Source organism: Osmerus mordax, chromosome 22, assembly GCF_038355195.1.
Source record: "Osmerus mordax isolate fOsmMor3 chromosome 22, fOsmMor3.pri, whole genome shotgun sequence".
Taxonomy (NCBI): Eukaryota; Metazoa; Chordata; class Actinopteri; order Osmeriformes; family Osmeridae; genus Osmerus; species Osmerus mordax.
In genome coordinates this window covers 8,800,958-8,853,975 of record NC_090071.1, presented here as the reverse complement: position 1 = coordinate 8,853,975, position 53,018 = coordinate 8,800,958, and the positions used below count along the sequence as shown (strand labels likewise).

At 45.4% G+C, this 53,018-nt stretch overlaps 1 protein-coding gene across 1 annotated transcript; it reads left to right on the top strand.

The window, feature by feature from the left end:
- The first annotated feature begins 5,090 nt into the window (after positions 1–5,090).
- LOC136966326 (rho GTPase-activating protein 6-like) lies at positions 5,091–33,416 on the top strand. Its single transcript, XM_067260803.1, has 13 exons — positions 5,091–5,396; positions 18,730–18,889; positions 20,473–20,544; positions 23,379–23,653; positions 23,919–24,114; positions 24,720–24,775; positions 26,446–26,596; positions 27,271–27,419; positions 28,712–28,891; positions 30,057–30,148; positions 30,373–30,626; positions 30,727–30,810; positions 31,000–33,416. The coding sequence occupies exons 1-13, from the start codon at positions 5,355–5,357 to the stop codon at positions 31,575–31,577; spliced, it is 2,289 nt and encodes a 762-aa protein (XP_067116904.1). The 5' UTR covers positions 5,091–5,354; the 3' UTR covers positions 31,578–33,416.
- Positions 33,417–53,018: the final 19,602 nt, after the last annotated feature.

Sequence of the window (53,018 nt, the reverse complement as noted above, 5' to 3'; positions counted from 1 at the left end):
GCCCCTCAAAACCGACCAGTGTGAAATAAATGTCCTGTTTTGGAAAACTTTTCGTCAGCAATTGAACAAAATATGTTCTCTGGAGACGTCGAGTCAAGGGATTTGTGTTCTCCACTAACAAACAATACATATGTGTTATCAACAGATAGGACGACCACACACAAACAGGCCCCTCCAAACACTGACGCTCCAGTCGTTTTGTTATGTCTGACCTGGTCTGATAGGGTCAGAGCAGGTCAGCCACCAAAAGAGAGGTCACCCTATCAAGGTTGGCAGAAGGCCAGAGAGACACTGGAGGGATGGAGAGATGTTGAGGCTGTGTGTGGTGCATGCAAGCGCAAAGGGTCTAAACCCAATGACCTTTGCCTGTGCAAACCCATGGCGCAATGATTTTAGCCCACAACATGATTGCAATAGTGAGCGCTTCACAAACAGTAGTGTGTACTCAAGAGAAGTGTGTGCCTGCAGACATTTCGATTGTGTTTCTAAAGATGGCAAAGTTGTCTTTTCGCCTGACATCTTTGTTTTTGGTGGGAATATTAGATTTGCTGAGGAAGAATTTGTCTAAGGATCTGTACAATTGTTCTCTCGCCAGGACACAACCAAGTTCCCGTACACCCCCCCCCCCCCAAAAAAAAACCAAACAATTAAAACAAATTCAAGACTCTTTAAGATTCATGGAAAGCCTCTCCGAGTACCATCCATCTTTCAGTTCTAATTGTCTGTGCCATCTGATAATCCTTGCAGTGGAGTGTGTCTCCACTTATGCAATAGTCCGGCTGCGACGCCATGGCAACGGCTTTCTGCGAAAAACACCAAGCGTAGGTGGAGATGGCGTCTTTCTCCCTCTTGTGGGATCAACGTGAGCCTCCCCACTCAGCCCTGGTGCCAGTCTGTATCCATCCCCTCTCCGCCACTCAAGTCCGATTCTTGTAGATCCGTAACGGCTCCTTCTGGGAATGTCGGGCGAAGGCGGAATCTTCCAGCCCAGACTGACACATGCAGCGGAAGTCTGGGCCAAGTCAGCTAGCCGTGTCTTGAGGGCCTGTGAAACGTCTGACTCCGTCTCAGACGCACTTTACGCTCGTGCCCTTTGCGACAGCATGCTTTTCGAGGCTCTCAGAGGTCGTGCAAAGACGTCGCACAAGCTTCGCAACTTTGACTGGAAAGCCTTTTTACGTTGAGAAATAAGCAGAGGGAGTCTCGTCTGCGTTGTCTATGTGGAGAGTGGAATGTGGAAGTGACATAGACAAGATGAGTATGATGTCACCAGCTACTCTATGGCAGGTCCCTTTGTCCCATATTCCTACATTCCTTTGGTTAAGTTTGCTTTTCTTCTGACGGTGACATCACTTCAGGCTGTGTGATGAAACCACCTGGCCCAGCTGGAGGTTGACAGAGAGCCCAGGGTGTGATTGAGCCACTCAAAGGAGGCAAAAAACAACACACACACGCAATATATACACACAATACACACACACACGGGGGTCTGGATTCCATCTCCCTACCGCCTAGCCTTTGTCTCAAACATCTGGGTTCTGCTCAGTGTTCCGACATGAAATATCTTGTGTGTTAGCCAGTGGAAAATGCTTCCCCTTTTCGGCCCTTTAGCTCTTCGGCAGGCTAACTAGCGTGTCACAGCCGCGTGCTCCCTCTCCCCGCACCCACGACAGAACAGAAGGAGCGTCAGGATGAGCGTCGGCCTGAGGGATGGAAGCCCGATGATTGAATCCAGACCGGGGGAAGGTTGGGGGGCTGTGGTGGGCTCAGGGGCTTGTTGCTTAGCCTCTTTCTTTCTTGGATCATTTTGGTCCGCGGACGTCTTGAGATCCTTGAAGATGTCAGGGAGATGCGCTGGTAACAAACTGTGTTTCTCCCCCCCCCCCCCCCCCCCCTCTCTCTCTCTCTCTCTCTCTCTCTCTCTCTCTCTCTCTCTCTCTCCGGAGACGGGGTGAGACCACATTCCCCAGCACTGAGGTCACTCTCCAAGGGCTTTGTGTTGCTCCCGCAGTAAAGGCGTTTATGTGTGTGCCCGCTTTTTGTGGGGAATCTTCCCACTCGTTCTCCTCCTGTACTCCTGACCGCCACTCATGTTTGTCTCTCAAACTATGAACGTTTCGACTTTCACGTCTCTCTCTCTCTCTCTCTCTCTCTCTCTCTCTCTCTCTCTCTCACACACACACACAGACATGCACACACACCCTTCTTCTCTGCCGGCTGTTTTTAGGCTGGTCGAATCGGACTGAGCTGTTATCAGTGTCATGCCGTGCTACTTCATAAGCTTCTTTATCAGAGCACTCCTCCCCCAGCATCCTGCGGTGCTTCATATTTCCCATACTTTCTCACACACGCACACACACGGTTGTAACCCCAGTTTTACTTTTAGTCTTCATCTGAGGTGCATGGTACAACAACACAGAGGCCTAACCTCTGAATACATTCACAAGGGCAACACCAGACTATCTGGAAGTGAGAGAGAGAGAGAGAGAGAGAGAGAGAGAGAGAGAGAGAGAGAGAGTAACTTCAATAAGAGACCCAGCAAATAATGCAGACAGTCTTGAGCAACTGGATGAAACCAATCCACCAAATTGTAGGAGCAAGAGCAAGAGCTTCAGATCTCGCTGCTTTTCCTTACACGTACGGCAGTGCCGTAAACCCTTTTCTGGGAGATTTCCTGATGATCCAATGATTTCCGAGCCGAGGAAGGCATCATCCCGACTGTGGAGAGCCAACCTGTCCTAAGAGACAGACGTAAACATCTGCAACCACGCCACGCTGCACTCACGATGACAGGGGCATGGCGACAGCCTCAAATCATCCTCCAATATCCAAGGCAATAAATGTCAGTTCGTTGAGACGGTCAAGAACCGAAGCTTGTAAATACAAGCAACATCCTGAGAGGCCATAGTGGCTCTGGACTTCCTAGGACAATCTGCTAGGACACATAATTGTAAGATCATTATACGACTGCCCTGTTCCCTGAACAGGACCACTGGCCTCCCTCACAAGGCAACAAGCCTGACTTGTCCTCAAACAGGGGCTTAGAAAGCTCTTTATCCCTGGGTGTCCTGACTGAGTCACCTCCCCTGACCACTGGCAAATATCTCTAGCACCGAACTGCTGTTATTGTGACGATGTCCATCCGTAAACAGCAATCATATACTTAGTTCTCTTTTTGGGTCTGACTTAACTGTCAGCCATTGATAGTACAAAGTAAAAGAGGGTTGTAACATCTTGAAGTGCTGACATCTCAATGTGGGTGACCCTTCCTGGTTAGCATAGCCACAACTTAATATGAATTTGAGACTTTTAAGGGGAAGCACAATTTCCCTCATTTCCCCCTAATTTCACCAATGCATGTTCTTAAAATGGTAGTCAATGGGTGATCTTAGTAGAAAACATGTATTCGAAAGAAAAAAAAACATTAGTTAAACATTTGCTAGCAAAAGTAAAAAAATTTAAGCAATGCATGAAAGTTAAGTTCCATAATTAAGGAGACAACATTGTTTATGGTCTGTTCAATGAGTTTCATTCTTGTACTATGGAAATTACATTTGAACCAAAGATAGTACATGTCCTAAGACTACCTAAGATTAGCTAAGATTTAACAGCAGTGTTTGCACAGTGAGAGGCAAGTAGCTGGAATGGGTGGCAATGCAGTCTTCATTTTTAAATGCTTTACTGCATTTTCATGGCATGTTGAAAACTTCAATAATGAACTTTGAATGTTTCCACATGGTGTTGATCAGGTCTTCTCCTGTTGTACACAAGGGGCAAACTACATTCAATATACAAACAACATATTTTAAATCAGAAATGTTCTTCCGATAGCAAGGTCCGGGGGTCTAAAATGGGCATCTTTTTTTTTCATTTACAATTATCAGTGTTAGTCTCTCCTCTGCGATTTGGAACAAACTGTGTTTTCCTTGTCTGGGCTGGAAGAGTAGGTGCAATCAGGACAAACTGCTCCATGTTGTGTGATGATGCACATCTGGACATCTTGGGATGTCCTACCACATTCCCTTCCATCTCCTCCCCTCTTTTCATGTTCTTCTCCTCCTTCTCCCTCCCCTCAGTTCAGCTCAGGCAGTGTCAGCCGGTCACACTGGGAGGATCAGATCACCATTTTAGGAGAAATGTATCCATTCAGACCTAACTGTTTCCTCTAGAAATGTACTTATACGGTTGTCACTTTTTTTATTATTAGCTATGACGCTAGTCATGATTTACCTGTAAAAGAAAAAATGTGCATTGGATATGTTTTGCGTAATCTGATGCAAGATGATGTCATGTGATGAAGCCCTTTGACATACATCATAGTATCTTGTGTCATCTGATTTCATTGTAAAACAATCACCTTCTTGCTGCTCAACATTCTTTCGATGTTTACAAGTCTATCTGATAAACCCTGGAATTTACTGTGTGTGTGTGTGGTTGGGTGTGTGTATGATCTGTATGAGTATCTCTCTTGAAGCCTAGTAGCCTAGAGACTGACAATAGAATAGGATATTTTATATCCCTTATGCCCCTGCCTGTCAATGGAGAGCAAATCAAATGGTTTTCCTTAACTCTAGTAAATATGATTCTAGTAACTCCATTGTAAAATCCTCACAGGAGGTGTATGAGTCCTTATGCAGCCTGACCCCATGAAACTGGGTTGTATTATTTTTTGTTTTCATATCTATGGCCAGAAAAATTGCAGGCAAAACTTGGCTGCATTGCTCAACCTTTTACACAAAGCATTGCTCAAACTTGCCCCATTGTTGAAAACTTTTCTATTACTTCGACACTGGCCAGGTTTCAGAGAAACACTGGATCATTTTGAACATTTGCGAGTTATGTCAATTGTCACTGTTGACCCCTCATTCTGAGGCAGTGTGTACATAAGCACCTTCCCTTTCAACAACCTAGGTTGCTGCTGATTGAGTGTAATGTGCACCAGCACATCTAGACCTACTCTAATTGCTCCACTCGATCCATGGTTCCCTCTGAGGTGCCCCGCCTATCTGTCTTTCTCTACCCGACTTTGCTTCCTCTCTGCTTGGCGCAACATCGCAAATTTTAGCAGTCGGAGCGGAGCGCATGCATGGAGCTGTGGAGCACTGCCCTCGGTGTCCTTCATGGCATGGATGTAATATTGCTACATTGTATTATTTGAAGATGCAACCATTTAGCTTGAACGCGAATCACAGTTTGTTCTTAATAGTTAAATCCAATCGTTGTTGCATGAACTGATGTGACGGGCAACAACGCGTATTTGCCGTTGAGTCGCTTACTCTTTTGAGTCAGAATAACACTTGTTGAATCGCTTCGTTAATTTCTGGAGACTTTTATGTGGATTCTTATTTTGAGACATGGGCGACTCTGTTTTCCTCGACAGGCACAATTCCTATCTTGTAAGTTTGTGTGTCCAAAATGTTTACCACATGTTACATCACTATTTTTGGAGAGCACAATACACATTGTTAGTATTATAATGATTCACAGTCGTTTAATGTTACCCGACTGATCATATATGAAACATTTTTGTGCTATTCCTCCTATATTTTACTTCCATTGTTCACCGTATTAGAATATTCCATGAAGTCAAGTTGATGTCACTCAAGACACTGCAGTTGAGTCAAAATGTCCAGTTGAACGAAGCAACTCAGGTCAGCAACACCTCATGGCTGAATATCTGAGTGCCGTGATGGATGTTGCCAGATGTACTGTAGAGGAAGATAGGACTCTGGAGGATTGAGTGTGTTTATCATCGTTGTCTCAGTGACTGCAGCTTCACAGCACACATCCTTCCAAGACTGTACTTGTAAATACATTTTACTACATATTTTGTACTTGGATTGTTCCCAAAATTGTATGGCATACTAAAAGAGAAAGCACACATCCTTCTTTTGATGCAACAGTTACTAAGGCGGAGTCAGACGGTTTGACTTAATGACAGATCCAGGAAGCTGAATTTGTTGTTTGTTAAAGAATTGTGCATACACCCAGAACTCACCCCCGTAGTTTCACAGTTGTGTTGTTATTGCCAATCTGATTCTGAACAAAACATTGCCAACTGAATATTGTTATTACAACGGAAACTATATTGTGGTTGCATTTTGTACACGTGTGTGTGTGATGAATGGTGACATTCTTGATGTGCGATTAATCGTGTTTACTTAACCTCTGTATGGAGTGGAACTCATTTACACAAAGTGTTTGGCTTTACTTACAAGTTCTGATGTGTGATAACAATGGGTTACAATATGAGTTTAATCAGATGACCACGAGAAGCCGGCGTTCCAGTATGTTGTGAAGAGGTTTATTGTTAGACACCAGAAAAGGTGGTGGTAGACTACAGTAAAGACACAGTGCTGAGATATGGTAATGGTGATCAGAGATTAGGCCGTCAGCGTGGGAACTCCTTCACAACCACTTCCTCAGCACTTTTAATGCAGCCTAGCACCTGTCTTTCAACATACAGTATGGTTTCCTATAGAATAACTATCTAGTGAAGCTGTTGAGATTCGTTTTTTTTTTTTTTTTTTTTTTTTACCCGTTCGGGGTAGTTGATTTGCAGCTGTGGCTCACAGTCTCTTTCTCTTTAGGAATTAATTCAGGACTTCTCTCCAACCGTGAATAACCCTATGCCCATTGAGGCTGTTCAACAAGCAGGCTCACTTTATGAGCAATGTTTCTGCGGTGAAGACTTGTAAAGGGGCAACCATAGATTGAAAAACAATACAGTTTTCTTTGGCTTTTCTGGCCCTTCTCTGTGGTCTACCATTGGGCCTCATCTAGGAAGAGGGAGTGTGTGTGTGTGTGTGTGTGTGTGTGTGTGTGTGTCGAAAACCATGTGAGCGTGTGTAGCCCCTCATTTGTGGCGTGGCTTACTTACACACTCTTTCATTTAGTTGGATCATCTACAAATACCCACAATGTAGTGGTGGCTGGACTGTCTCTGAGTTTAAGGGTGATATGTCATCAACGTCTTATGTCATCGTCTTAGCATTCAAAACAATGCCAGAACCCATGTCTATCTGTCTTACTTTTGAGCAGAATGCATTGCATTGACTAGCCAATTCAGTCAAATTGCATTGTATTTGTGTTGCCCGTTTTGACATGCATGCTGGGAAATATCAAGGGAGAACGTAAAGAGTAGAATCAATGGATGGAGTTCTCAGTGAAGTATCGTTTTCTCCAATGATGATGGTTTCAAGTCGTTGTCCATGGGTTAGAGACTAATCAAAACATATTGAAATACTCCTTACACCATCCCCAAAAGAGGCTGTTTAAATAAACTACAGTAGTTGATGGCTAGTTATTGAACGTGTTGGTACTAATATTAAAGCAGAAGTATGTGCTAGAGGAGGATGATGTCTTCTTAAGTCTCTCTCCATCAGCCATCCAACAAACAAATTCCATATGTCGTCATTCCAAAGGCCGTGTATAAATATTCCCGATTCCGCCTTACCGGTAGGAGACATTGAGGGATGGTCTAAAGAGAGAAAGCAGCACCTCCCGGTTGCCAGAGGATAAACTTTTAATCCGTCTTGCAGGCAGCCATGTGGCTGGTCTCTGCTCACGGTGACGCGCGCCCAATACCTTACAGGATTAGACAGCGCTTGTCTGGTTCGGTGTTCACTTGCTTGCCCTTTGCCCAGCCTCAGAAGCTGGTTGGAGCAGCTGCCCTGTAATACTTTGGGTTTTCGGAGCTTGGGAATCCACTGGGATTTCTCGGGCTCTGTAAAAATAGTCCTTAACCTTTTCAAGTGCTGACGTGTCTGATGTGTCCAGGGGTTTCGAGCGGATGTTGGATAGCGGATTCTGCTTCATGGTGGTTGCGTGATGGGTTTTGTTTTGGTTGACAGGAAGGGATGCTTTAACTCAAACCAGAGGCTCCTAGCTGGCCGTTTTGTTGTGGCTAAGTCTTCCATCGCGTTTCTCTCTCTCTCTTCCTCTGGTGAGTGATTTTTTTTCCCCCCGACAGTCAATGCTGCTCCTGATAGATCACTGTGGTCAAGAACTCTGTTGTTGTACAAGCTCCTTACCAAGATGGATGGACAGGTGGATGAGTAGATGGATGCAGTGATTTACTGGTTTATGTTATACGTCTGTTGCTTAGCTTGGGGGCTTTTCTCTTGGGGTCATCACCAGCCAAGAGGAACACGCCCACTCTCCTTGGTCGTTGGACCCTTGTTGGTCCTGAGGCCAACCAACCAGTGGGGACACGCTCCACATGTTTCCCTTTTTTTGTCAAAGGAGGCCTCTGTCATTGCCCCCATTATCTTAAGCTGGTCAGTCTATTACACACTAAACACACATCTTGTTAGCTTCCCCCCCCTACCTGGCCCAGCAGACTCACCTTGGTGTAGGGATGTTTGCTCTGTTCACTGCCACTCCCTCTACAAACAGCATCTAATGAACAAGTCACAAAGCCACCTTTCTGTTCAGTTTGAGGACACCTTGGCATTGAGGAGAAACACCCGGGCGGTCCCATGGCATCCTGGCTGTAGACTTAATGCTCCCAGTGTTTGGAGTTTATTTTTAAAATTCTCTCATAAAGTGGCAATTAGGCTAAATAAGTTAAGTCGTCAGTTTGAATGTGGGAAGAATGGAACTGTCTGAAAACCAAACAGCACCACACATTGTGTTGCACAGAAACGTATTAGACTGGACGCTCAACGAGAGTTGTGTAACCTGGGCAGGGCCAAAGACATAAATAAAAAGAACAAACTGTGAACTTAATGGAAGTTTCCATAAATATTGAAGAGTTCAGCTATATCATTTGATTTAAATGTATTGTTAGGTCACAGGATTTTGATTCTTTATTTTGAAATCAAGATTTAGAACCATATACTTTGAGATTTAGGTTAGGCCACGAGGGAACAGTCGAGAGGAGATGAACCAAGAATTCCAATTTACCTGTACTTGTAAATGGTAAATAAACTTGAAGCTTTAACTAAAAATTTCCTCTCAAATCAAGGTACAGTAGGTCCAACCACTCATGTCACGGTCTCTTTGTCTCAACCCTCAAAATCATAAAGGGGTTTGACATGGAGTCATCAGTTCTTCTGGGATCTTGGCTGATAGGGGTCAGCTCAGAGAGTGTGCATTGTTAGGATTTGGTAGATAGAAAGAGTGAGGATACTTCATTTCAGTAACTGAGAGACGTATAGGTAGATGTGTCTACATAGGACTGGAGAGAAAGTGTAGAAGAATGGTTTCTTGGAACCATGGGCATGTCTTCCAACTTTAGAACGAGAAAGCTCCATTTCCTGTCCATTTAATTGTGATCCTGTTCATCTGTGTAATTGTGTGAACGTTTGACTGTTCATGACAGGGAGTTGTGTGTGTGTGTGTGGTCACACACATGATCATGTATGAGGGCCAAAAATAAAGTGCAGGTGCACTTCTAAGTGTAATGCACCTAAAAGTTGAAGAGGGCCTGCTGTAAGGATGGGTTCGCTAGTCCCTTAGCTGCTCACAAGAATCCGAGGATCAACAAGTGTGGCTTTAAGTGCACACACACACATACACGCGTGTGCACACACACTGCTTTTTCTTGATCTCTCACTCTTTGAGGTTTCATTTCTGGTTATGTCTGTTCAGCATTAATGCTTGTATTTGTGAATTAGTTTACCACACTGCCTCAACATCCCCTTCAGTCGTTACAACACACGTCAACGACCTCTAACATCCCTCAGTAAAGAAAAATAATGAGTTTGAACTCCACAGGGTTTGACAAGTGGTTTTGTTTGTTTTTACTGTAGATTTATTTTGGACAGAATGAAAACAAAAGGCAGACTGGGTTGGACTTCTGGGTGGCTAACTGGTTGCTTCTGTTTGCTGTTGATTGTTTACAGTTGTGAGCTGATAGTAACTTCTTTGCTTCAGGGCCTTTTAAGCAGAAAGGGTCAGGGGTGCATGCCATACTGCAGTGAACTGATGAATGATAAGACTAAACTCATCCATCAGAAGATAGTCAGAGCATGAGCATTGTCTGTTTGGCTACCTACCTTTCTGTCTCTCCCTCCTTTCTTTCTTTTCTTTTCTTTCTTTTCTTTCTTTCTTTCTTTCTTTCTTTCTTTCTTTCTGTCTTTCCTCCTGTTTCTTGTAGACTACTAGTTCTGTGAATGCTTTTCAATTCACAAGGCTAAGTTAAAGAGAAGGAGACCAAATTATCTCCGTCCTTTGTCACACGAGACAGTGGCTGCATGGTCTGCTTTCCAACGACCACACGTGCATCAACCATGTTAAAATGGTTTGTTTCCAAGAAGCAGGGTACAGAAGAAACCCCCCAATTGATTTCCTTGTTTTGTTGTTTACCATTTGTTTCAACTACTGGAGCTCCCAGCATCAAACAAAGGGTTTGCTAACAAAAAGAGAGTCTGTTAGTTTGGAGTCCATGAGAACTCAGCTTCTGTAAAGGACAGCTCCAAACTCCTTTCCCGACCTTCAGGAAGAGTTCCGTTTGACTTGGAGGCGACTTGTCAAAGAAAACATTGAACAAGGACCATTAAGGTTCAGCACTTGATCTTTTCCCCTGCCAAGTTCAACAGTGTATAAAAGACACAGAGGCTTTGGTGAGAGCTAGCAGATATCTTGATGAATGGACAAACTGACACGCGAATACTAAACAAATTTGAAACAAAATGTCATGGAATAGAATTTAAGGGGGACAACCACAAGTTGGCATGATGTCAGGACTGACATTCAAAGATGAATGCTAACTGTGTGCCTTTCTAAATGTGGTCGCCATTTCTGTAGGTGTTTCGCTGTAGACAAGTCTTGACAGGATTGAGCTGTGAAAATACATTTTTATTGAGGAGTCAGGCTGATATGTTGTTTTGGACTCGTTCATCACCAGAGTGGATGCCAAGAAGAGCCATTGAATTTCAGAGGAGCAGAGTGAAGTCACTATAGGGTACTGTGCAGGGAAGGATTAAAACACCCAGAACCTGTGTGTGTGTGTGTGTGTGTGTGTGATAGAGAGAGACACCGACCAGAAACAATTGCAACACACCGCATTCACCATCTATCAACACTTCGTCAATGACTAATTATTGGATTCATTAGCGATTAGTACACTACACCACACCATTTAAATGCCCAACAGTTGAGTGTTGAAGATGTCAGTTGAAGGTTGCTGTGCTGGGGAGAGAGAGAAACGATCCTCACCACAATGATCTGCCTCCATCAGGAAATCAATAGAGGACCAGCCACCTAGTGTGCGGCCTCACTGATATCCACTGGCCTATATCTGGCAGGCTCCACTGACTTTTTAGTTTTTTCTATGGTGTTCGAGTCTCAGGGACAAACGTCAGCCTGCCAGCCACGCTTCTACAGGGAACAAAGTGTTTTTTGGGGGGTCTGCAGGATGTGACACTTGCCTCATACATCCTGTACTGAGAGGAATTAGCAATGACAGATGGGTCTGTTTCTCTTATCTATTCGATACATAAGTCGAACAATTTTTACAATGTGGAGCTTAGGTACGTGAAAACGACATGATGTAGACATTGCAATAGTTCCCTTTGAGCAAAGTGACGAGACTTAATGCTACACACACATATAATCCCACTTACACCCACATACATTCTTTGCTTTGAAAAGTGTTTCTTTTAAGTGGAAGAAAGTGTTCGACTCGCTCAGCCATCAAGTAGCAGTGACCTTTTAGCCATGGGGTAGAAATCTGCTAAGTCATACTGGGGCCATGCATTCCGATTCAGTCATGGAAGCTTCTGTGTCTGAGGGAAAAGTAGGCCTAATTCGGAAATTCTATCTTCCACCTTAACGAACACTGCGACCCATGGATAGATGGTCTCATAGACCGCCCTCACCTCCGCGCCCTTCTGTGGATGTTCGTACACCATTCAAACACCGATGGCATGTTTGTCGACATGCACCTCTTTGAATCGGCTTTGAACTCGACGCACCCGTCATTAAACGGAAAGGTTTGCGCCTCAGTGAGAACGCTGACATATGTCTCGTAAAGGAGGCACGGGTTTGGCCCTGCTCTGTCATCAAAGCATTGAGGGAGCTCGGTAGAACACACTAGAGCGTTGTAATCCATTCTTTAACAGTGTCGGAGGATTAGCAGGGGGACTCTGAAAGGTTGGGGCCTCGTTCACAGTGGGCTTGTTTAAATGTTGTGAAAGTGTTGTTAAAGAGTTGCTGGAGCATTCCGCATGCCACTTTAATGTAAAAGAAAAAGAAGAAAAAAGGAAGGGATCTCACAAGAGCCAGCCATGTTCACGAATCATGAGACATGAGGAGTCCAGATTTCCCCCCGAGTGTTACGAGCGGAGCGCGACTCCGCAGGATGTGGTGTCACAGCGGGCAAAGTTGTTCCGCGGGCCCCGCTCAGCTTGCCGTTTCAGTGGGAGTGACATGAGAAGCGGTACACACTTGGTGTGGCTTGGTGAGGACAGAGGAGGCCAGCAAACACAGAGAACCTGTGTGCTTTATAATGCGCCACTGTGTGTTAGTCTGACCTGTAGATCTTGTTGTGTCTCAGTTCACAATGGCATTTTTCTCTGTCTCAAGCCCTGAGATCAAAATCAATGACATGCCTTGTGGCCTCACTGCAGCTATGCTCCAAAGCTGGGCTGGTTCGGTATTTATTCCAGAAGTTCCAGAGGATGATTGAGCGGCACATTACTTTGAGGGGACTGGTTATGCAATAAGATGTTCTCACGCTGGGAGAATGGCAGGGCGGTGGAACTCTGTGGGTTCTCTGGGAAACCAAAACCCAGTGGGCTACTTAGCCAACAAACCGCCTCGCTGCCCAGACAGACAGACAGACCCAGCAGCAACACACCAATCCCTGACCTAGAGACCCACAGTAGCAGAGGAACGATTGAGGCGCTGGATACCTCAGATTGGCCACGTTATTTTAACATGATCTGTTTGTCTCTCCAATGTGGCACCCATTCTTATAGATGGCCCGGCAATGCTCACCCTAGACCACCCATTCCTTTGTAGATGTACCTAGCCTTTTGTTTAACTTGAGTTGACCAACGTTTGGGTATTTTCCAACTCCGTTTTCTCAGCATGGTGTTGGCGGTATTTATTTGTTCTTCGAGCAAGGCCATGGAGATGTCTGTGAAAAATGATTATAGTATGAACCATGAGGTTATTGTTATGAAAGATTAGAAACAGACATTAAAACGGGACCCTGCTCTCTTACTCTCTCCCTTTCTCTATCTCTCTCTGTATCTCTCTCACTTAGCTGTGAAGCCTTTCAAAACACTGCTGCCTGAGATCAGTGGTTAATCAGCATGCAGCTTCAGGGGCTGGGGTCAGAGAGCATGCTCACCTTGAAACGCAAGACACTGACGTGCATGTGTTCAGCAGATGGCCTCACATAGTGTGTGTGTGTGCATGTGACTAAACGTACAATAGGCAGGCCTCTGATTTATCATGTACGTGTCTGTGTGCACGAAAGACCAATTTGAATGTTTTCTTTTTATTACTTTGCTATTGCTTTCCTGTATAACTTGAATAGTTGGCCACAGGTGTGCACATAAAAAAAGGAAATATTTGTGTGACACACATTGTAATACGATATTTCAATTGTTTCTTTAATGAGGTTTACACACTTCTGATGGCATCACACTCAAGAGTCACAGAAAGTCAAGGAGAGGAGATTTGAAGCATTCATCAGTAGTCTGGCCCTTAACATCAGGCAGGAACACTTCAAGTGGAGGAGCCTGTCCATCTTTTCCACTCATTCCCCCCCCCCCCCCATCGACTAATCATTGAAAGACCTCCATACTATATTACAATCATTAACCGGGTTCATTAGCTCACCGTGCTGTTGGTCTGTGGGGCTATGGGATTTGCCTGTTGGCATGCAGGGGAGATTACACACATTCTTTGGCGGTAGAGGTCTTGGCTGGAGGGAGTGAGAGAGCAGGGGGTTATTGCACGAGAGCCCAGCAGTGTTTTGGCTGGTGAGTGGGAGGAGGAGGAAAGTGAGGGGGGGGGGGGGGGGAGAGACTGGTGTGGGCAACGATGTTGGTTATAATGACCCGAATTATGGGGAGGAAGTGTGCCTCAAGATGGTTTCGCAACACACGTACAAAAGACTTTGCCGCATGATGTGCCTGCAAGGTTGCACACACACAGACCCCCAAGAGGTAAAGCACACTCCCCCTTTACTACCAACAGTACAATAAATCAAAAGGTACTATAACTGAGTTGTTTTTGTAAGTTAACATAATGTGATCCGTACCCTGACCTCAACGTTATGAATCGGCCGTTATAATGTTCAGAAGGCTGTCTGCTACAGTCCGTTCTCCAGATGTACTTTGTTAACCCCCTCCATGCATTCAAGAAGGGAAGCCTTAAAGCAGTGGCTTTTATTGTGACAAACACTGGTAATTTAGACTCGAGACCCTGTTGAAAGGGAGTCATGATCATTACAGTCTGTGCTTATTTGGTTTTGTTATGTCTCATAATTCATAACCGGGTATTTGTTATTCCTCCCATTCTCCAGATGTACACGATGACATCCGGCCCTTCATGATGTAACTGCTGCTCATTAGCCCCCAACTGTCAGATAATTGGACTTTGTTCTTGTTGATGTATCAGGGTTAGTCCAGTCAGGCCCACTTTTCCTCAGGCAGTGAGATGGACGGACCGGCGCAGGTGGAGGGCCTATTAATCGTTAGTGTGTGACAGGCCTGCGATGGCCAACGGCGGTGTAATTGCAAACAGATGTTAACCTTGAGGACGTACCAGGTCTACACAAGTCAGCCATTACCAGTCAGAGTCAACGCCACCTGTAGAAAAAAAATGAGGCAAAAAATCAAGAGAACATTCCTCCAGTGCGATCTCTTCACACTTCCTCCCTTCTCAGGGCCAAGGTGTCAGCCGGTATCCCTTATGAGACACGGGGAGGCCTCTCGGATCTTTCCCCAGATGTGTGCTGCGATGCAACGTCTGTCTCCGGAGGTTACAGTGCGGGGCGTGTTGTTTTTGGACGGCGCAGATGTTCCCGTTGCATGCGCGCAAGGTGCATTTTTCTTCGTGGCCGAGACGTTTCCAGTTCTGTCGTATTTCTCCTGGTGTGAGGTGATTCGGCACGACTGCCTGTCCAGGTTGATATAGCAGTGTTCTTTTTATGTTTCAGGGGGGAATTAAACAGTTACCACTCTCATGTGACAATTACAATGGATTACAATACAACAAAACAAAATGTTCCATGTCATTGTCAGTCTGTTCCATGCGTCAATTCAATTTAGCACTCGTTTTTGAACAGGCCCACCCATTACATGCATGCAATATGGATTTCTTTCTGTCAATAAGCTATCAGCCCAATTACAATCCTACTGGTGAATTGATTTGGATGTTGGCAAGAGCTGTGTCACTTTACATTGTTGGAGAACGTCAGATTAGTTAGTGCCACATTTAGACTCTGAAATTCTATAAGTCTCTAATACTGTAGTCATAGAGTGACATATTAAACCTAGGCTTTGGCCTGTGTTTTAGATAAACATGTTTTCAATTAGAGCTAGGGCCATTGTGGGTAGACATGGTAATGGATATAATCAAACAGAATAGAAATGATTGACATTGGCAGAGGGCCAGCCAAGGCTATTGCTTAGAAGTCCAACTCCAAATCACTCCAGGTTTTGTTTCCCTAGGTAATAGTATTGTTTGAGTATAGTGCACTATCCATAATAGTGTAATTCTGTTAGAATACTTTCCAAGTGTTTAATGAATATCTAGTCAAGTATTCACAAGGTGTGCTTTGTACAGTATATGGTTAGGGTGAACTGTATCTATTTTATATTTTCTGAATTCTCATCCTGAAGCCCAATCCAATATGCTGGTACAGTGATTGTCCATTTCATGCAGGTTGCCATAGAAATGTTTCCTCATATCCTGCAGCATTTGATTCTCTGTGTACATGTTGCTACGGAAACTAGAAAACATTATTCTTTTGCTTCCGTTTCTATTCTGTCCTTGAGTATTGAACATATTCAAAACGAACCATGCACAGCATATTAGTCATGATTCTAATGAATCTATGATACTAACGAAAGCTTCAGTTCTGAAATAACATTAATGCAAGGACTTGTGTATTGAAACTGTTGTATGGTACTGTAGTAGTGATGCTGTACTGTGGTGTAACTGTTTGAAAGGAAGCCTAAGGGATCCATCTTGATTACGCAAATGCAACCCTCAACCCTGCCAGTTTGCGTGCTACAGCGGTGAATTGCCAAATAAAGATTGTGGGTTTATCTGTGGTCAATATTTCAGATCCAGATGCTGAACAAGTTTATTGTTTAATAGAAGAAAGCTTTGGGTGTTTTCTGAAGAAAAACTATTGCTGGTGGCTCAGATGGACCACAAACATGGGTCTATTACTATTTGTGTTCTACTGTGCACTTAATTCATCCTACCCATGCAGTGGATCATGACCATAAGAGCCAACTGATGGGTCCTGTGCTCCACTGATAGTTGGTGCTATGTGTTGTCAACTTTTCTGTCAGAATGTTACAACTTCTCGCAGCATAATATTTTTCGCAAAGTAAAAATGTTGGATCATATCATTAGTTATAGTTGTAAAATAAACTAAATAAGATTATGGCTCTATAACAGGATGTCAACAACATCTTCTCTTCGTAGTTATAATATCGATACTCTGCATAACAGGATATTATGGTGACCAGTTGGTATGGCAACCAGAGTGGGATGCTTGGCAACAAAAGAAGGGAAACGAACTGAAACGCTTAATTTTCATTACAAATATGATCTCAAACATTAAAGCTTTTAATATATTATTAGATACTTACAGTCTCTGTCAGAAACTATTAGACATTTTATTCACATACTATCCAGCTCATTGACCGTGGGCTAGGTTATTAGATTTGATTTTGAATTATTTGTGAAATGTCAGTCCACCAATGCCTTTTACATGCCAACTTCCTGCTTGTGTCTAGTCAGATGGACTGTTCTGGTAGTTTGTATTGAGGTGCAGAAGCAGACATGATGTGTGTGCTGGAAAAAGGGATGTTTAAAAACGCAGAGAGGTGGTGTTATGGAGCAGTTACCCTGTGTTTATATGATGAGAAGACCATGTGTGTCAGACCATTTGGTTCTTCAGGGCAGGGCTTGGTGACTGAACTGTAGGACTGAATGGAGTGTGTTTAAGATTTAAATTGTAGCAACTGTAATCAGCTCTGAAGACAGCAGGCCAAGGCTGAAATAGATCTGATGACACACAACCTGCCCTAATATTGATAGTTGGGGACAGGGAAGTGAAACATGTATTAGAATCCTCTTGGCAACAAGATAAACAGTTCATATCTAGAAGCAAACATTATCCACAACCATCCAGTTACAGAATGTCATTCAGCGCTTACCCTAGCCACTTTGATATTGGAAAAATGGGTCAAAGTTCAAACGGATCTGATGGCTGCACACATCATATTTTGCCTTTTTTTTTTTACTACCGTCACTCTAGAGTGGTGGAGAGAAGGGGACAGCAGATGAGCGGGTCGGATTTGGTCACGCTCTTCTCGAGACCTTGGATGGGCCAAGTCGGAGTGCTTTCAGCAGCGGGACCACTGTTCCATAAACATTCCAGAGACGTTCCTTAGACGTTCCTTAGCCTGACAAATTAGGCGCCATCCATTCTAGTCAATCTCCTGCCTAGCTGGATAACTGAGGCGTGGTGACAGCCCCTATTTTTCCAGCTGTTTCTCCATTCTTCCCCTGAACCTCACCACCGCAGCACATTGACAGGCACATTGAGTCGTCCTTCAGCAGCCCCTCAGGCTATGTAAGGGCCCGTTGGAGGGGACCGATACGGAACCGAGCATCACACCCCCAGCTGGCCAGGGACAGGCTCCGCAGCACAGCCGTCCTTTCATACATTCCAGGCTAGGCTACGCTAGACTAATGAAACGGTCTATTTTGGAGCGTGTTGTCAAGCTGTCTGGTTCCTCGTTAGGGTCGCGTTAAGGAGGGGTGGGGCGGGGGGTGGGGGGGGTGGGGCAGGCTTGGCCGATCTCAGCGGTGCAGGGTAGGATATTTCTACATCTTGTCTTTGGGCCTCGCTAGAGAATGATGGGATTGTTTCTTCAAGTTGTTTTGGGAGCTCAAGGGGAGGGTCTTGAAGGCAAGCCAAGAGAACCATCCTCAGTACTCGTACTCAGAAACGTAGGCCTGCATGGATGTGAGCTTTACGGGCATGAAAAAAATCGGCTTCAGCATTTAGTTTGAGCAGGATTGTTTTTCCCTCCATGAGAACCTCCATCTAAAACAGTATGTTCCAAAAGACATATCTCAAATGTACATCTTTAAGCGGTAGCAGCGATGCAAAGTCTACTGCTCCCTCTCTCTCCCCAAACCTGGCAAAGTCATCAGCAGTAGTGCATCAATGCCCCCTGTCTGCCCACGCTCAGAGATGACATAGGGGAACGCAGGCTCATAGATCCTGGGATTCAGATGACTTATGAGTTCATTAGGAAGCTCCTTTGGGCTGCCTGCCAGTCCAGCTCTTCCTAACCACTGTACTCGTATTACTTCTCTTTTCCCCCTGTCTATGCAGGTGCGGCAAGATCTCCTTCTGAAGCGCAGCGACTTGCTAATCGTAATGAGTTCACTGCGATTTCGTGACATTCATTACGTAGAGACGATTCATGTGAATCGTGGCCGATGCAAGTCATTATGGTCGCTATCGATCCTGGCAGAGTTGCTGACGAGTGTCTCCCTCCCCCTCTCCTCTAGGGTGACTTCACCTGGAACAGCCTGTCAGGGCGGAGTGTGCATCTCACGCCTGTGGCCATCCAGAGCCTATCAGAGCTGGAGAGGGTGCGGCTACAGGAAGTGGCGTTCAACCGCCTCCATCAGGACTACGACCTGGGCTGCCAGATCACCATCCCTAAAGGTGTGTGTGTGTCCGGTGTGTGAGAGAGACAGATCCATACATTGAGACATCAAAAGGGAGATGAGGCAAAGAATGAGAGTTAGACGGGAAGAAAGATATGCTGTTTGTGTCTGTCTCACTGCAAGTCCTGTCAGTAAGCTGTATTTGTTCAGTCCTACAAATATGTTAGCACAGATAGTAATGGATCAAGACTTGGCCTACTTTGGGGCCAATCCAATTGAGCTCTATGGAGGACCAACAGACAGTGTTTGGGCAGGCCGTGAGCACACACGATTTGAGACGTAAACTTCAGTTCACATGATACCCCACAGCACTTTTGGATGCAACAGCCACATCCTGTTTAACAGTCAGGTGACTTTTTTGGCCCCAAAATATACATGTACATTATACAGCAGCTGTAGCCTGAAACTCAGGCAGTCAAACAATGTAGAGGGCTATATATTAGCTTGGGTCTGCATTCCTGCAGAAGGTTATACCTCTCTCCACAAAGATTTAATGCGTTTGTCTGTGTTCCTTATGAATTCCAGAACTCATGCGCCATGTGCTAGTGAGATATTTCAGCACCACGAGTGTGGTTTTTTCACTCGGCTGGTTCAGTTATTTATCTTGCGCTGTGGGCTGGATTGCCCGCGCTCAGAGGCCCACGATGCTCCAAAAAAGAGAAAAGAAAACGGCTTGTTGGATCATTTCACGAGTCATTGGAGTTGGGGAGAGAGGACTGGAGGTTCCTGGGATTTCCGTGCAGCTTTGCTCGCCATCTGACAGGAATCCAAACCATTTCCTCTCTCTCTCTCTCTCTCTCTCTCTCGCTCTCTCTCTCTCTCGCTCTCTCGCTCTCTCGCTCTCTCTTTCTCTCTTTCTCTTCCAGACACCTTTCTTTCTTTTCTCTACCGTTCTCTAGAAGCTTTTTTTCTCGACCACTTGTTCTCTTTCCCTTGCTTTCTATGGCTTCTTTCATATTTCTCTCTCAACATTTGTCACTAAACACAAACAGTGTAAGTCGAAGGCTCTCATAGCACCTTTCACCAAGCTGGAGTGGTTATGGTTTTGACCATGAGGAAATGATGTGGTCAGATGGACCAAAAGTCACATTTACACTCCCAAAAATGTGATAAGTTGAGGTTAACATCTCTAGAGTCGGCTCCAGCTTTTGAAGACCAAGCAGGATCCCAACAATCGTCCAAGCCAACAGGGTTTCCTGAACATTAATCATCATTTTAGGGTTCATAGATCATGTTGACAGTTGATGAAACACTTTTTTCTCTCCTAAGTCATCCTCAAAATGAATTCCACATTTGAACTCAGTAGAACGTATGAGAACACATTTCTTAGCAATATTTTGAGTGAGTGTATTCACTAATAAAAGGTTTTAGCCTAATAAATAAAACCCTAATACAAATACATGCCAATGACTATTTCCTTCCTCCCCTCCTAATAAAAACAATTCAAGGTTATCTATTAAGTTATCCATCGATGTATTTGCATTTCAGTGGCATGACTTTGACCTGTTGTAGATCACAATATACTGGGACTGTGGAATACACAGTGACTAACAATATTTTCTCATTTTTTTCTCCTCGTAGATGGACAGAAGCGAAAAAAATCCTTGAGGAGGAAACTTGACTCTCTTGCAAAAGAGAAGAACAAAGACAAAGGTATGCAAGCTCCCACCTTTGATTTCAGTAAGATACAGATTGAGTGACACAAGCTAAAATCTCAAATCCTAGGCTTTCAACTTTTCTTTATCACTTTTTGAAGGATTAGATGAGGAGTTCTCTCGTTAAAAGAAATTCACATAGGCATTTAGTCTGTTCTGTTTGTGAAGAGAGTAGAAAACTTGTCTTTTGACGTAAACACCAGGTGAACAGTAGGCTTCTGAAAACTATATTTAGAGGATCTGTTTAGATGTCATATTTAAAAGAAAGGAGTGACTCCTTGTAAGGGGACTGGGCTGAAATACACAATCTTGCAAGACAGCTTTTGGCTCAGAGCTGCAGATCTGAAGAGGAAGGAACTGAGATAGGGAGAAAGGAGTAAAAAAAAAATTCTCTCAATTCTCTCACATTTGCTTCCAAGCTTTTGAGTCTTTCAACTGCTCCCTGGCCAGTTCTTTCATGTAAACATGAACTTATTTTTACCTCTCTTTGATGCTTCGATGCTACGGTTACTTTGTTCCCTTCATGGTGACAGCCATCAGCTTGGGCCACACACACTGGAAGCAGCAATATTTACATCTTGCCTGTATGGCAGTATACTGGTCGTATTTTGTGATAGAACATGTTCGAAGATATTTGTTTTCGTTGCTGGTACCATGTTGTGTGTTGTGAGGCGCCCTCATGCTTTAGGTAACCACATTTGTTTTCCGTGTCCCAGCTTTTGCTTCCAGCTGTCATGAAATGAGTTGTTGTATATGTGGAGTGAACTCATTGTGTCATGGAGTGTGGCAGCACATAAACCATCTCATTATTTTCACATCACACACACACACACACACACACACACACACACACAGCTGGACTGTGTTTTCTTAACCGCTCGCTCATCCTAGCTGCAGAGGAAAACATGTGATGATGTGTACGCGCGTGACGTCATGGCCCTTGTCTCATCTCCAGAACAGTGTTCTCTGCTTAGACAGGATACAGGATCTTACATGAGGATGTCTGAGCAGAATCACCTGGCAGACACCTGTTGGATCCTGATGGGGATTAAAATGATCTGCAATATTTTTTGCTCTAACTTACTTTTTTTTGTCTTGTTAATCACACCATTGAAGGCACGTTTTGTCAATAAAACTCTGTCTTGTTTGTAAATCCACCTGTCAGGAGTTTTCGTGGGCTGCATCTAGATTAGCTTAATTTCCCCTATTCATCTTACATTTACATTTAGTCATTTAGCAGACGCTCTTATCCAGAGCGACTTACAGTAAGTACAGGGACATTCCCCTGAGGCAAGTAGGGTGAAGTGCCTTGCCCAAGGACACAACGTCAGTTGGCATGACCGGGAATCGAACTGGCAACCTTCGGATTACTAGCCCGATTCCCTCACCGCTCAGCCACCTGACTCCCCTCATCAGAATCAGAAAGGGTTTTAATCGCCATGAAAGTTTGCACAGACAAGGAATTTACTTTGGCAGGAAGGTGCATACATTAAACATATAGGAATCTTAAAACTTAAATATGTGGTCTAACTATACAAAAGGAACAAAGTCTAGCTAATACTAAGGGGATTTAGAATAAAAAATAGCACCCTTCTGCCGGAGGGGAGTAGCTGGAACAGGGAGTGGCCAGGGTCGGAGGGGTCGGCCACAATCTTCCTCGCTCGCCTCAGGGTCCTCGAGGTGTGCAGGTCCTCGAGGGTAGGCAGATTGCAGCCGATCACCTTCTCAGCAGTGCGGATGATATGCTGCAGTCTGCTCTTGTCCTTGGCAGTGACAGCAGTGTTGACTGGGGAGTCACACAGGGTGATGGGGGTGAGTGGGGCTGTATTCTTCCTGAAGTCCACAACCATCTCCACTGTCTTAAGAGCATTGAGCTCTAAGTTGTTCTGGCTGCACCAGGTCACCAAGTTGTCAGCTTACCACCTGTAATCAGACTCGTCCCCATCAGAGATGAGCCCAATGAGGGTGGTGTCGTCCGCAAACTTCAGAAGTTTGACAGACGGATGACTGGAGGTGCAGCTGTTGGTGTACAGGGAGAAGAGCAGAGGGGAAAGGACGCAGCCCTGAGGAGATCCGGTGCTGATGGACCGGGAGTCAGAGACTTGTGTTCCCAGCTTAACACACTGTTTCCTGTCAGTATATACCTTCTATGTTAGCAGACCTGGCCCTCCCCCCTCCCACCCCCTAGACAGTGACAGGGATGATGGCCTAGAGGCAAGGGATCGCACGACTCTTGTTAATTGAGTTTGTCTCGTCGGCATGAGCGCCGTCTAAAAATGACTTGCAGAGAAAGCCAGCTGTTTCTGGGCCGTGTTGTCCTCTCAAATCTGCTACGGTGAACGTGGCCGGGGTTATGTGCACAGAGATCTTTTGTTGATTTAGGGCTGAAGAACTGTCTCTATGTTGTCTGAGTAGTTGGAAAAAACGGGCTGAGCAGTTTTTATCAGATTCTGTTGAAGCCTTTTTTATTCTAAACATGTGTCGACTTTATCTCTTTATGGCTTGTTCATTAAACAAAGATCCAGCTGAGGTAATAAGAAGGTTATTTGGAGATTTATTTGATGTCTATAATCCAGAAAGTTTTTTTTTAAATTCTCTTGTGCTCTTTGCCATCTTGTTTCACTCGTTTGTTACTTCAACTTTCCTTTTAGGACGAGGACCTCATTAATATCCCTCCTTACTTTCTCTCACTCTTCCTCACTCGCTCATTCACTCACTCACTCCCTCTCTCCCTCCCTCTCTCTCTCTCTGTCTCTCGCTCCTCTCTCTCTCTCTCTCTCTCTCTCTCTCTCTCTCTCTCTCTCTCTCTCGCGCTCCTCTCTCTCCCTCCAGAGTGTGTGACCCATGCCTTCGGCATGCCCCTGTCCCAGGTGATCGCCAACGACCGCACCCACAGGCAGCGGCAGGACCACCTGCGGCAGGACGCGCCCCCCCGGGACGAGCAGAAGGACAGCACTGACCTGGTGTCCTCCATCCTGCAGTTCGCCACCAAGCGGCCCGCCAAGGAGCTCTCCAGCAGCAACTCCTCCCTGAGCTCCACCTCGGAGAACGCCAACGAGTCCACGTCGCCCAACACGCCCGAGGCGGCCCCGCGGGCACGCAGGAGGGTGAGCCGCACCTCCCCGCCCTCCCCCCCCTCCCCCCCTGTGCCTGTCGGACAGCTGTTCGACAGCTCCCGCCCTCCCCGCCCTCCCCCCCTGTGCCTGTCGGACAGCTGTTCGACAGCTCCCGCTCTCATCTCTCCCTCCCTGAGGGGTTTCACAATCTGCGTGTGTGTGTCTCCGAGCCGTCTCCTCTCGAGGAAGCGTTTGAACCTTTTCTTTGCCGTTTTTGCTGCCGCGCTCTGACCGTGTCTCGTGGTCTCTCGGGCAGGGCGGCATGTCCGTCGACTCCATCACAGACCTGGACGATAACCAGTCTCGCCTGTTGGAGGCGCTGCAGCTGTCTCTGCCCGCCGAGACGCCCAGCAAGAAGGAGAAGCACCGGGACAAGAGGCTGAGCCTCAACCCCATCTACAGACAGGTTCCCCGGGTGGTGGACAGCTGCTGCCGACACCTCGAGAAATATGGTAAACAGCCCCATGCTTTCTATACATGTCCGGAAGGGGGGTGGCCCACTTCTGACCTGTGTCTGTTTGTTGAGTATGTGCTCGCAGTGGAAAGTGGCGTATCGCGCCTCCACGCACGTCCTGCGTGAAGGTGTGAATGTAGAAACCTCACAATGCCAACCTGTTGGTCCAAATGAGCAACGCTGACTTTACTCTTGTAGTCCTGACACTCAGTGTACAGCACACCAACCATCAACATGACCCTTATGGCTCCTCTCAAACTACACTGCTCACCAACCATCAACATGACCCTTACGGCTCCCCTCAAACTGTACTGCTCACCAACCATCAACATGACCCTTACGGCTCCCCTCAAACTGTACTGCTCACCAACCATCAACATGACCTTTACGGCTCCCCTCGGATTTTCATACGCATGTTTTTGTCTGTGACCTCCAACTTTGTAGCACCCCGCTACCGCACGTCCCGGCGCTGCTTCTCTCCTTTCTGTTTTCCCAGCAGCCCTGGCGGGAAGAGCTCGTTGTTTTCTTTCGTATTAGGTGTGGTCTGTTTAGGTAGCCTCTGCCGCCTCCTCGTGAAGGATCACGCTGTCCTTCTCTCCACAGGTCTGCAGACGGTGGGGATATTCCGAGTGGGCAGCTCCAAGAAGAGAGTGAGACAGGTAATTCTTATCGTAGGATTGTGAGGGGAGCAAAACAAACCCAATGATAACCCTGCTTTGTTCCTAGGCAGGCGCCTGCATTATCTGCCCCGGCCGCTGTGGCATTCACGACAAAAGCTTTGCAGTTGCGTAAACGTTGCGTAAGCCCCAGGTTAGAATCACAACGGTCTCCTCTTGGGCCGTTCCTCCGAGGTTGTGAGGTAAAAAAATAAAATAAAAATGAAAATACGACACGCTAATGAAAAACACAGTGTGGATGGAGTTTAGCTGTATCTAATGGAGTGGACCTGGTCTTTCATGGTCCTGAAGCTTTGGTGAGCTGAGCCACTTAGCATTAATTCAGCATCTTATTAAAGGAAGTGGAGCGAAGCAGCTTGGCCCCTGCTGAAGAGGCCAGCCTCTCTGTACTCACGGAGGCTGCTTAAAAAGAGACGCCGCAGGCCTTAATGCCGCATTTGTAATTCAAGCAGGCTTTTAGCTGCTCCCCGCCATCTCGGGGCTACGGTAGCTGTTGTTGTGATGGCTGTTGTCTTCTTTGCCCATGTGAGCCCTTAGGTTGTGTCTCCCCCCTCTCTGCTTGTACTCACTCCTATGCCTCAATCTCTGAATCCATCTGTCTGTGTCTCGTTTTTTTTCTCTTCTTTGTGTTTGTCTGACATTTGGTTTTCTGTCTTTCTTTTCTTTCCTCTCTGTCTTTATCTTTCTTTCTCTCCCTCTCTAAGCAGCAGCATATTCTGTGTGGACAAGTTTTGATTATTGGGACCCCCCCAAAAAAATGTGTAATCCAATCGTACTTGAGCCCTGGCCTCCATGTCCTCTTCTGGGTTAGCTTTGCTCTGTATGCTCACAATGGCAGATTTGTATCAGGTTTTCAAGTCAACAAATAATGGCACTGCCAGCAGCTCAACTGTACCCTGCCTACTGTTGGTTCAGCAAAAGGAAATTCTCCCAATCAAGGGATTTATTTTCAGTGTCCCTCTCTTCTAGTAACCCCAATGCATCCTGTGTACCAAATCAAACATGTCCCAATAGTTATTACTGTCACTCAATTACATTAGTCTGTGATTACTGTCTCAAGTCCATGATCTGTTCCAGAATCTTTTTCTCAAAGAATTTGATCTTGCAATACTATTTAGGTATGGTATCCAATATGTTTTTATTCCTTAGCCTGAAAATATACCTCTTTATCTTACTGGACCATAGTTGAGCCTATTTAATCCTGAGTAATGCCCGGGTCAGATTGCAGGCTGTAAGCGGGCTGAGATTTAGAACACAACAGGTCAGACAGGTTCTGTGTCAGTGAGCTCAAGGTCACCTGGGGGATTCACGAGTCGCTGAGGGCAGTTGAACAAGACGACCTGGTTCAGTGTGGACATGCGACTTATAGGTGCTTGTTGAACATGTTTGCGCCGGTGTCACACCGTGTGTGTGGTGGTGTGTACACGGTAAACAGACCAGTTTGCCTTCGGTGTGAAATACTTCTGAACACTGTTCACTCTCTCTCCACCCTCCACCCCCACCCCAACGCCACCCCATCTCCCCAACCTCTGTCATTTTTCACCTGTTTCCTCCCCCTCTTCACACCCCTGCCACACCCTTCTCTCTCTCTCTCCTCTCTCTCTCCTCTCTCTCTCTTTCTCTCTCTCTCTGTCTCTCTCTCTCCGTGTCAGCTGAGGGAAGAGTTTGACCGGGGCGTTGACGTCCAGCTGGACGAGGAGCACAGCGTGCACGACGTGGCCGCCCTGCTGAAGGAGTTCCTGCGCGACATGCCCGACCCCCTCCTCACCAAGGAGCTCTACACCGCCTTCATCAACACCATGCGTGAGTGGCACACACCTCCCGCTCGGCGAGCTTTTGTTCCTACCCAGTGTTGCACCAGCACCAGCCACCTTTTGGCCACACATGCTGCTCATTCAAATTCTTATATATAATAAATTGTTTAGGTCTTAGAATTAGTTTAACTATTGTACTCTTTTTACTTAATTCAAGATCCGTATATGTTTATTGTTTGCACCTTCCTGCCACAGTAAATTGCGTGTTTGTGTAATACATGGCGAATAAACCGAATTCTGATTCTGATTCTGATTGACTCGCCAGCCTCTCCCACCCCATGTGTCCTCTATGAACTGCACAGCGTTGGGTTTTCAGCCGCGACCAGCAGTTCCATAGCTCCGTCGGTCGGTTGGCCGAACAAGTCATGCTTGTTCATAAATAAACCAATCCAAGGCACTCTTCTTCCAGAAAGTTTAAAAGCCTTTATTGAGGTTACAATTTCATGGTGAAAAAAACAAAAAAACATAAACACTACTAGTACATGTTAACAATAAAGCCGGGATAAAACCCAACGTGTAGCGGCACAAACAGCCTCCTTCAGGGTGTGAAGGTCCCGCTTGTTCGCATCGATCCTGCCTCAAGGCGCCATTGTAGCACATCCAGATAGGGTTCACGCTCGATGGATAAACCCGCTCACGTGTGCCCTCTGTGTTCCTCTCTAGTGTTGGAGCCCGAGGAACAGCCGAGTGCCACTCAGCTGCTGGTCTATTTGCTCCCAGCATGCAACTGTGACACGCTGCACCGCCTCATCGAGTTCCTCTCCACCGTGGCTGCCCATGCCCACGACGCGCACCTCAAAGATGGACAGGAGGTGAGGAGGATCCTGGTTTCGCATCACAGGGCAGCACGGACGGGTGGTGCCGTCCTTCTTTTTAGACTATTCTGTGGATAGAAAGGCACAAAAGGGCTTCTGAGGGCTCTGAATTACGGGCTGCTACCTACTCAACCACATGCTGAGGGTGTGCCTATTATCCACTGATAAGTATAAGAAGCTTACAGACATTACATTTGTCTTGTGTTAGCACCCAATTATTGGGGTATTTAGGCAGCTCATATGAAAAGTGTTTGCGGTTGATGGCAATTGTATTCCCTAACTGACTGGACAGGGCATTTTCTAATCAATTTAACTTGCGATAGTGTGCAGAATAGCAACCACAATGGATTACATGCTTTACTTTTTTTACTAAGTTTACTCTACTTTAAGTCTACACTACTGATAATGTGTGTAGCTTATGGATTTGTAACGTATCAAAACGACCTCAGGTCAGATGTTTCTTAAATGCATGCAGTGAATGAAGCTTTCGCGAAGCAACTTCAGTAAGCCTTCGCCAAGCCATGTTTCTAGCAAGACGGGTCGAGCAGAGGGAAATGCACCGCCTCCATTTATCTGGGATCAGGGTTCCGGTGGGTTCAGGCGGGTGCTGGCAGAGCCTGGTGTTTCTGTGGTTTTCTCCCGCTGGCCCTCTCTCCCACACCACGCTCCATTGGTCCCCTGTGTCCTTTCCCACACTGCCCGCCCCGCTATCTGGGATCTGCACAGGAAGTGAGCCCATTTCACGCTCGGGGGGAGGGGGGTGACAGCTCGGCGCTTTCATCACGCTCGTGTTCCTACTGCTCTGTGGGGAAACCGAGTCATGGAGGGGGGGAGGGGGGGGGGGAGGGGGAGGGGGGGGGTGTATTTCCCCCCCCTTTCCCCCCTTGGGAATCCATACTGCTACACAATTTTGGTTCTGCTTTAGGGGCAGTCGGGGGACGACGACAGAGGAGAGGCTGAATGAGAATCACATGAGAAGGGAGTGATGGTGGGGGGGGGGGGTGTTGCTGGTGGGTGGGGGGGGGGCAGACTGAGCACTTGCCCACCACAATACTGTGATGTCATCTTGGAGCTAGCGGTGCCCCGTTAGCTCCCTCCATCTGGGTAAGGGCTATGTTGTGGGAAGGATTCGCGGCACGTCCTGCACAGCTTTTACATGTCTGTCTCCAGTCGATTGCCCATGCAGGATGTCTCTTGTTGTGCGGTTTTATTCACACAAACCTGCCTTTTTGTCTGCCTGGTACCCGACATACATATAACCTCCATGGTGTTGTGGGTTTGTCTCCCAGCTGACTGGGAACAAGATGACCTCTTTGAACCTGGCCACCATCTTTGGGCCCAACCTCCTCCACAAGCAGAAAAACTCTGACAAGGAGTTCAGCGTCCAGAGCTCCGCCCGGGCCGAGGAGAGCACAGCGGTGATCGCCGTCCTCCAGAGACTGATAGCCAGCTACCAGACTCTGTTCATGGTACGTTGTGGATGGGGAGAGGAGGGGGAGGTATTTGTTTGTGTGTGTGTCTGTGTGTGTGTGTGCCAGAGCATGTCTACTTTCCTCTCCCAAAGTGTCAAATGTCATCCAGCAGGTTTCAGTGATGTGGTAATTACACAGATAAATCCATGGAAACCGTCTCAAATCAGTCACACAGGAGTCTCCACTCCCACCGTCTCAGCTGGAAGTCCCTGCAGACTGCAAACAGTGGACACGGTGCAAAGGAGTCAGATAGTCAGATAACTGTGGAATATATTTTGAACCACACGGTATCCATCCAGTTCACTTCAATTATCACTGCCTCACTCCCACCTCTCTCACATTCTCTCTTTCCATCTCTCTCTCTCTCTCTCTCTCTCTCTCTCTCTCTCTCTCTCTCTCTCTCTCTCTCTCTCTTCACCCTCCCTTCTGTGGTGCCACTCTGTAACACATTCCTGCGCCGTGTTTAAGTTTGCAGATTCCCCTGGCTTAGCAGACAATGGCTCTGTCTAAAGCGGGGAATCAGAGCCGTGTGCGGCTCAGTATGGCAGCGGAGCCTCTCAGCTTGGCCTGCAGGCTCAGCCGTAGTCCCGTCCACACAGGACTGCCACACGAGGCAGTGCCAGAGGGTCTTACTCACCAATCCATCTGCCTGCATTGTTGCACCACTACTTTGGTCAAATGGCACAGCCCCCTCCTCGTTCCTCTAGGTAGAGCGAGTTAGGGGTAACTTAGTGTTTCGCCAGGACTGAAATATTACACCCCGATGTTTTAGGCTTGACCGGGGGCTAGTTTCCTGGAGTGTGCATTCCTGGTGTAAGCCAATAAGGAAGTTTGGTGATCTTTTTACCTTTCATGGGTCGCTGCAAGCTTGGAGACGTTTCTCTTTCTAGAACACGGTGCCGCCCCACGGCAGAGTGTTTCAGTAGGGGGTCAGTTTGTCATCATTGTTTTGTTTGTTAAACAAAATTCTTTAATTATTTTTTTTCTCTTTTTGTTGTATAAAATGGATGATTTGGTAAAGAGTGCCCCCTAGCCCCATTGCAACACAATTACATCATTAAAAGTATTCACAGTTTGCTTTAATCACTAAGTGGAAATGACAGTTCATTCAGGGTTCAGTGGATGAAATTGTGTAAAGGCGGTCGTTTTTTTGTTCTTTTAGGTTCCTCCTGATCTGCAGAATGAGGTTCTGATGAGTCTGCTGGAGACTGATCCTGACGTGGTAGACTACCTTCTCCGCAGGAAAGCATCACAGTGAGTTCAGCCTCAAACACACACACACACATAACCACACCCGCATGCATGCACAAAGCTGCAAGGATGCATACTGTGAAGTAAAAAAGAAACGGATTTGATTCATTGAAGATTGCCCTCCATCCTTCCTTTCGCTCGCTACCCTTCTCTCTCTCTCTCTCGCTCTCTCTCTCTCTCTCTCTTTCCCTCTCTTCATCCTACCCCTGTAATCATTAACCCCACAGGAGTCCAGACCTCCTGCGGTCCGAGGATCCCTTCTCTCTCAGCGAGCGCCGCTCTTCGAGTGATTCTAACAAAGCCTCCAGCGGAGAGGTCTCACCCTATGACAACAACTCCCCCGTCCTGTGTGAGCGCCGTGGGGAGGGCTGCAGCAGCCCGGGGTCTGAGCGCCTCTTCCGTGTCCCTGAGCAGTACACCCTGGTGGGCCAGGTGGCAGGGAGGGCCCGGGAGCCCACCTCCAGCCCGTGGGCCTCCAAAGGTTAGAGGAGCGGGTTTGACTTTGGGCCATCACCATGATGATGATGATGATGATGGGGAACTCTAAGCAGGTTCTAAAACGTTCTCTGTGTTTCTGTCAGACACGATAACAGAGGAACATGTTAATATCTGGGGAGCCTGGCATTCCACTCTGAAGCCAGGACTTAAGGATCAAACATACACAGGTACTCACAAACATATGATTGCTTTTGTGCATTTTTATAATATGAATGTAATATCATTTAAAAGTTTTTTTTCTTTTCTTGTCACAACATAATGCTTGCCTGGGAATCAAGAGTCTAACTATACTTTTCTGGGAGAAAGTTTTGCGTAAACAAAAGCCTCTTTGATATGATTAATGTCTCTGTCTCCAGGTTCCCATGGCAACATGTCAGAGGGTAGCTCCCGCAGCTCGCAGGAAGGACTGGACGGTCTCCAAGGTGACGCCAGGCAGCTGGTACGACGGACCCAGACCTCGCTGGGCGTGGCCGAGTGCCGGCCCCACCCCCTTGTGACCCGTGTGTGCAGCAGCCCTCAGGGCTTGGCAGGGCGGCGACGCCTCCACCTCAGCCTCAACCCGATGACGGCTCACCTGAACGACCAATCAGCAGGGAGCAGCACAGAGGACCTCCCACAGGGCAGTGGAACCCGGCTCAGTTCCGCCCCGATGGCCAACCCGAAGAATGATGGGCGCTCCCCGCCTCCCTATAACCAGTCCCCCAAGCTCCCTCCCGCAACCTCCCAGCTCCCCCAGGCGCCGGTTCTTTCCCCCCTCCGGCTCCCCCAGGCTGGGAGGCCGACGCTGCAGAACTCGGCCTCCGCTTCCCCCTCCGCTGCAGACACCATGGTGCCCATGAGCCCAGAGTGGCAAGACTGGCAGAGGGACCGGTGGCAGATCTGGCAGCTCCTGTCCTCGGAGAACGCAGACACGCTCCCCGAAACGCTGGTGTGACCCCCTCCCAGCGCCTCTTCCCCCGCCTCCTTCCTCCCTCACCCCATCCGTCCTGCCCCCTGTCCTTCTCTAAAACATGGCGCCATGGCGTTGTTTACATGTGCAGCTGCTGCCTTTCTTTGTATACACACTTGTGTCTTGTATACACAGCCACTACTGTTCCCCCTAGTATGCTATATGATTGATCCATTATTGGTGTGTCCTGTTGTGTCATGTCTGTATGCTTATCATCTATCGATCAGTCTTTTCACAATTTTCTTCAAGGTGTTTTAGAAAATATCAAAATTAACTGTCCACAAGACTTACCTCAAACCTAGTGGTGATAAACTCTATCCTGATTCTTTTTTTTACATTTTGGAAAGGAAGGCCAATGTCTGGCAACCATCATTAAGTTTATACAAATAGGAACTTATAAACAATTAGGAAGATATACGTGGGTTATCCAACCAAAGCTGGTGAAGTTTCTCTTTCATTTTGTAAATCAATCAATTTACAATATGATGTGTTCTCTATGTACAAATCTGGCCAAGACATTGCCTCCTAATACTTGTTAGTATTTGCTGTTGATATACAAATATGTCTATTTACTGCAAGCATAGCTAAGAAACAAGGTATGTACATATTAGCTTAAATAGAGCATATATTCAACATGAATTTCTGTGATGCAACAGTTAGCCCAGAGTACACATTGGCAAACAGTTTGTATATATTATATCAAAAACATCATGTCAAATATACTCATATGAACCTACCTAAGAGTAACTCTTTCACAGACAGTAAAGGTAACTTGTGTGTCTCAACCTTTGATTTGGTCTCTGTTGAATGTAAAAAGCTTAGTGTATGTAGAAGCTTTAACTGTGATTAGCACTAAGAAGCAGGAACTGTGCCAAAGTCATCAACGTAACATGGAGTTGTTATCTCCTATGTTCGTTGCTGTCCACTTGACTTGAAGTCTTTGAGTTCTCTGATGCATCAAGACCTGAAAACCCAGCTCTCCCACATTCTCTCTTGGTAAGGATTAAAGTCAACGTTTGAAGTCAGTTTTCTTCAGTATTCCGGATAGCTCTGTCCTCTTAACAGTGGTGGCTATGTCATAGCTGCATGATCAGTGGGGGACACGGTTAAGCTTTTGTCGGCTTTGTTATTTTAGATGGATCTGTCAGATGATGTCAATGGTAGGACTGCATGGGAATATTTTTCAAAGCAGATCAAAACAAATGTTGTACTGAAAATCTATTACAATATAGTTAAAACCTTTTCTGCCACGTGGATATCCTGTGGTTACTAACACACTTTAATTACAGAGTAAAGTGGATATTTGCTGGCAAATATTGCACCTCGGTGGTTCATGTTTTTCCTCAAATGGTTTAGATATTCACTCGACTGAGACCAGACCAATGTCCCTCAGCATTATAGTCGATATTTGAGACATTTTGGTTGATCGCACACAGCACAGTAGTCACACACATTTCTACATGTAATTGTTCCTATGGTGACAGAGCTTGCTGAGTACGCAATCCAAGCTCATCATTTTATGAAAGAAAAAATATATATAAGCAGTTTTTATTTTTAAGCACCTTTCAGTACCCCAAAGTGGAGTCTAATGTGCCATAGATCCTGTTTTTTGGTAAATGATTTGGTACCACATAGTTTGCCGATTATTTTGTATCTTGTGATGTTTTTTTATTGTCTGTTACTCAGTATTGTAATATAGGCATAACGGTTTTTACTCCAAAAGTCTGAAAAGATGTGTTTTGATCAAATGTCTGCTTTTGTAATGAATGCCATCTTGGATGTGTCATGTTTGTATTAAACATGAGAGTAAAAAGTGTTTCGTTCTTTGTTGGTCATTTGCAGGTTTAGTCTCATGTCTGTGTTAGCAGGGGTTGTATCTACAGCTATCTACATTCACTGAGGCACTCATCATCCACTGTCATACCGTTACAGGAGCACCACTAGAGGGCAGTCTATAGCTGTACTGGAGCGTTGTGTGGAAAAACTGTTGACAACCTTACATTTGGTTGGCTAATATTTGGAGGTACATGGTTTTGTTTGTCGGTATTATGTTGGGTATAAATGAGTATGCTCCAAAATACCACAAGCTTGTGGTAGAGCCCAAAGGATTCTGCATCTTCGCATATGGAGAGAGAGAGAGACAGAGAGAGAGAGAGAGAGAGAGAGAGAGAGGGTAAGAGTGGAGGCCAAGATCTCCATATAATTATAAAAAAAGAAACTCAGATTAAAAGATTCCATTCTTGAGGCTTAAATGCCTCCGTGAATCTGGAACCTTTCCAAGGCCCCTTACAGCAACAGCAGATCTGAATATGAACTTCAGGGGGATTATCAACCACAACCTATAAAGTAATGAAGTGATAATGATCTATGTAAGTGTGTGTGCCATTGCCAGCGGCATGCGGTATAGGGACACTTAGCTCCTCTTTTAGTGTCTTCTGAAGACCAGTACTGGTGCATAGAGAATCACACAACCCCACTTTAGTTTTGTATGACTGTGGTACACTGGATTAGGTATTACCATGTAGTTTATCTTATTTCTATAAAGTATAAACTACCAGAATTGTATTTGTATGTTTTTAAACCAAAACAGTTTGCCCTGAAAAATATCTGTTCAATGCAGTCCAACTTGCTGTTAATGGGGAACACATACCACTACTAGGCCACAGTGAGGCAGACTGAGTGTGCCAGGATAGCATTCAACCCATGACCAAGCTCCCTGTCTCCAGTTTGGAAGTCCTGGTTTGTAACTGGAGCGAGACCCAAGGCTAACAGAAACCTCTTGGCCTTGTGAAGTGGTTCCTAGAACTCCACCCGCCTGTGGTTCTGTCCCGTCCCGTTGTCCCAGGTTCTTCCCACACAGCCCAGTTCTCTGGAAAACCCTTCCCTTCCAATGTCTAAAATAAAAGTGGAAAAATGTGTTTCCTCAAAAAGATGACCACACGCATTCCTGACTGCCTACAGTGTATTTTTCCTCTCCTTAAAAAACTCAACTATCAAGCATCAAGAGCACAGATTCTTTGGATTGTTTATTTTACCTTTATTTTATCAGGCAGGGTCATTAAGAAAATTTTCTTATTTGCATCATCAGCCTTCTGTAGTGACAGGGATTGTGATTCAATCACAAAACACATTTTGTTGCAACCGTACAATGCTTGAAAGAGTTTAGCTGATACAGTGATAAAGAAGAACTGTACTTCTTAGCATAATTTCTGTATTACCTGAAACCTATTTCAGCAGTGGCACATTTCATATTTTCAAATAAAGTTCAAATGATGCCACTATAGGATAATGTGAAATGATGCTGTGTTGCTGACTCCCAAAGTGTGAAATTGAACAGTTGTTTTCGGCTTTGCATTGTTCATGTCTATTATCAGTGTATGGTAGAAAGGGGACAGAGAATCTGACTATGTATTTAGCTCTTGTTCCTTTGTCCTTTTTTGGCTCATACCAGAGCCTGTTTTCTGGATATGAGCCTGATTCGAAATACCCTTTGCCTGGACCATGACAAAGAACACAAAGCAGCTTTCTTTCTGTGTCTAATGACATGGTTCCTAATAGTATTACCCTGCTGGAGAACACAATAGCATAGGAACTGGTTGTGTTCTTGCATGACAGTGTTTAACTTTGTTGATTTGGTGCTGCAGGGTTGTAAACAGTTGCTCTTTTTGAGCTGCTTGTCAACTATTTGTTTGTATTTTCACTGAATTTTGACCGGTTCATCTTGCGTGTGTGGTGTACGATCGGCATCTGCTGTGTGCAGAAATAGGGATTTCAAATGCGATTTCAAATATTTTATGTAAGTTAATGTCTAACTCAGACTAATTCTAAGCTATGCATGTGTTCGGTGTGTTTTGCAGTGAAAGTTGAAACCATTATGACTTATCTGACAGCAAAGCATTTGCTGTACCTCATTCCCCATCACGCATTGCCCTCGAGCAGTCAAGTGTTTGTAGTTCTGACACCAACATATATCAGCAGAGGAAGTTTAGGTCCTAGTTTCAACCCCGTCATTACTATTTAACAGTGCAGTGAGTAAAATGTGAAAATTTATTCTGTTTCCTCTTTGTCATGGAAACCCAATAACATCTTCCACATGAGTGTAATAGCTTGGTGTAGCTGTAGGCTAGGTTTTGTATTTTTTTGTATTTATTTCTGGACCAAAGACAGCCATGAATCAAAAGCACTGGCATACTTGGTAAACAAACAGGCAGATGGGCTGCACCGCTGACTTGTCTGCAGCATGTTTGTGGCTGGGACAGGGACTGACTGTGATTTGTGTCCCACTTAGGGCACATGGCCTATTGCCATTGCGGCTTGAAGATGGCTCATTCGGAGCTGCTTTAGCAGCGTGAGGTAAAGGAAGAGGGAAGCTGTCCATCCGACCATGACACATTCACATCTAGTCCCCAGGGGGTTGAGAGCGAGGACGCCCTCCACATGTTCACTTGGATGGAAACAGATGCACACAAGCGCTGACGCAAAATGCACGCGCATGCAATAAGCACATGCATGAAGACACACTCACATTCACAAATATATATATTGTCAATGGTTAGATAAGGTTGTCCTTCGCTTCTGACATATGTAGATATTGCTTCACTATGCTCTAAGGGGAACACTTGCAACACAGGTCTAATGGAGGTCACGGAAGTGTGTCTCAGCACAAGGAAAAGCTTCATCGTCAAGCCAACAATTAAATTCTAACCATAACAGCCACACAACAGAAGACACTAGATACAAGTAAACAACACTCAAGCCTTGCTGAGAGTAAGATTTTCAATTCACTTGTCTTCAAAGAGTTTCAGTTCCACAAACTTGACCTCAGACGAGATACCGCACCCCTCCCCTCTCCTCCCCCCCCCACCCCCCTCCCGTTCAAGCAGTTGAGTGAGGATCAAACTCAACCTTGATAGTCAAAAACAGCTGTTATCACTCGCCGTAAACCCGCATGTGTTCCATATCCTGCCTGGTCGATCAAAGCAGCCTGAAAAAGTTAGCAGCAGAGCGTGTTGCTGTGGTGAATCAACCCTCTAAAACATTTCCTGTCTGTTTCACCTGAAACAAACTGGATTCCTCTGGTCTGCCATGCTTCAGCGGTGAGCTTCCTGCTGATTCCATGCCCCAAGGAAGTATCGTTGACTTTCAGCTTCCGAGTCACACCTCAAACTATCTTATGGGAGCAAGTCCCTCACAGACATACTAGGTTGAAGGTCTGTGGCTTGTATCTCCAGTTGGGACAACTTCAACCAAAAACCTAGGACAAATCATTGGGTTTCTGCTTCTGTGATGGCGCATGATTAATTACTTTTCAGCTCTGGCAGAATTCACAAACCTCTGCATAGAAGTATGACAGATCACATACAGCCATAGATCATAGATGTCATACACAGTCTCCTAGCACCCATCTAAGTCGTTGATCAGCCTATGTCAGCTGTCATGAAATCTCGCACAGATGACTTACTGCCTCGTACATAATTTAGGAGGTTTTTACGCAGTAGTGCTTTACAGGGTCGAATGATGAATGCTATGTGCTAGACCATGAGATGGAATTGAGAGAACCCCTCTAAATTGTCCTTCAACATCTCAGTGAGAGAAAACGAAGGAAAGACCTTGGATCTAGACAACAAACACCAAGACATTTCAACCTCCGACTCTGGAAAACATACTTTCAGTTTCAAGTCTCAAGGCTTCAAATGAGTTTCAGTTTCAAGTGTGAAACAAACAAACAAAAAAAACAACTGCCACAAAATATTCCTCAGAAATGAACTGTCCCTCAGGGGTGTTTAGTTGCAAAACAAAACTGTGCACGTTCGATAAGTACCTCATCAGGGCCATATCTTTTCCCTCCCATTGCACAGTGCTCTCTCTGTTTCCTAGGCGACATGCTCTAGTCGTGTAGCTACTTTTGACTGGCTGAGAGCTATTTCCTGTTTAGTTTCCAGTGTGACAATCAGGTTGAACAATGCCTCCAGCAGCATCTCAGACACTAGTGGGTGTCTCAGAGAGTGTTATTGCTGCCAGGGACAATTGGTCTAACGATCCCTGATACAAATATTGTGCCAGCATGATGTGTGCTCCCTCCTTCACGCAGGGACTTGTAATTGTCTGAAACATTGTGATATTTCCTGCAGACATTGTGACTATTCAGTTTTCACAGAGATCTGATTTAGAGGTGTGTTTAAAAAAATAAAATATATAAATGACTGCTAGGAGGAGGCACTCTGTCCTTGTTTCACGTCATGGATTAGATAAGATAATCGAAGCATATTGTTCAAACTACTGTTCTGGTTCAATAGGGGGTTCGGAGGCTAAGAGGTAAATGCCTAGGAGACCACATTCCTACTGAGGACAGTGACTAAGTGCTGGCTGAGCGACATCTTTACGGAATAAGCAATATCCTGCAAGTTAAACTAGTGCAAAGGACAAGCAAAGTCAAAGCTAACTGTGTGAGTGAAACAAAGATTTTGCCTCTCCTAAGAGCAACACAACTCATTCGTCCAGATGCTTGCCTGTAGTGAGAGCTGACTGTTAGAACTAAGCAGACCTTTTTTTCCATTTTAGCTGTCCTGGCACTGAACCAAATGGAGACAGTTTGGCTTGACTGTAAGTGTGTGTGTGTGTGTGTGTGTTGAGTGTGCGTGATTGTTTGAAAGAGAGTGAATTTGATGGACCTGACAAAGATATATTGTTTCTCTCTTCTACTAGCCCCAAATGCATATGATGACCTACTCAGCGATCTGCTCCAAATACACAGCCTCTGCTGACATCTACTCTAAATAAACCAGAAGTTCATTAGATGAGGTGAACTAGAAAAAGCTAGCCAAAGAACACAGATGACGAACTATGTACTGTACTGTCGTGTGCTGTACTTTATTGGAGTTGAGGTTCTCAGACAGTCAAAAATGTTCATTGCACATTCGACTTTAGAAACCAGCCAGGATTGGTGTTCCAAGTCCCTTTTTGTTATTTCAGGGGAGGTGAGAAGATGTTTAAATGAAGAGACAGTCTCTTTTGGGGGGGAAATAGGATGGGGACTGTTTTTACAGATTGTGCTCTCCTCACTCCATGCGGCCCCCTGGTTGACACATTGTATCGCAGACAGCACAGTGTCAGTGATGGCTTTCCCAGCAGGCCCTCTGAGCATGTCAACCAGGTCTCTCAGGATGCAGTATTTGTCTTAAACCTGACTGTGTGAGTGGTCCGCTGGAAAGGCGACACTGCAGCAAGGTCCAGGGTGATGTTCCAGATCATCCCCCTCCAAGCCTGGCAGGATGTGATGTAACACGACGGAATTGTAGAGTCGTCTGTCAGTGCTTTGCGAGTGCAACCGGTTGCAATGCTTTTCCTGTTGTAAATGCTTGGCCTGTATATCAAGCCTGGGTTGTGAATTCATTTCTTATTGACGTTAACAGAATTTTGATGGCACCAGTGATCGCCTGTTGAACTTTCTGCTGTGTGAATCTGATCGTCTTCAGTGATCGTCTACTGGCATGGCTGGAACAAAGTACGCTCTGTCCTGGGCCCGTCCACCTCTTCTCCACCCTTGACCACATGATCGCAGGCTGAGTCTCTCCTGGAGACAGGTGGTAATTACTGCACTAGAGGCTCTGGATGGCAGCCATGTTTTCATGGCTTGGATACACTTGGCGACCGCTCACCTTGAGCTTTTACACACACGTACGTGCACACACACACACACACACACACACAGACACACACACACACAGACACACACATGTTGCTCAATTAGAATCATTACTTATTCCCTACCTCTCCCAGTACACATTACAGCAGGGAGAGAGAACTGGACACTTTTGTTTGGCCTTTTTTGTACGCCATCCCAATGAGGAGAAAGAGAAAAGCAGAACTGTTGGCTCGCCTCTGCATTCCAGCCTTTCTATCCCTCTGCACCTCTCTCCCAGCAACTCAGCTTGTAAAAAGACTGGAGCCCTGTGCACAGAGTTCCCTCCCCACGCCAGCCAGCTGAAAGTAAATCATTCATCAAAGATGACCGACTATTTCACGTGATAGGGCTGTAATTATACTTAATGTTGAGACTGAATGTCTCCTCTCGATATACAGTCCCAGCTGTGTGCATTGCCATGATTAGTCCAGAGGCTTACGGCATACTTCACAAAAAATATTTCTGCAGACATCAACAGGTGTTTCAATCTCAAATCCCTCTTGAACATTTCTCCCTCTCGAGACGCACATCATTCTCTCTGAAGTGAGTGGAAGCTGGAGGTTGTCATTAGCTAAGATTGGTTGTTGCACTGTGGTGTTATGGTTAATCAGTCCGTATCTGATTCAGAGAGGTTATTAGCGAGTACGTGAGGCTTATGCTGCCTGGCCGGCTGGCTGCTGATTGAAGTGATGTGCTCTGCTCAGACCATTTTCACGCACTCATATTTTTGGGACCATGGCAAATTGTGCATTATGATATGCCGATTAAATCAATCCCGCTTGAATCGCAAAGAATCATTCGCTCCATTTTTGCATGCCCTCTCTTGTCATGGGCATCTGGGTATTTAGGATTCCTCCGTCAGTTGCATGGAGAGATTTAGCATCCTGCAGGTTAAAATGTACTTACACGATTCCTTTGTCAGAAGTCTAACCTCTAACATCTGAATTTGACAATGTTTTGCCATTTTGAAGAGGAATCCACCATTGCTGCGGGCAGCTATATTTCGTGAATGTATTTTGAAGTTGCGTCAGCTGGACGTGTGCTTAACTCCTGTTGTCATGTTGAAGGTAACGTTCGGTTTTCTATGTTGTATTCCATCAGTGCACTCCACCTGCACACACCCACCTGGGTAACAGAGGTGTGCCTGGAGTGACGGATGAGAGGTACAAGGCTTCTCTTTAAAGTTTGTCAAAGTTGCACACCCCTTGTTCCTCTAGGGTGTGCGAGGACTGACTTAGGAAGGGAAGAAGAGATAAATAATGCAGGTCATGGCCTTGTGGGCAGCCATTGTTTTCAAGGCCCTTTCACTACCTTGGTAAAATATTGATTTTGCACTTAGCAGTTGTTGAGGGGAACGGCACTGGATGGGAGACACACATGGGAGATTTTCCTGAAGGATTTGGGGTTATAGGATGGAAGACTCAGCGGAGAGACTCAGACAAAACCGGTGTGATTGTTGTCAAAATAACATTGTGGAGACAAGGATGTTGGATTGTTTCAGCAGTGTGAAATAACACAACATGGTATTGTACATGGGTTGGATATTTGAGACACATGGAATTAACTTTTTGGAGTGAATTTGGGGGGTATTCAATCAGACTGCTACAAAATCAGATGCCACTACAAGGCATCATTCCTATGTGCAAACTTTGAAATAAAATATACGTTTTCTGTCAGGACGTTTTATTTCCATCTCTAGTCTCTATTTTCAATGGTTGAGACTGCAATTTAAAACTGTAAATGATGCATGGATCTATCAATTATTAAATCAGATCTTTATAAGTCTTTCAAGCATGGGGACTGATGATGCCTATCAATGAACTGCCGTTGAATATTCCATTAACGTTCCATGCAAAATTAATTAAGAGTATGTCTCAGTTTATATCCCATCCAGGGTCAATGAGCTTATCTAGATTCCTTTTAAAATTAGGAACCTGTCTGTGTTTTTCTGATGCAAAAGCACAATTGACCGTATCTACAGTGAACTTCCTCCACGGCTAACATGTTTCTAGCTAACATCTTCTCCCACAGCTCAGGTTACTCCTGTGTGGGTTAGTGCGACCAAAGAGGGAATATCGGCTACAGTAGACCATGACTTGATATGATGTGATTTGACTTGAGTAGAGGTTAAAACACCTCATCTCTCCCTCCTGGAGAGATGAGGTGAAGTGAAAGCCTGTCAGAGTGACAGGCTTTCACTATGCCATGTCAATCACTTTCGAAATTCATGTCCTCACAGCTTCCATGTCGGTTTGGGACCCGTGGGTCTTCTATGTCATTCAATTGACTTCTAAAGTTTCAAAACTCGTTGGTAAACTCGTTCATCAAGTACAGTATGGTGTTTGCCATCTGCCACTGTATCTGACATCGTACTGCAGTGCTTGGTAAACAAAAGCAGAATCGGTCAAGAGTTGACGATCAATATGTACTCCCTTGCTTTGACAGTTGAGTGAATACAACATGGCCTGCCCTGTATTCCCGGTGGATGAGCCTGCAGGGAAACCTTTAGAGGAGCAGAAACAACCCACGGGTCCCTGGGGAACGTGGAATAGGAGAGGAGATGGTGGGTAGGGTAGTTGAGTAACATGAGTAGGGGTGAGTCCATTTGAAAGTGTCTGGTTGTGTTGGCTCGACGGCAGCAAGAAACGGATATCCAGATCAAATGGTAGTGAGGAGAGACTAGGTGTAGACAGTGTGTAGTCAGTTCTCTTCGGTCGTAATGTACACGCTGGGACACAACCCATAGCATCCGATCGTCTCACTTATTATCCTCTTTCCCTGCGTTTCTTCCCCCTTCACTATCAGAACTCCATCTATTTCCACTTGTCCTTCTCCGCCTGCCTTCTGCACCTTCTGCTCCTCCCTTTCGGTGGGTTTCACACCCAGTGCGAAACCCCAAGCTGAAGGAAAACTCTGACTCATAAAAAACTACCAATTAACTTCATAGCAGGGAAGTGGATGACTTAATTCGAGGTTTCTCTGGGAAACACATGCTGCACCAGGTTTCAGTTTTATTTTCACTCGGTATGAGTGAAAATAAAAAAACGAATACATAAATAAATATCTGAGTATAACTGAGGCCTGATTTATACAGAAGACGGCACCAAGGGCTTTGTTCTTCTCCCTTCAGGAAATCAGTATAATTTAAAGGAGCGAGGCATCGCCACGCTCTGGTAGGGCATGAATGTTTAAGAGCTGGAGGTTTTTTTCCACCCATGTGTCTTGGGACTACGTTTCCCACTACTCTCTCTCTCTCTCTCTCTCTCTCTCTCTCTCTCTCTCTCTCTCTCTCTCTCTCTCTCTCTCTCTCTCTCTCTCTCTCTCTCTCTCTCTCTCTCTCTCTCTCTCTCTCTCTCTCTCTCTCTCTCCTTCGTACCCTCCCAGTCAGACTGAAATAAAGATTACTTATGAATTACTTATAGAGGAAGCGTAGGAGGACTAAAGCTTCTATGCGGGGTCTCTTTGTGCTTCATAGTTAGTCCAAGGGTTTACTTCTTCTCTGCCATGGTTTCCACTAGGATACTTTGCAGTCTAGGGTTGAAAGACGCATATGGCATTTCATCCAGTTCTTATAAAGCTGTTGCTATATGTGCCATACATTATATAGCAAGATTATGATGAAGGCTTCAACATTCTTGGATATGTGAAAACAAAAAATACTTAAAGTAAGAATATGATTAAGTAAGGTTTATAAAATCACCAAGAAAGCAGTGAGTGGCCTTCAGAAAGATTCAAACTGCAGAAGAGAAAATAAACACTCAATTGGAAGTATGAGAGTTTCACCTTACATTTGCCCTTTTATAATCCCTCCTTGCACACATCCACACATCACAGGTCTAGCCAGTGACAGTGCATACCTGGAAGAACATAATCCTCTTCCAAAAGGTCATGTACTTTCCATTAATCAGTATCTCCTCAAAGTCATTTTCAGTATTATTTTTTTTATATCAAATGAATGGAAGTCATTCATAGGCCCATAATTAGTTTCTTACCTCCCCAACTTGGAAATCTTGTCAGCAGATGTTTATTTGGACCGTGGACGCACCGGAGATGTATGGGCATGAGGCCTCGGCATGCTGGAGCCCTCGTCTCCTGAAACAGATCACCTCAGAGTGAGCAGCATGGACAGCTGGCCTCTCTCCAGAGCTGCCGGGGGAAGAGACGCCGAGGCGAAAGCTGCACTGTCCATACGGACTCGTGGGCTGGTAAACAACTGTCAGCTACACTAATTGCCATGGATAATCATCCACTTCAAAAGCACATAGATCTGGATTGTTGAAAATAGGACTTTATTCAGAGGGAGACCGAGAGAGAAACTAAAACAGAGTGAGAGACTCTTACCGCTCAATGCATGTCTACTTCTTTGACCATCACCAAGGCCTCAGAACAAAACAGAACAACATCCGTGGATCAATCAACACTTGGCTCTGCTAACCCTATTTTTACATGCCTGCATGTCACTCACAGACACATCCTCCCTGATAACATTGTTATGTCCCACACATTGTTGACCATGTTTGACACTAAATATATATTCAGTTTGAAATGTATGAAGTCACTTTGTTTAACCCCGAGGATAGATGTCATGAATTTATGAATCTATGAACTACTTGCTAATCTCTGCAGTATATCTCTGGCATCATAAATCAAAATGAAGTCACATGTTGTCACTTACGGCATCATATGGAGTCAGGTGGCTGAGCGGTTAGGGAAGCGGGCTTGTAATCAGAAGGTTGCCAGTTTGATTCCCGGCCGTGCCAGATGACGTTGTGTCCTTGGGCAAGGCACTTCACCCTACTTGCCTCGGGGGAATGTCCCTGTACTTATTGTAAGTCGCTCTGGATAAGAGCGTCTGCTAAATGACTACATGAAATGTAATATAAAGGTATTTAGCATCATTCCTTTACCCATTGCAACACACAGGGTGTTCATGTCTCATTCAATTAAGTCATCAACTGCACAGAGGACACGCTTTTCTGCAAGTCTTGACCTAGAAGACCAAACATAATTTTCCTATTTTGCTAAAGTAATATATTTGGCAAAATATTTGATTGAATGTTCAAAAGTGTTGGTATCTGATTAACTGACATATGTTATTCTTTTCAGTATTTGTTGTTGCCAATAACAAACTCAACGTTCAGGAGCCTAAGAGAGACCCTTGTTGTGTGTAATCTTGGCCAACATGCTTTAGACCACTTTACTATTCTGTCATTCATCGCTTTGAGATTAAACATTCAATCTAAAATAAGGAAACGCAAGCCTCAGACAATCCTTGTGAAGGTAAACATCTTGTCAACTGTGATCCGTCAGCCAGTTGTCTCAAACACACATACTGTACGCGTACACACATAGACACACACACACACACTATCGCTCTTGTTTGACTAACACACGGATGACAACTGCACTTGTGCAACTTAGTGAAAAATATAACATTCAGGGGCACACCAGGCACACCAGGTGCCACACCAGTCGATGCCTCAACACAGGGGCCTGGGATTGCTTCCATCCTGCCTGTCCTTCACTCTCTCTCTCCACTACATTTCCTATCCCTCTCTACTGTCACTATCATAATAAAGACCCCAAATATCTTCCAAAAATACGTGTGTATGACATTCTTATGACACATTTAAATAGAAACACAAAGCATCACGCGCTGACCCATACTCGTGGCTACATGCAAGGAGGCTAACTCTTCCATCTCCTTCACTTCAATGTAACCTCAGCATTTACATACAAAGCTTGGCTGTGGTGTGCACTGCAGTGGAAGAACACTACAAAAAACGCCGAGAGCATACTAACACTTTCTGTTTTGTTGACAATGCACATTGCATGTAGCATTGTTAAAAAGGAACGGAACATCTAACACACAACTGGATAAAGTATCCCTGCCCTGCGTTCACAGAGCCAACTCGTCACACAAAACAAAAATGTGCCGAAGAACTGTTTAAGATTTCATGTGGCTCTGAAAGCCTCTCCTTCCCTCAAAGCGTGATTGTTCCAATTCGTCTGAGAGCGCCACTTTCTAATGCTTCCTAAGAGCCCAAGCTGCTTTGTTCAGGGATCTACTCGGCCATATAAGAATATATATTTATTTATATAAAATCAGTCAGCATGAAATATGCATTGAGAGAAGTGGAAGCTGGAGTTTTAGCCCTCATATTTGGAAAGACCTCAACATGATCTCCTATGGGATACGTCCATAGAAAAAGCTATATAGAAAAGCTATTTGCGAAAAGATTTACGAAAAAGTATTGCCTATTTATTAGCCTCCCTGAAATAGTTCCAGAGGTCAGCAGGGATATACCTGAAACAAAGATCTGGGTAGAACAGTACATGGTTTGGAAAATGAGAATCCCAAAGGGTAGGGTAATGAAAATCAATTGACTTTAATGACACGTTGCTTTGTCATTTCTCGCTGTGCAATTATGTGCCCGTTGTTAAAGCAATTCAAGTTTTTATAACAGAAAAGTAAACTAAATCATAATTTCTGTCAAGAGATGAACCTTTACAGTTACATACAATTTTCATTTTTATACATATAGCAGATGCTTTTATCCAAAGCAATGTACAAATAGTACATATAGAAAGCACAGCAGAAGATCAAGGATCAGAAGTGCTTTTCTATTTTGGTTGGAACATTTTGCTTCCAACTCGTGGCATCCTGACAGAATAAAGATGAAAGATGAAAGATGATTAGTGACCTGCTACAGAGTGATACGTGATTTATTGGCATGTGCTGTACGTGTATTAAGTTCACATGCAGGTGGCAGGGGATAACTGAAAGAAACAAACCATATGCTGGGAGTTCGTAAAGTGATGCTGCAGAAATGGTCACGTGGAGCAGGCGGACCCAAATACAGACTCAGATGAGGAGGCAGGTTTCAGGTCACTAACGTACAGTATTTATTAAGAAAACCAGGAATCTGAGGCTGGGACAAAGGGACCAGGGGCAGGATAAGCAGGTCTGGAAAGGAATCCAAGCAAGCAGTAGAGCAGGGGTAGGAGGCAGGAAAGCAGCATTGACACAGGGGACTGGAGACAGGGGCCAAAGACGGAGAAGGAGTCCGGAAGGAGCCGTAGCAAAGACACATAGAACAGAGGCAGGCTAAGGCACACAGGCACAACAAGAATTAGGTAGGAGCGAAACGGCTTGAACCACAGACTGACTGTGCGGAGGTCGCGATCTGCCGGTGTGAAAGTGGCAGGGCTGAGTGCTTATAGAGGACTTGATTGGAACAGGTTGCAGCTGGTGGAATCAGCTCCGTCTCCAGCACACCTGTCTCTACTTACAGACAGAGCACAAGGGGGACTTGATGGCAGGTTAGCAAGACACGGATGAGGATGGGAGGGCGTGGCAGGAGCAGATGTAAAAGGAACCGGGGAAATCACCTTTTGAAACCTTCTTGCCAGCTGTTGTGAAGCTTTGAGCAAACTATTGTTATATCCTAATCTTACGTTGTACTGTATTTACCATGACATGGAAAGATACAAACACAAACAGCTACACATATTGACAACAACATTCAAATCCTCCCTCCCTCCCTCACACACACACACACACACACACACACACACACACATACACACACACACTGCTGTCCATCTGCTACAACTCGCATAGAGTATAGCAGGGCTAAGCCAACCCATCCATCAGAATGCTAACTTTGAAGTTGCCCTTGATGACCCAACTCCCAGGACTGTTTCTGCCTGGTGGGCGCCGATCCAGCCCATGACCTTCCAGAGGTTGAGCCACATAACCCCAGTCACCCCAGAGGACCACCATGATCTCAGACCAGTGCTTCGAAGTCCAAAGAGTTCCCCCTGGACTCATCATGGTTAGATCACCACCCAGAGCCAGAGGCAAGCCTAATAACTCCAGCTCACCTTGAGTACCCTCTCATTACACATGCCTTTTGTTATCCGGAACTAATTTCCCCCGTGTTTTGAATTTGTGATGAGTCGTACTGTCAGGATATTCCCTGTTGTGGACGAAGGGCACGGTGAATGGGATTGGTGGAGGGGAGCTTATGTGCGTTGCGATTGGCAAGGGCGTTGTGAATATCTGGGCTATGTGGTGAGGTGCAGCACACATGGAACCCTTATGGAGGAAGAACCGAGCAGATCTCCACCAATGGGTCAGGAAACGCGCAGATCTCCACCAATGGGTGTCAGGAAGACGAGGGAGAGGGACTGCGCCGTAGCATCCCTTTCTCGCATCGCCGCACTTAAACCACAGAGTTGTTTCCATGTGTTGGTGCATGTTGAGAAGTGTGTGTGTGTGGATAGGTGGGTGGGTGGGCTAGTCTTTGTGTTGTGTTCATGTATTTGCATATCTCTTGAGGGTATTATCAAGGAAACTTTATTTCATATCAATCATCAACTTCCCCAATCCCCAAGATTTCACCTAGATGTGTTTTACAATGTGGACATACTTTTTTTGTTAATCATGTCCTGTCTACCACGTGAATCATCTGCAAAATGATTGTTAGAAATGGCTGAGTTTCTCCATTCACTTGCCTGTAGATGTATGTTAACATCTTCGGATCACGGAACATGCTAATTAACCCCAATATGCAGTGAAAAGCCCTATGGGAGATGTAGGCCATCTGTGACCTGCTCACTCAGTTAGAAACTGTGCCTGATGAAAATCTCAGTAAGCAGCCATTTTGGGAGTAATATGATTATTTTGTCAGTGTGACATTTTCTAATGTCAATAGATCTCCAAAGACCTTGGCTGTGGAACGCTGTCTTGTGATCGCGCATACAAATGGGCTTGCCGTTAAAAAAACAAGTTAAACTGCGTTAACCTCACCTATCTCAGGTGGTGGTATTTGCTTTGCGGTAAATTACGGGTGGGCAGATTTGACTTTTCTAAATGCAAATGTGTCTGGGCTTCAGGGAGCGCTGAGCCAGCCGGCTGTGCCGGTGAATAAAGAGCGGAGGACTCCGTTTAATTTTGTTGGTTTTGTGCATGGCCTGTTGAACGGGCATTGAATTTAATGAAGTTAATGCACTTCCCTGAGAGCTTGTAGGACACATGAAACTATTCTTATCTGTACAAAGCTGCGCTTTGAGGGGGCTTCTGTCCCGTTGGGTCCTCTGCACTGTAAGATAACGTTCTATCAGTAGAATACTATATCAGTGGTATGCAGAGCTGACAACAATGGAGATGGCTAACCATGCCTTCTGCATGTGCAATTTACAGCGTTTTCCTCTTGTGTGGTCCTAACATTGCTTTTTCATGCGAGACATCGTCTTGACTGTTGTTCGTGGAGCATACTGTTTATGAGAGTCCATCTCCGAGCCAAGGTCTGATGGGGGCTGTATGGCCAAGGTTTCCACCCCCACCCCCTCGCCTTGTGCCCTCCAAACCCTCAGGCTACCACTGAGCAAAGGAATTCAGTTTCCAGGTCAGCTCCCATACTTGCTCCTTGCAGCTGACTTGGCCCGCTGCTAGCACAAGCTATCTCGGCTAATTATGAAGCGATCCAGGGGTCAGGGGAAATGCGCTTGCGTCGACCGGCGGAGGCACGAGGCGGTAAATGGTTGTGGCATGCTTTCCCACCCCCTCTCTGAGCCCCTGAGGCTACTCCTGCAGGCTGCAGAGGCTCCGAGAGACAGACCTCCCTATACTCATGTCAGAAGCTCTGTAAAGCCCAGGACAGATGAGGCTGTCATGAAAGTAATGACAGGATCCATGTAACAATAGTGTAACCCCCACTACAGGAGATCCATGTCTTCATTTGGTTCTCAAACAGATATGGAAGACTCAAAGGTCTTTTTACCTTTCTAATCAGAAACCATGAAACATGAACTGTAAGCTCATTAGGAACAGGTTGAGAACTGAAACTGCATCACACAGAAAATACAACCGTGTGGTAAATAGGTCACTCATAAATTATTTATGGCATACATTTGACATGGACTGGAAGGAAATACCACAGTATACACACTGATGCTAAAGGCAAATAGTTCAAGTCCAATTCCCAGCTCCCATTGGTGCCAAGCTAATGGACACGTACTCCTTGCAATAGCGTGCGGCTGGATGGACTTGTGTGTCAGTGTTACCATGGAGATATTCTAATCTACCCTATCAGCCATTGTAGACTCTTACATAAGAAGCTTTTGGAAAGATGGCTGGTGATGACCGCTAGATCAATGGATGTCTAGTGTGTAGATATTGTGGTGATGGACCAATGGGAATGTGGAAACAGAGGTATGTGTTGCATCCTCTTGTCGTTGTTGTCCCAGCTGTGACATGTAGCGTGGCTATTGTTTCTAATCGCTCTTTGTCCTTGCTGAAGGTCAAGGCTGCAGCCTGTGGAGATGCAGTCCCTCTGAAACCCCCTGTGACATGGCTGTGACCCCAGACGGTGTTCGAGTCTTGTCAAACAGAAGGTTGACCTACACGTGACATGTAAGGTTCGTGAGTAGTTCCGTGTTAAGAACACAGGTTGACCTGCAGGTCATGAAACTGTCTAACACACTGCCAGTAATGTAATTTCTACAGTATCTCTCTCTGCCTCTCTCTTCTTATTTCAAACTCTGCCTTCTTTGGTCTGACTCATCATATAACCCCATTATTATATTTCTGAACCATTTACGCTTGCCAGCTCCCCTACTAATGGTAGTATTCCCTGATATTCTCGGACATGTCAAAGCCTATTGGACGTTGTAACTTAAATGGCTTACTTCTGTGCTGCATAATTATTACTGACACATTTATGAGATGAGGGCATTCAAGTTAGCCTTAAGGGGCTTTTCAGATAAGAAGTGACCTAAATGGTCATATTGATCCTTACAAATTGAGATTAGCTACTGTATTGATTGGTACCAGAAACGGGATGTTGGTCCATTGATTTGCCCTATTACATGTGACAATAGCAAATACATTGGGATTAAATAGGTAATTTACCTTTGACATGATGATTTTTCTTTGGGATTTGGATAAGTGGTCAAAAGCCCATGGTCTCTCTGGTCTTCAAACCTTGTTGTGGTTTCCCTGCATGTTTATGAGGTGTTAAAAACGCAGAAACAACAGCAAAAGTCCATAATCTGTCTCCTTAACCAGCAATCAATAATGATTGTTGGCTCAAAGTGTTAACACAATGGAACAAAAAATGGCTTGATTTAAATGTTGCCATTTTGCCAAAGGATTCTTGATCTCTTGCTAGCATGACCCTAAAAATCTGCAGAGGTTCATCCACTCCTAGATCCCAAGTGAAAACACATAATGACAATTGAAAGCTTTGGATGGGTGGGCCTGTTTTGCTAGCTTTGTTGGGATAAGATTATACTCATCACAATCTATCTGAGCACATTGTTGGCTTATCTCTCTCTGTCTGTGCATGCAGGGTTTGAATGACGTAGGGCATTTCACTTTCCCATCCTGCCTGCTTTTGGTGGAGATATTGCCGTGTACTTCCACTTTCTGATCTTGATTTCTTTGTTTGTCTGGAGCCTATAGACGAGGCCATTCAAATCCCCCCACCAATGTCAATGGGGGGTGATAAACATTTATGCTAGTTCAGACGATGGTCTGAGAAGGTCATTTAGAGCCCACCACAGGACAACTGGCTGAATAGGGGATCAGGATGCTAATACCGAACCCCACTGAAAACCAAACAAACCCACAGACATGCTGGCGTGCAGAGTGCTACTTAGTTTTCCCTCAAATATCTCCAAAAGGCAATTTGATTGGATGGGGAGAGTGGCCTTATAAAGTAATTGTTCTGACTGAGCCCATAAACCCACTCCTAGGATGTAAAGTACAGTCTGTCAATCATGATGACTGTTGAGTCAAGCAGAGGGGAATAGCGATTTAAGCCCCTAGGTGGTCACCGCGAAGGCCATCAGGGCCATGTGTCCAAACAATGACCTCAGTGTTTGACAAGGGGGAGAAAACACCAGCTGATCCCTCAGCTTGCTGGCCCTGGAATCCCCCATGAAGAGCAAGTTCAAAGAGAACCAGATGAACACACACAGCTATCCAAACGGATCTCCGTGACAAGTATTTATCTGTGGACTCAACTACTGTTACAGTAAGCGAAAGCTGTGTTATTCCAATCCTCTGTCAATGTTGAGATAAACCGTACAGTCTAAAGACTAAACAAGAATTTTTCTACCTTTTGAAGTTGATCAATCCCATTGTCTTTCATGGTGAGCTACACAAACGGGTGGGATTACCTGTGTTCTCCTTTTTTGGTCCACAGCATCTCCATGTACTGAAACGTTTGGGTAATGTACCACAACAGTATATTAGCTACTGAACATTCATGTAAATGAATGATGCTGTCACTGGCTAATGATCAGTAACAAATGATCCCAAATGATCCCAGGAGACAGCCTCGGGTCGTTTCGTGTCTGCCTGTCTTCACTTCTGTTAGAGACCTACTGATAAGAGCGGGCGCCATCACACAGTGTTGGCTACAGTACAGTACAACCTGAGTGTCCGTGTCAACCCCCGCCCTGCAAACACTCTCTCTCTCTACCTCTTTTTCTCTCTCTCACACTCTCTCTATTGCACGCAAACACCCACAACATTGTCCCTGTGTGGACTCCGAGGCTGGGTTCAAGAAGGGAGGGGGGGGGGGGGGGGGGCGAGGAGCGAGCATGCTCAACGTTCCCCATAATGGGAGCAAGGTTCCAGCTGTGGCATGAGCACTTGAAAAACGCCGGTCCCTCCTGCCTGCTTCACGCTCGTCTGAGCACTCGCCAAGTGAGAGCCAGGGGCAGGAAGAGGGTGGGGGGAGAACAAGGAGAAGAGGGGGAGAACAACAGAGTGAGAGGGACACCACAGAGGCTGGATCGCTATTGTTTTGTTTTGAGTGCATGCTGGATACCCCTCTCTCTCTCTCTCTCTCTCTCTCTTTCTGTTTATCTCTCTTTCTGTTTATCTCTCTTTCTGTTCATCTCTCTCTCTTTCTCTCTCTCTCTCTCTCTCTCTCTCTCTCTCTCTCTCTCTCTCTCTCTCTCTCTCTCTCTCTCTCTCTCTCCCTCTCATGCTTGCTCTCACTTAGTGTTGTCTCAGGGTGGTCATTGTTTGCTTCGTTGCTCTCTGTTGGAGGACCATGTGAGGGGGGCTTGAATGTAAGTACTACTTCTTTTGTCCCGTGTTAATACGCTCTCAGTGAGAACATCTCTGCAGGCAGCTGAAGTGTTGTTGTTTTCTGACTGCCCAAAGTCTAGTTCCTGACAGGGCGCTGTGTTTGGGGGCTGGCTCCATGTGCTTACATGTGGGAGTTTCCTGCACGTGTGAAGGGGCGTCAGTCCCCCCAGTAGTTTTGATTTGTGGTGATTCGTTTTGAACTTGTTCTGCTGACTGATGAATTGTTGAATTATTTCACTCATGAATTATTTGATGTTTTTGTTTTCAGTTCATAGCTCGGACACAATTATACTTTGTTTAATTCGAACAATGTGTGTTTACTGAACTATGCTGTAGATGTGATATGATCATATCTTTTCATGTTTAGGAAATGTCTGATTCTGACCTCCATCCAATATTTCATATGGCTGTTTTTAGCAGTGTAATGTTTTGTACTTAAACTTTCAGATTTGTATGCTAGAACATCCCTGTAGCATTGTTTAAAGGGCTCAAATAAAAATATATTTGTATAGTCCTTTTTACAAGCAATGTCACAGAGGGCTTCACATACGCCCATTGAACTGCCCCTCAACCAACCCAAACCCTCAAGAAAGACAAGGGAAAACTCCCAGAAAAACTCACTAGAGGAGAA

Excerpts from the sequence above, each read along its gene's own strand:
- LOC136966326 (XM_067260803.1), top strand. The coding sequence starts at position 5,355 with ATGGGCGACTCTGTTTTCCTCGACAGGCACAATTCCTATCTT. Across the intron at positions 5,397-18,729 it reads ACAGGCACAATTCCTATCTT|GGTGACTTCACCTGGAACAG; the intron begins GTAAGTTTGTGT and ends CCTCTCCTCTAG. Across the intron at positions 20,545-23,378 it reads AGAGAAGAACAAAGACAAAG|AGTGTGTGACCCATGCCTTC; the intron begins GTATGCAAGCTC and ends CTCTCCCTCCAG.